The sequence below is a fragment of the Salvia splendens genome, unplaced genomic scaffold (assembly GCF_004379255.2).
Source record: "Salvia splendens isolate huo1 unplaced genomic scaffold, SspV2 ctg610, whole genome shotgun sequence".
NCBI lineage: Eukaryota > Viridiplantae > Streptophyta > Magnoliopsida > Lamiales > Lamiaceae > Salvia > Salvia splendens.
Window position 1 is genome coordinate 69193 of NW_024599272.1, and position 72089 is coordinate 141281.

Consider the following 72089-nt stretch of genomic DNA (forward strand, 5'->3'; position numbering starts at 1 on the left):
GCCATCGTCCGAATGGATGAGCTGGGAATCCTCAACATCCGGGTTGGAGATGAAGACCGCGAGTAGTGCAAGGGCCACAGAAGAACCCAACGATCCTGACTCTTTTGGACGCTGTAGAGTAAGCTGGTGTCGAGCCACCGTTGGCATGTCCCCCGTACTTACTCTTGTAGCGTAACTGTTCTAATGTGTCTTGTATATTGATTTTGATTGCCTAGACATAGACTGATCGGAGTACTTGTAATCTTCGATTGTAATCTTCTTTTGATTTGCAATATAGGGATAAGGGACCCACGAACCCTCCACCGTGAAGGTGTTTAATTAAAAAAAAAAAAAAAAAAAAAAAAAGGTCTTGATCCTCTAGAGAATGAATCCTTCTTTCGTTGGCATGACCAAGTCTAAGGTGCCATTAGTACGTTTCGTTTATTGAACTTGAAGGTTCTTTTCTTTTCCGTGAAATTTTCGATGTTCTATTGAGTTATGACTTACGTTTGTTAAACCGTGTAGAAGTGATTGTGTACAGATTGTTTTCCATGATACCACGACAGATATAAGAACCATCTTTCTTGATAATGCAATTGTGATTAAAAGAAATCGAATACCCATAAAAAACTAATTTAGAAACTGAAATTAAATTTCATCTAAAAGAAGGTATCAACAAAATATTTTTCAAAATAAAAAATCTATCACTGCTAAAACGTAAATAAATGTCTCCCACGGCAACGACCGCCACTTTGCTAGCGTCGCCCAGCAGGACCTTGATCTCACGATCATGTAGCCGTCTTATCACCTAAATTAAGTCAGGATCAAAACAAATATGATCAGTAGCTCTAGTGTCAATAACCCAAGTTAAGTATGAGTAGATGTTGAAGCAAAACACGACTCAACCACTAGATCTTGGTGCATACTTGTAGCCTTGCCCTTCTTAGGACAGTTTGGCTTCCAATGCCCTTTCTCTCCACACTTAAAGCACTTTCCTATAGGGTTCTTTTTAGCCTTCTTCTTCTTCTTCTTCTTCTTCTTCTTCTTCTTCTTCTTCTTCTTCTTCTTCTTCTTCTTCTTCTTCTTCTTCTTCTTTCCCTTAGCATTCTTAGCTGCAACAAGGTTCAGTGATTTCTTCTTTCCTGCGCCAGGCTTAGAGCCAGAGGAATGAGGCGGCAAACTGAGCATAGCTACCTTAGCTTGAACCATGAGGTCCTCCGCCGACTGAAGTTTAGTCAACAACTCAGCCAAGGTGTAATTCCTTTTGTTCATCTCAAAGTTGAGCTTGAACTGCTGGAAGCTAGGGGGAAGACTCTGAAGGATTATAGTAACCTGGGACTCGAGATCGATAGTCTCTCCCAAAACCTCAATCTGGTTGAGGTGGGTCATCATCTCGAGGACATGGTCCAACACAGATGTGCCTTCCTTCATTGTCTTCGCCATGATACTCCGAAAGGTTTGAGACAAAACCGCTCGATTCTGAGTACCAAAAAGATTTGTAAGATTTTGCATAATCTCAGCGGTAATCGCCATAGTAGAATGCTAATATGCTTGAGCACTGAAGACACAGATGCCAACATGTAGCACTTATCCATCTCATTCGCCTTATGCCACCGTCTAGCTAATCTCGAACCGCTGCTGCGGCATTCGCAGCCGGCATAGGAGGCTGTGGAGTAGTGAGCACAAATCTGTACTCTTCAGCTGTGTGAACGATGTCCAAATTTTGTTTCCATTCTATGTAATTTTGGCCCTTGAGTTTTTTTTTTCTTTAAGGATTGCAGAAAGAGGATTGAATGACATTTTGACGATTTGATTTGCACTACAAAAACAGAAGATTTACTATTTGTTATAAACTTATGTAAGATAATTGATTAGATTAACCATAAAACTTTTCAAAATCTTACAATTGTAAAATTAAAATTTTGTACCCTCCATAAGAGGTTAATACACATTAAAATTTAAGAAATTTTACTGGTCACAATACCGACGAATAGTCCAGAGACCACATAATGACATGGCCGCCTAATGTTGCCTAAGCACAACCCTCAAATTTAACATTACAGAATTTTATTTCTACAACATACTCCCATAACAATGCTCATGTGCTGATAATAAAATCAAGCTATCTCATAAATTCTGTTTGACCATCTGAAACTCGTAGTTCCTTAGGATTATTGTCCCCACATAATGAGTGGCGATAATATTAGGAACCACTTTCTAGTTCATACTATTTATTGTTTGAGAAGTCCACCCTCATGAACTTACTGTTTCGTAGGATTATTATCCCCACATAATGGGTGGCAATAATATTAGAAACTACCTTCACAAAATTTGGTAAACCAACCGATGGAGACCATATACAAACTTTAAGTTTGTAATTATCGCTTAGATATTTCGGTTATGACTTTTCATTAATTATCCTTAGCCTTAAGGTAGAAAAAGGCTGAATTAAATCCTGTTGGTATTTAATTCACCGGACAATTAAAACTTTTAGTCTTTAGTATCTTATTTAAGGAAGTATATTAATATGCTAAAATTTAATTCTCATTCATATCTTCTATAAGATGTATCTAAAATAAATTGAATTATTTATATCTTGGACGGACATAAAAAATTAAATTTATATTAATTCCTTGTTCAAGATTAGGAAGAGAATAATTATATTATTTAATGTAATCTTCTATATCTATCCTAAATAGGATTCTAGATATATAATATTTAGGAAACTATTAAATTATTCTTGTCAATATCATCTAGGATTAAATAGAATATATTTATTTCCATAGATATAGTCAATAATTAAAATATTCCTAAAATCTAGGGAGACCTTCCAGCTAGCGTCTCGGATGGTTCTCGGACAAACCACCGCACCAGGCCAGACCCCGTCTCGGCTGGGATCCGCGCGAGGCCTTCGGTCTCGGTCGACGGTGCGCACTAGACCTCGCTCGCCGCGTGATCGCTGCCTGATTCTTCCACTGTTTCAACATCCCTATCTACGATCGCACGTAGAGCGAGCGCCGACGGATCGCACGTCTCGTGCAGTCGAAAATTAATGTTCTTTTATACTATTGTTCTTGAGTTCATCATGCATAAAATATAACAACTAAATACAAGAACATGCTTCGAAATCAAATAACACTTGCATCAAAATAAATCACATAATAAGCAGATTTATTAAGCAGATTATTTAGACAATTTTATTCACGTAATTATCACATGTATCATGCTCATAACATGAATTAAACATGCTTTTAGTATAATTGAAACCTAAAACATACTTTCCTACGGAGTAGGAATAATAATACCTTGTTGATTCTCCAAAGAATCGACGATGGCTCGCGACTTCTCCACGTGGGACGTCGAGTAATAGACCACGAATCTTCTGGCTGGTTCCCGAACTCGTATTCCGATATCAGTGTGGGCTGATCTCACTGAAACACAAGGACTGAAACACAAGACAGAAAAATTATCACGGAGAAGAAGAGCTGAAGATTTCGACTTCTGCTCTATATAGGAGTAGTCGAAATTTTCATAAAATAATTAAGTGTATATTCTATCTAATTTATTCTCCTATTTATAATAAGTCCATATTGGGCCCAGACAGGGATCTATGGAAGATTTTGGATATGGGCTCCCCAATTAGCTTTTTACTAATTAAATTGAACCCACAATGTAATATAAGCTTTAATTGGAATATTACGAGCAGCCACTACAGAAGTAATATTGAACTCTCCATCCAAATCCGAAATTACAAGTATCCGGGTTTCCATTTTAACTTTTATTTCCCGCACATAAGATATAAATGTTCATTAATTAATTAATGTCTGCAATGGACTTAATTAATTAACTTCTTATTAATTCCAAGAGTGGACTTAGTGTTCACACTTATTTAATATTCATAGAGTAAACAAACTCCAACTAGCTAGGTTCTGAATAATAAAACCTTGTTTCTTGATCCTCTTGAGGACATTATCAAACGAGACTCACCTCGCGCACGTTTATTATAATAAAAATCCTAGCACCGCTAGATAACAATTACCACTACCCAATGTATCAGGATTATTGGGTGACGAAAAACCCGCACCATTTGATAAGTCAAAGTAGTGCATAACTAATACTGTATGTTCAATGTAAACATATACTGATTAAGAAATAAATATTTATCAAGACCTCGTCTTTCATTAGATAGCATAAAGACAATTCTTGTTGTTAGATCCCTTCAGTGTTATACCACACCAATGTCATCTTATTTCAATGAGGCTTAGAAATATGCGTACTGACATTGCAATCTTTCACGATGGGTAGTCTAATTCCATCTAGGTTGTGAAATTATTCTTTTCTTTGTTCAGAACTGACCGTGTTACCTTTAATTGGACGTGGCCCACAACCGGTCTACTAAAACAAAGACTTAGACTTTGTTAACATTCTTATACATTTAAATATGCAATAAAACAACCATTAAATGTAAAATATAACAACATTACGACAAATATAATCTGTTTTATTCCTTGGAATATAAAATAAGAGTTTTTACAGTTTTCAATCACTCGAAAGGTGATTTCTAGTATACAAACTCTAACACTATGGTTGTCCAGAGCTTTTGTCATAGCGGCAATGAGCTTAGATATTATTGTAAGAGGTACCGAGTTCGAGCCCTCTTGGCATCAATTGTAATTTCCATCAATTGTAATTTCCTCCTTTCTATAGGAGTTTATTTGTAATTAAAAAAAAAACTCTAACACTATGGTTCAGCAATATTGAGAGAAACAGTCCTAACATCTCTGGTGAGGAATGACCGACTGAGAGAATCTAGTGTTTGGTCGAGAGTGTGGGTGATCTTGACAAGCAGATGTACTGACTAGGAAGGAAAAGGGGACGGCCGAAGTTCGAGGTTGCTTACATCCGGATTGAACTCAAACTAGAAGGGAGGGACGGTTGAAAATGTAGCCTGTTAAATGTGTTTTTAATGTGTTTATTTTGTGTGTTTCCTTTTATGTGTTTTCTTTTTCTATTCTTTTCCGTGTTTCATTTTAGTTTTAGGGTGTTAGGGCCTTTCTAGTTTAGTATTTTTAGTTTAGGGATCGGTCAGGGGAGTAACTAGGCTAGAATTCGACTTACTATTTTTGGTTTGTTCCTCCACGCTTGAGGACAACATGTGTTAAGTGTGAGTAGTTTGATAAGTCGTATTCTAGGTCTTGGTTACTGCTCAGTATGATAAGCTTAACGTGCATTATTTGCAAGAAAGGTTGCTTAAGTGTGCAGGAAATGGTACAAGTCAGCAGGAGAATAACCAACCCCCTTTTGCTCTCGACCATGCTCTCTCGCCGTCCTGCAGCCAACCCCGTTTTACCTTTCCCTCAGCTCCGGCGACAAACCCGGAATCCTCACTACCAGTTTCGCTCACGCCAGCCTCCCATGGCCAACTCGCCGGGGATGGCCTCCTCAAAGCCCATTCCACCTCTTGCCAACGTTACCCCTCCTGAAGAACCTGTCCCTCACCGAGACCAACAAATGGTCTTCAAAGCCGAGCTTAGCTCGCCACAACAGAAAAAGACGGGTCAGAAAGTTGTGGTGAAGAACGTGACGTCCAAACTCCGGACTAGGAAAACCACGCCGGTACCGCCAACCAAGGGAGGAGGTAGAAAGAGTCATTCTTTCCCTAATTCCGGAAGACAAACAAATCAGGAAAAAGATTGATTTCGGCCATGTTGACGTGTTGTGTAACGCTGCTTCCGACGTCGAGCAAGTTCCATCCATCGCGGATATCTGTCCACTCAACGATGAAACACCTGTTTTCGAGGAAAGATTGGCACTCGTGCAGAGTGCTCCTCAAGAGTTAACTGGAAAACCGGGGGAGCAAGACGTTTCCCTGTCGCTTGCCGGAGAGACATCCCTCCCGGCGCCGGAGCTCATGGACATCAACCAAAAGAAGTCTGTTGAGGGGTGTAAGGAGATAGTACTAGCACCTAGAGGGGATGAGTTGGCTGTATCAGAAAAAGCACAAGTCTCGGCAATCGTGACGGTCAACTATCCAAATGTGGATAAAAATACAAACCCACTTTCTGAAAGACAATTAGTCCTTTCTCAGCATGAGGAGTCACGTGAGATCTCGGATGTAACTGTGCAAGTGCAAACAAAAAGAGGATATCTCCCCCTCCTAGTCCAAACCGAGGAGGCCGAGGAGGCTATGGATTGCATTGCAACCCAAACTCTTGCTCGACTGCAGCTACTTGAAGGTGAAGCTGGCGCAGGCGACATCACCCCCTCCCGGTATTTAGAAGTCTTCACCAGTCCCGACTGAAGTCAGGTCCCTTCCTAGCACGTTCGTCCCCTATGTTGCACCTCTGGAACACTTCCCCCCATTGGAACATGGTAATACAAAGAAGCTGTGCAATAGCTTTGAAAAGGGAGTAGCTTCGGCAAGACTATCCGCCGAGAGTGGCGCCCGAAGGTGGCGACTACGGATGGCACTCCCCCAAAACATTGATCACACTTGCAAGGAGAACGAAAGAGACAACCACGAGGAGATCAAGAAGGGCAAAATGGAGGCCAATCCGTTGGGTTCAAGAGAGTCCTTTGGGAGTCAACCAAGTGTGGATGAAGATGGGTTTCAATTGGTGTCACGGAAACGGAAAGGAAAGGCTCGTAACGGAGGAACGCACTCCAAGGCTCCACACATAGATCATTGGCGTTCAAAGGACAATGTGGCTACGGTTTCATTTGTTCGAGATGAACCTAGCGCGAGCAAGACGAGCACTTGTTCAATGAGTGTCTCATGCGGGCTCCCCGACCGGGAGAATGAAGGCTTCATCGAGGAACTTGATCCGGAACGGATTACCCATCACGGGGGTATCCCTATTGCGGGTCTCAATTGAGGGACGGAGGTATATTTTGTGATGGGAAGGTACCGTCATGTTAATTTTAATAGGATTGCTAAGAGTACATTGATGACCACTCTAGTAGGTAGGGAGGCCCTCGTTGTACTCTAATTGGTTGTTGTGAATCGTCACTTTCGGGCGATTCAGTGTTTTTGATTGTTCGTTGCAATTGACTCTGGTAATGCACAGGTGTGGGTCCGCCTTAACCCTCCACCCTCGTGGTGTTTTAAAAAAAAAAAAAAAAGGGAGCGGCTTCGGCATGGAAGGGGAAGGGCGGCGCGGAACAGAGTGGGATTGGCCTAAAACCCCCTTCGGCAACACCGGCGCCGCAGAGGGCCCACAACAGTCCATCAAGCTTACAAGAACTAAAAGCCATACACCACCATGGAAGCAGATATGCTCATACAACCAACTGCAAGAAACCGTCCTTGGCCGACATTGTTAAGGGCAGCTCCGACGCCACGGAACCACACATCTTCGAGCCAGATAAAATACAGAGCATTGGCTCTGTTTGCCTTTCTAACGGTACCCCTGTGATCTATTTTTCGGGAGCTGAAACGAAGCAACTGGCTGACAACCTTGGCCACGCTATTGTCGGTAAGTTCTCCCACTCCATACCGGCCACATATCAGATCCAAAAGGCTCTCGACAACATCAAATTCTCACGCAGTGTCTCATGGAAATTCATCAACGCAAAACACATCCTCCTACAATTCGATGCCTTAGATGATTATGCAAAGATGCTCAGTGGCCCCAAGGGTTCTCCGGTTTAGTACGTCGACAGACACCCCATGAGAGTTTTTAAATGGTCGCCTCAGTTTGATGTTTTTTTGTGAATCGCCAATCACCGCAATCTGGTGCAACTTTATTTGACTGCCAATACACCTCTACGATACTGCAGCACTTTTCGCTATTGGTAAGCTCCTAGGCAATCCGATTCAGATTGACCATGCTACAACCAACAAATCGAGGTTATCCTTCGCGAGACTCTGCATTGAAATTGATATTACTAAACCTCCGGTGGAAGAAATCATCCTTGATTTGTGCGGGAAGGAAATCACCCAACAAGTCAGATGGGACAAAATCCCATCCTATTGCAGAGAATGTAAGCATGTGCGACACAAGGGCGATGTATGTTACGCAGCAGGGAGAAGAGCGAGGCCGGAAAGGAGAAACTACCATGTCCTACCAGAGAAGTCATACAAAGAACAACAGCCATCCCCAAGAGAAGGGGCACCTCAACCGCCTAGGAAGTTGACACACCACAATGGCAACACCGAGGAAAACAATGGTCACCCGGAACAGGGGAACAGCTCGGCGTTTAGGGGTAGGGCCCCCGCACCCTTGCGGTGCGCAAAGAACAGAATCTAGATGCTTCTAGCCCTGGAATCCGGTCGGAGGCCCAGGTTTATACCGACTTCATGAGGGAAGAGGGTGTTGACTAGAGGGTAAAGGGGGATCTTAACTTGCGGCAAAAGGGAATCCACTCCGGTACCAGCTCCTCAGGCTCCTCCCCCACCAAAAACTACTCGGACTCCATAGGACCCTCTGTTCCAGTGAAACCAAAGGCATCGATGTGGAAGGGTCGTGATCCAAATGGGATGTTTGACTCCAAGGGTCCACAGAGAATGATCCTGAGTGCCAACAAGTATTATAAACTCATGGCCAATGGAGAATTTGACACAGAAAATTTTGAGGATGAAGAAGTCGTCAGCATGGAGCTTGTGGTGTAGGCTGGTGCGGACGAAGACACTGTAGTCTGTAACCTGGCCGGAGATCAGGCGGCAGATGAAGATAGAAACATCATTTTACCACATGGGCGGTCCTCCCCTGCCCGGGTATGAATACTCCTTGTCTTATGTCAATGAATTTTCTTTTTTGGAATGTTATGGGAATCGCTAATGCGCCAACCCAAAACATCGTTAAAAGACTATTAAACTCTATAATGTTTCCCTGCTGGTGATTATTGAGCCTCTCACACAACCCAACCCGGTGCTTTACTCCAAGACCCTGGGCCTGGAGTTTCGTTGTACAAATAGCAATTGAAAAATCTGGATTTTCTCTGAACATGGATCAATAGTTGATGCTTTGGCCGTCTCAGAGCAAACACTTCATGGACGCTTTGTCTCCCTCGAAGATACCAACACCCCTCATTGGAATCAATATTCCTCAACAAGCGGCGGCAATCAGGGCGCTACCCCTAGCCATGGCAATCAAATGGAACCCCCCGGATCAGCCGTGGATAAAGCTCAACACGGATGGCTCCTATAATGAAGCGAACGGCAGTACAGGGGCTGGCGGGATTATTCGAGACCACTCGGGTAAGATGCTCGTCGCCGTCAGCACACCCCTTGAAGCCCACTCGGCGTTAGAAGCGGAGCTGTTGGCCATGATTCACGGGCTAAATATAGCCAAGGAATACGGCCTACCAATCTGGATTGAGTCAGATGCAGAGCAAGCAATCAAATTTGTCAATGGGACGGGATGGGGGCCGGCACTCGCTCGGCAAGCGGTGGCGCAACTAACCATTCTCAAACGCCAACTCAAATTCCGAGCCACCTTCATACACAGGGAGGGGAACAAAGCGGCGGACTTCCTTGCGAAAATGGGGCTAGTCCAAGACAGTGGCCTACGAATGCACTACAACTCAGCACCGAGAGAACTATTGGACTTGGTTAGATTGGACGAGATGGGAGTGTCGCACATCCGAAACCTAGACGGGGACGGGCATCAAAGTTGATCATGAGACGACGGGAGACAATAGTGACTAGCTTTGTGGTTAATTGTTTTTTGGAAAGGAGTATGATGAGGTCCGAACCTTGTGGGATCGGACCGCATACTACTCTTGATTTTGTTACGGCACACCACTTTTGGGTGTGGCCACGCCTTGTAATTATCTCTTGTGGAAATATAGGGATGAGGGACCCACGAACCCTCCACCGTAGAGGTGTTTGATTAAAAAAAAAAAAAAAAAAAAAAAAAAAAAAAAAGTGCTCTAGAGCATAACGCTATCCACTCCGGGAAACGCTAAGGGAGCTTGCGGAACATATCAATACTATTCTCCACACTCGAGACCGAGTCGGGAGCGAGTCCAATAGGCTAGCTGAAATGGTAGATTTTGCGGAAGTGATCGAGGACTGCAGGCTGCTTGACTTGGGCTTTGATGGCTCAGACTACACATGGTCCAAAAATGAATTGTTCGAAAGGCTGGATCGTTTTCTCCTAGGCGAGGCGTGGACGAATGACTTTGAAGTATCGAGAGTCACGCACCTCCCCCGTGTTTCTTCAGATCATGGTCCTCTCCTTATGCGATGCAAAAGACCCTCGGTAGGGAATCACAACAAACCATTTAGGTTCCAGAACATGTGGACGAGACACCACGGCTTCCTGGATCTCGTCCCGCGCAACCGGAATCAGGTTACTGAGGCAATCGACATCCTCAACCTACAAATCAAACTTAAGAGACTCAAAGCCTCACTCAGGACGTGGAACAAAGAAACTTTCGGTAACATTCACCTGAATCTTCAACTTCGAGACAGATCCGTCCCCTCAGCACAGAGCCAATATCAACAAGTGCATCGCTCAATACATCCTTCTCCTCAATATGGAAGAGGACTTCTGGAAACAAAAGGCGGCGATCAGCAGAGAGAGAAGCTCTCCCTTCTCTCTAGAATTCGTCCACTCCCTCTCCCTCCCCTTTGAGGGAGGTGTAATGTGATTGTTGCATCCAACACATAGTGAAGTCCGGCGGTGAGTTGCCGGAGGGGGATGCCGATGCCTTGGAACACATGATGCAGCCCCTCTCCTCGCCAGAGTGGAAGTTTCATTCGATTGCACGGTCTAAAACCAAAAGGGTTAGCACGCCTCACCCGGAGAAAGCTCGGCAAGCCCTCAAACGAGCCGGCCTTGAATCTGGTTCGGAGGTTAGTCGGGCTAAGAAGAAGATGGTCTTTGAAATGGTGGATAGTCTCGTTGCGGAAAGCCATGGTGAAAGGAAAGGGACGTCGGAAAACAAGCTCGCCCCTTTTGGGGATATGTTGAGCTCTCTAGCCCAAATGACCAAGGAAAGGAGCGTCCCGACGAGTGGAATGGAAGGGCTCGATGGTGAGGAGTTGGCCGGAATGTCGCCGGCGCCGGCAGGCGGGAATCTTGGTGGATCAAGCATGGAGAAAGAGATGGTCAACCGGCTGACCATTGCAAGTACCATGCCCCCACGTGAAGGATGATGGGGTGGCATGTGAGTTGGTGGGTGCAAGTGACTCACAAAAGGAGGAAAAGACAAAGGCCACTTTTCATGGGCAAGATAATGTTGGTGCATTTGTGGAAAATGCCATTTTGAATTCAAAATCACCACCATGTACTATGCATCCTCATATCGGCAAGGATGGAGGCAAGGATGACCACGGCTCCGACGCACCACCGCCGGAATCCTCGCTGGAAAACCTGGTCCGGCCGGCGGTTGATTGGAAGAAGGCAAAACAATTATTCTCCCATGGAGGGATGGGGAATGTGGAGGGAGCTTCAACCTTGTACAATAGCCAAAAGGCCAAGCCAATCACACTTGGTGCCGACAAGGCCAAGCCCATGGGAACGGCCGGCTGTCACGAAGGTACCCCATCTCTTTCATTTACCGATTTAGAAACGAATTATCTATCGGAGAAACTAGGATTAGCCTTAGTCGGGAAGTTCTCCCACTCGCTCCCATCTACGTTTCAAATTCAAAAAAGCTTTGGGGGTATGGGGCTAGTTGGTGCTTTCACATGGAAACACTTGAATGCTAAGCACATTTTAATACAATTCCAAGAAGTGGCTGATTATACTAAGGTGCTAAATGGCCCCAATGGGAATCCGAATTGGCTTATTGATATACATCCGATGAGGGTGTTCAAGTGGGCGCCAGACTTTGAAACTTTTTTCGAGTCACCGATTGTTGCCGTATGGTGTAACATCATGGGAATCCCGGCGCATCTCTTTGAGGAATCGACCCTCATGGTGATCGGCAAGCTCCTAGGCAAGCCATTACAAGCCGATCATGCCACAATTAACCAATCCCGACTCTCCTTTGCTAGGATATGCGTTGAGATTGACATCTCTATGCCCCCTATGGAAGAGATTATTCTCAATATCTTAGGTAAAGAATCAAGGCACAAAGTTGATGGAGCTACACCCAAGCTGATCTACAAGGACAAGAAGACGGATTCATTGATCATTCAAAGTGGACCAATTACTAGAGCTAGAGCTAAGAAGATAAAGGAGTCCATGATGCTTTTAGTTGATGAAATAAAAGCCCAATTCCAAGACCAATCTACATTGGGCCAAATGGTGAATATTATTCAAGTTAGTGGGCAGCCCAATGCATGAAGTTTTGAGTCACTATATATCACATTTTGGAGGCCCAAATTGAAGATACATGATGCATTTTCGTCCAAGTTGGAGCAACCAAAATGAAGAGTCATTTTTAAGTTACTTTTTGAGTTAAATAAGTGACTTTAGATGTCCTAAAGTCACACCAATATAGGGGTTACTTTTCACTTATTATGAGTCATTCTAAAGGTCTTAAGTTGTACTAATGATATGAGACTTTCAAGAGTCCATTCTAGCCTATAAATAGGCTTGTAAGCATGTCATTTGAGGAGACCATTGATGAAATACGAAAATAGACTTTGTCTTGTGAGTTGAATTCTCTTTGTAGAGTTTTTCACTTGTTTGGAACTTATCAAGATACTTTGAGCAAGTTCTTGTGGCGTTCAACCATACCGAGGTTCTTGGCTGATCATATAGCCAACGGGTCGAGGTTTTCCAAGCTCTGGAAGTGGATCAAACCAGATTATCAATCAAGGGAGTCCGCTGCCAAACCTTATACGTGTGGTTCTTGGATCAATATATCCAACGGGTCCTTCGTCCTATCCCAATCCATATCATTTGGTATCACGAGCCATCTGGTATTGATCTATTTTTAGCTTTACCTTACATTCATATCTTAGTTTCAAAAAAAAAATCGAAAAAAAAAGTGAGAAAGGCTTGCACAACTTTATCTTCATTTTATCTAGTTGTTGCAAAAAGAAAAAAAAAGGGGCCAGAAAAAAACAAAAAAAAAGTACATATAGTAAACATCTTTACCTTCTTTTATTTTTTTTTTTTTTTTTTTTTTTTTTTTTTTTTTAATCAAACACCTCTACGGTGGAGGGTTCGTGGGTCCCTCATCCCTATATTTCCAAAAGAGATAATTACAAGGCGTGGCCACACCCAAAAGTGGTGTGCCGAACCAAAATCAAGAGTAGTATGCGGTCCGATCCCACAAGGTTCGGACCTCATCATACTCCTTTCCAAAATACCATTAACCACAAAGCTAGTCACTATTGTCTCCCATCGTCTCATGATCAACTTTGATGCCCGTCCCCGTCTAGGTTTCGGATGTGCGACACTCCCATCTCGTCCAATCTAACCAAGTCCAATAGTTCTCTCGGTGCTGAGTTGTAGTGCATTCGTAGACCACTGTCTTGGACTAGCCCCATTTCGCAAGGAAGTCCGCCGCTTTGTTCCCCTCCCTGTGTATGAAGGTGGCTCGGAATTTGAGTTGGCGTTTGAGAATGGTTAGTTGCGCCACCGCTTGCCGAGCGAGTGCCGGCCCCCATCCCGTCCCATTGACCAATTTGATTGCTTGCTCTGCATCTGACTCAATCCAGATTGGTAGGCCGAATTCCTTGGCTATATTTAGCCCGTGAATCATGGCCAACAGCTCCGCTTCTAACGCCGAGTGGGCTTCAAGGGGTGTGCTGACGGCGACGAGCATCTTACCCGAGTGGTCTCGAATAATCCCGCCAGCCCCTGTACTGCCGTTCGCTTCATTATAGGAGCCATCCGTGTTGAGCTTTATCCACGGCTGATCCGGGGGGTTCCATTTGATTGCCATGGCTAGGGGTAGCGCCCTGATTGCCGCCGCTTGTTGAGGAATATTGATTCCAAGTTTAACTCCCTTCCAATGTTTCGGCTTCAAGCTTCCATTAGACATAGCATTTCGAATGAACATGTGGACCTGCCATACCACGTTTTGTGGTTTAAACTGTGTGCCTTGGTGGCGGCTCCTGTTTCTCTCCGACCAAATAAACCAAAGGATGAGGTATGGAGTGGCTCGGCTAAGATGTTTCTTGTTCGGCTGTTGGAACCTTCGCGCCCACACTTCGATTCTCGTAGGGATTGTGTCATTGATATGGATGCGTGGGAACGGGCCTGTGAACCAGCCGTCGAACTCACTCCATACTCTGCGAGCTCCATATCCCTGGATGAAGAGGTGTTGGAGTGACTCAGTGTTCGGTCTGTGGGGGCAGCATTGGCACTTAGAGGCTAGCTCAATCTCCCGCCACTGGAGTTTCGTGTCAACCGGCACCCGATTGGAGAGAAGCCTCCAGATAAAGATGGCTATTGAGTTGGTGAGGCCTACCTTCCAAACGTCCCCCAAACCATGGATGATCGGGTTTCGTCCTCGAAGTGTGTCCCATGTCGAAGCCACCGTGAATTCCCCATGCTTAGAGAGGTTCCACCTCTGGACATCCTGTTCGTCATGGAGGATCGGTGTATTAATGATGCCATCGATAACATGCTGAGGGAGGCCGGCCTGATTGTGAAGGAGTTGAAGCTTGGGCACATCCCAACCACCATTTGTAATGAACTCCGAGACCCGGGTGGTTGGTCTTCCCCTATCATCAAGACTAAGTTCCCTCAGAGGGCTATTGCCAAGCCAAATGTCATCCCAGAAGTAGATGTCCCCTTGTCCCACTAGCCATCTCATGTGCGGTTGCGCAAGGGGCCATGCTCTTGAGAGCCTTCTCCACGTAGGGCTACTCCTGCTCGGCAATCTCAAGGTGAGCGGTGTGGAGTTGGAGCAATATTTTGCCATCATGTATCTTGCCCAAAGGGAGTTTTGCTCCCGAAAGCGCCACCAAAGTTTGATATTGAAGGCGCGGAGGACCTCCATAGTTTTTCGGATCCCAAGGCCTCCTTCATCAGTGGGCCGGCACATTTGTTCCCATCCAATCCAATGGGTCCGCTTCTTTTCATTCGTAGACCCCCAAAAGAATCGAGCCATTTGTTGATCAAGTTGCTTGAGGGTACCGGCCGTGGGCTCGACGGCTTGAAAGATGTGCAAGGGGATCGCTTCAAGAGTGCTCTTAATCAACGTAAGCCTTCCTCCAAAGGATAGGTGACGGTGTGCCCATCCTGAGATCCTTCTTGCAATCTTTTCCCGTAGAAAGAGGAACATGTCCGTGCGTTTGGCACCACGATAGATAGGGACTCCGAGATAGAGAAAAGGAAAGGCCCCTCTAGAGAAGCCTCCTTCCGCCTGGATCGAGTTTGCCCAATGTTCATGGGCCTCGGCAATATAGAAATTACTCTTGGCGAGGCTGACTTGTTGGCCGGAGACTCTTTCATATTTTTCGAGACAGGCTCTTAGCCGGCGCATAGGATTTGCCGCCGCTTGAGTGAAGATGATAATGTCGTCCGCATAGGCTAGATGGCTGATCTCCATGCATCTCCGGGAGGCTTTGAACGTCATGTCCTTTTGGCCGAGGATGAGCTTATCTAATGCTCGGGACAGGTAGTCCGCAGCGATTACGAACAGAGCGGGGGAGATCGGGTCACCTTGCCGAAGTCCTCGAGTTGATCTAAAGAAGCCCGAGGGTGCCCCGTTAACAAGGACCGAGAACCAGCAATACCCAATACACCTCTCCATAAGTGAAATCCATGAATCCGGGAAACCCATACGGCGTAAAACTTTGAAGAGGAATGGCCATTGGACCCTATCATAGGCTTTAGCCATGTCAATCTTTACTGCCACATTAGGCGCTGGGGAGCATCTAGCAAGCTCATGGAACATCTCTTGAGCCAGAAGTGCGTTGTCGTTAAGGAGCCGACCTTTGACAAATCCACTTTGGTTTGGGGAGATGACCTGTGGGAGGAAAGGAGAGAGTCGAGAGGTGAGTACCTTGGTAATGATCTTGTTTAAAACATTGCAGAGACTGATGGGTCGGTAGTCGGTCCATGACTCCGGCGATGCCTTCTTTGGGATAAGGACTATGCTTGTGGCCGTGATGCTCCTCGGCAGGAAGGCCCCTCTGAAGAACTGTCTGATTGCTTCCACTACCTCCGGCCCCACAATGGGCCAGCAGGCTTGATAGAAGGTGGCCGAGAAGCCGTCGGGTCCGGGTGCACTATCTCCGGAAATGCAAAAGGTGGCACTCCTGACCTCGTCCGCACTTGGAGCATCAGCGATGTCAGCGAACTGCTCGGCTGAGTGGACCTGCTGGATTAGGTCGAGGTCTGGATCTTCAAGTGTCGGATTGTTGGGGGCAAGGAGTTGTTGGAAGAACTCCACTGCGGACTTTTTAATCTCGGCTTCTTCGGTGAGCTCCTGCCCATTGACACGTATTGAATGGATGCGGAGACGAACCCTCTTTTGTTTCACCCAGCTTTGGTAGAACCGGGTGAGCTCCTGCCCATCTTTACCTTCTTTTATCCATTATCTTTTTTTCCTTTACAAAAAGAACCAAACAAAAAAACCAGAAAAAAAAACCCAAATACTTTTTTCACATCATTTTCTCGACCATTTCCTTTCATCCTTCATTCAAGGGCTAAAGTTGGTTGATTGCTATTTGTTCTTGTTTGTTCTTGATTTGTTTTATACTTGTGTTTTCTTTGCAAAAGAGAAAGAGTGGTAAAAGGCTTGAGAGGTGAGGTTATTTGAGGGGAGGTAAAAGCCAACGAGTGATATACACGAGTGAACTGTGAGGATGGATTCTACTGACGATCATATTCCAGTTGATCCTACGTTGAAAGCCATGCAACAACAATTTGCAAGGTTTGCACAGATTCTGGAAAGTGTTTCAGGGCGGTTGGAGAGGCTAGAAGTTCAGACAACAAATGAAAATAATAACGAGGAGGAAGAGAGTGGAGGAGAAGACATATAGGCATCGAAATGAGAGACGTGGAAACGGTAGAAGAGGGCGTACAAATGAAGTGGATGGTGATTTGAGAAGCATCAAACTGAAGATCCCAACATTCCAAGGAATGAGTGACCCCGAAGCTTATTTGGAGTGGGAGAGAAAGGTGGATCTCATCTTATTTGGAGATTGCCATGATTAGGGCAAATGTTGAAGAAGATAGAGAAGCAACTATGGCTCGATTCTTATGTGGGCTGAATAGGGAGATTGCAAACATTGTAGAGCTTCAACACTATGTGGAGTTGGAGGACATGGTTCATATGGCCATGAAGGTGGAGGGACAATTGAAGAAGAAGGGAACAATCCAAAAGAATTTTTCAACAAGTTCTCATTCTTCAAGGACAAAAGAGTGGACTTCATCCAAATCCAATTTTGGGGCAGGTTCTAAACCCCAAAATGAAGCGTCGACATCCAAGTCCAAAGAATTTGAGAAGGGTAAAGGTATTTCTACTTCTACTTCTACTCGAAATAGAGATATCAAATGTTTTCGTTGTCAAGGTGTTGGACACATTGCATCTCAATGTCCAAACAAAAGGGTGATGATTTTGAAGCCAAATGGAGAGATAGAATCTGAAAGTGAACGTGAAGATGATGATGATGAGGAGGAGGATAAACAATTGGAGGAGATTGGACCAGAACATGGAGAACTTTTGGTCGTTCGAAGGGCTCTAAACATGCAAAACAGAAATGATGATCAACAAAGGGAGAACATCTTCCACACAAGGTGTTTGGTCCAAGGTAAACTTTGCATAATGATTATTGATGGTGGTAGTTGTGCAAATGTTGCAAGTTCTGAAATGGTGGAAAAGTTGAGCTTAACAACGGAAAAACATCCTAATCCATACAAGCTACAATGGCTTAATGAATGTGGAGAAATTCGAGTGACTAAGCGAGTTCTAATTTCGTTTTCAATTGGTAATTATAAAGATGATGTTCTTTGTGATGTTGTGCCAATGCATGCTAGTCACATTCTTTTGGGGAGGCCATGGCAGTTTGATCGTAGAGTGACTTATGATGGATTTCACAACCACTACACCTTCAAGCACAACAACAAGTCTATCATGCTTGTCTCTTTGACACCTCAACAAGTTCAAGAAGATCAACAGAAATTATCTCAAGCAAGGAGAGCTCGTGAGGTTGAGAGAAAAAAAAGCGAGGGCATTGAAAAAGAGTCGAGTGAAAAGAGTCGAGAGAAAAGTAAGAATGAGGGAAAAGAAAAAAAGAATTTCTATGTGAGAGCAAAAGAAATAAAGAGTGCAATAGTTAAAGAAAAGAGTGTTTTCATCTTAGTGTACAAAGAGTCTTTGTTTACCACTAACGAATTAACCACTTCTTTGTCAAGTACTTTTGTGTCTCTTTTACAAGAATTCGAGGATGTCTTTCCCGAGGATGAACCAAGTGGATTACCTCCATTAAGAGGTATTGAACATCAAATTGACTTTGTTTCCCGGTGCAGTTCTACCAAACCGACCAGCCTATAGGGCCAATCCCGAAGAGACTAAGGAAATTCAAAGGCAAAGTGCAAGAGTTGTTGGAGAAAGGAAAAATCCGTGAGAGCATGAGTCCATGTGTTGTGCCGGTAATTGTTGTTTCTAAGAAAGATGGATCATGGAGGATGTGCACCGACTGTCGATCAATCAACAAAATCACTGTAAAGTATCGCTATCCGATTCCTAGGCTAGATGATATGCTTGATTCATTGCATGGATCTGTTGTGTTTAGTAAGATCGATTTGAAAAGTGGTTATCATCAAATTCGCATTAGAGAAGGAGATGAATGGAAAACAGCCTTTAAAACAAAATTTGGTCTATATGAGTGGTTAGTCATGCCTTTTGGTTGAACTAATGCACCAAGCACTTTCATGAGATTGATGCACCATGTTTTGAGAAAATTCATTGGAAAATTTGTGGTTGTTTATTTTGATGATATTCTTGTCTATAGCAAAAATGTGGATGAACATCTTAACCATGTGCATGCTATTTTGGACACCTTAAGAAAAGAATCATTGTATGCTAATCTCAAGAAGTGTTCATTTTGCATGGATAAAGTTGTTTTTCTTGGTTTTGTTATAAGTGCTAATGGGATTGAAATGGAAAAGGAGAAGGTGAAAGCTATTTTAGAATGGCCAATTCCTCAAAATGTAGCACAAGTTAGAAGTTTTCATGGTCTTGCAAGTTTTTATAGGAGGTTTGTCAAGGATTTTAGTACAATTGCTGCACCTTTGAATGAAATTGTGAAAAAGGATGTTTGTTTTTATTGGGGAGAAAAACAAGAGCATGCTTTTAATCTCCTTAAAGAAAAACTTACAACTGCACCAATTCTTTCTTTGCCTAACTTTGATAACATGTTTGAGCTTGAATGTGATGCATCTGGAGTAGGCATCGGAGCTGTTTTGTTGCAGGATGGAAAGCCAATCGCTTACTTTAGCGAAAAGTTGAAAGGAGCTCAATTGAACTATCCAACGTATGACAAGGAGTTATATGCGTTGGTTAGAGCTTTGGAAACATGGCAGCATTACTTGTGGCCTAGAGAGTTTGTAATTCATACGGATCATGAATCTCTCAAGTACTTGAAAGGTCAAGGTAAGCTTAGCAAGAGACATGTTAAGTGGGTGGAATTCATTGAATCATTTCCCTATGTAATCAAATACAAAAAGGGAAAAGAAAACATTGTGGCTGATGCATTGTCTCGGAGGTACATTTTGATCACTAATTTGAGTTCTAAGTTGCTTGGTTTTGAGTTGATTAAGGAAATGTATGAGAATGACCCGGACTTTTCTTCTATCTATTTAGCTTGTGAGCATGCTGCATTTGACAAGTTCTATAGGCATGATGGCTATTTGTTTAGAGAAAATAAACTGTGCATTCCTAAAGGTTCTATGCGTGAATTGCTTGTGTGTGAAGCACATGGTGGTGGTTTAATGGGGCATTTTGGAGTCCATAAGACAATGGATGTTTTGCATGAACATTTCTTTTGGCCTAAAATGCGTGTGGATGTTGAAAGAATTTGTAAAAGATGCATAACTTGCATGCAAGCCAAGTCTAAATCACACCCACATGGTTTGTACAAACCGTTACCAATTCCTAGTGCACCTTGGGAGGATATTTCAATGGACTTTGTTGTTGGTTTGCCAAGAACAAAAGGAGGTAGAGATTCAGTTTTTGTGGTTGTTGATAGGTTTTCAAAAATGGCACATTTTATTCCAAGTCACAAAACTGATGATGCATCTCATATCGCTGATTTGTTCTTTAAAGAAATTGTCCGTTTGCATGGTGTTCCTAGATCAATTGTGAGTGATCAAGATGCTAAATTTGTGAGTCATTTTTGGCGAGTGTTGTGGAATAAGTTAGGAACTAAACTCTTGTTTTCTACTACTTGTCATCCACAAACTGATGGACAAACTGAAGTAGTTAATAGGACTTTGTCTCAATTACTACGAACTTTAGTTAAAAAGAACTTGAAAAGTTGGGAGGAATGCTTACCTTTAGCTGAATTTGCTTATAATCAAAGTGTTCATTCTGCTACTAACTTTTCTCCATTTGAAGTTGTGTATGGTTTTAATCCATTGAGCCCACTAGATTTGATTCCAATACCTATTGAAGATCGTGCAAGTCTTGATGGAAAAGCTAAGGCCGAAATGGTGAAAAGATTGCATGAAAGGGTAAGACTCAACATTGAAAAGAGGACAGAACAATATGCAAAGCAAGCCAACAAGGGTCGGAAACAAGTCATCTTTGAGCCGGGAGATTGGGTTTGGTTGCATATGAGAAAGGAGAGATTTCCTTCGAAAAGAAAGTCCAAGTTGCAGCCAAGAGAAGATGGACCATTCCAAGTGATTGGAAAAGTCAATGATAATGCTTACAAACTTGACTTACCTGGTGAGTTTAATGTAAGTGCTACTTTCAATGTTTCTGATTTATCTCCTTATGTTGGTGAATTAGATTCGAGGACGAATCCTCTTGAAGAAGAAGGGAATGATGGAGCTACACCCAAGCTGATCTACAAGGACAAGAAGATGGATCCATTGATCATTCAAAGTGGACCAATTACAAGAGATAGAGCTAAGAAGATAAAGGAGTCCATGATGCTTTTAGTTGATGAAATAAAAGCTCAATTCCAAGACCAATCTACATTTGGCCAAATGGTGAATATTATTCAAGTTAGTGGGCAGCCCAATGCATGAAGTTTTGAGTCACTATATATCACATTTTGGAGGCCCAAATTGAAGATACATGATGCATTTTCGTCCAAGTTGGAGCAACCAAAATGAAGAGTCATTTTTAAGTTACTTTTTGAGTTAAATAAGTGACTTTAGATGTCCTAAAGTCACACCAATAGTTTAGGAGTTACTTTTCACTTATTATGAGTCATTCTAAAGGTCTTAAGTTGTACTAATGATATGAGACTTTCAAGAGTCCATTCTAGCCTATAAATAGGCTTGTAAGCATGTCATTTGAGGAGACCATTGATGAAATACGAAAATAGACTTTGTCTTGTGAGTTGAATTCTCTTTGTAGAGTTTTTCACTTGTTTGGAACTTATCAAGATACTTTGAGCAAGTTCTTGTGGCGTTCAACCATACCGAGGTTCTTGGCTGATCATATAGCCAACGGGTCGAGGTTTTCCAAGCTCTGGAAGTGGATCAAACCAGATTATCAATCAAGGGAGTCCGCTGCCAAACCTTATACGTGGGGTTCTTGGATCAATATATCCAACGGGTCCTTCGTCCTATCCCAATCCATATCAAAAGTGGCATGGGATCGTATACCTTTGTTTTGTGCCAATTGTAAGCATGTTGGGAACTCCATTGATAAGTGTCATGCTTTGGGAAGGAAGGAACGTGATGGTAGTAAGAACCACCGAACGCCAACAAAGACGCACTACTCGAGCAATGTCTCCAAGATCAATCACCGAGAATGGCGTCCAAAGGTGGATACTTGGGCCGGCACTTCAATGAGTTATGTGCATAGAAACAAGGATAAAGTATGTGCCAACCAAGAGAAGCGCAAGGAAGGTACAATGGATGTTGTTTCGTCGGCCCCAAGAGCAGCAAATCGAAACCAACCAAGTGTGGACAAGGATGGGTTCCAAGTGGTGTCGAGGAAGAGGAAAGGCAAGGTGCACGAGGGAGATCTGGTTACCAAAGGCCACCACATTGATGATTGGCGTTTGAAGGAGAACGTTGCTACGGTGACGTTTGGGAGTGGTAATTCGGATGCGAATGAGCCGGGTATTAGCTCAATGAATGTCTCTTGTGGGCTCCCCAGCCGGGAGATGGAGGGTTTCATCGAGGACCTTGACCCAGGAGGAACCGTCCCATGCGGAGGTATCCCTATTGTGTGTCTCAATTAGGAAATGGTCTTAGGTTTTGGTTTTGCAAAGATCGCATCATTGTAATTGTAAAAGGGTTATCAAACTGAAAACTTCTAGAGAGAGATGCTCTCCCTTCTCTCTAGCAATTCTCCCTTTTGAACGATAATCCACCTTTCGACCACCCCCCCCCCACGCCGACCTTCCTTCCATCTCCGACCACCATCCTTGTTCGTCCAAGGCCACAACCACAACCTCGGCTCGCTCCACCAGTCTCGAGCCACACCTCACCAACCCCCGCTCAACTCCCCGGTGCGGCTGGTGTCTTGACTCTCCTTCAGCCATGCCGGAACACCCGCCGGATCCTCCACCGGGGTCCGAGGAACCCCGCACCATCTCGGATCAGCAAATGGTCCTCCGGGCGGCCGAGGACCCTCCCTTGGTCCAACAAATGACGTTCACGTCGGAAGAGGCTTCCTCCACAAGCCTTCCCTCCAAGAAAATGGCGAGGAAATCCTTGAAAACAAACGTGAAAGAGAAGAAAAGTACCCCGGCCCCTTCCACCAAAGGCGATGGTCGGAAAAGGTTTGTACTCTCACCTATGCCGGAAGACAAGCAACTCCGGAAGAAGATTGATTTCGGTGAAGAAGATAGCCCCACCATCGGGTCTCCAAAATGCAAGGGTCCCATCTTTCCGGTGAGCCAACACATGGATGAAGTGGGGAACTCCTCCCCTAAGGGCACCATGAATTCCAACACTAATGAAGAAGGCCTCTTGGAGGATGAGTATTCCACCGATGACGGAACAGCCACGGCGGCCGCGGCGGCGCCGGATTCCGACCAGCAAACGGCCGGCGACGGGGTGTGCATTGGTAAAGATAGGGCCAACCAACCACTAGGTCCAAGATGCATGAGAGATAGTCCAAAGGAGGTACAATTGTCCTTGGTGGATGTGAAAGTCAAATTACCCAAAAAGGAGCCAACAACAAACCTACTTTCCGAAAGTTGTTTGGTGGCTTGCCGAACCGAGCCATCACGTGAACTACTAGCCGTTGAAGCCCATGTGCAGCCAAAGAAAGATTCCATCATGCAACTAGCAAACCTTGACATGCCGGAGATGCTAGACGCCATGGTGGTGCAGCCCCTCCTCGGAGACAAGTGGCCGGCGGACCTTGTTGAAAGGGCCGGACCGGACCTCGCCCTCCCATGGTCCTCTGAACCAAACCCCGAACCACCCCTGGTTGCAAATGGCCCATCACTTGAGGATTTCCCCCCCCTTGAACGAGGCCGGTTTCGCAAAATCCGAGATGCCTTCGAGAGCGGTCGGCTATGCCCGAGCCAATCCCCAAAACCGGACGCCACACCACTTCGAGCCACGACTGGGCCCTCGGCCCCCGACAAGGCTGCTGAGCCAACCGAGAACAAGACCTCGGATGCGGACGGGAGGTCGGCCAATGATGACACGACGATGGCCGACGTGTGCGTGCACCGTGGACCACAAGCCTTGGCAGGATCAGAGCCACTAGGCAACGCGTGGGCGGCGCGACACAAGGCCTCATTGAGTAACTCCCGACCCGAAGGAAATGAAGAAGGCGCGCGGAACACAAGCGCTCCCAAGAGCATGGCGGATATGGTTCGGATGTCGCGGAACACCGAAGGGCCGAAAGTGTTCGAGCCGGATAACATTCCAAATATAGGCTTTGCGTCCACTTCCAATGGCATTCCGGCAATCTACTTCTCCGGAGCGGAAGTTCAAAAGCTGGCCTCGAGTATTGGGCACGCCAATGTGGGTAAGTTCTCCCACTCTATACCCACTTCATACCAAATACAAAAGGCCCTAGATAATATCAAATTTAATAGAGGATTTACATGGAAGTATATTAATGCTAAGCATATATTTGTTCAATTCGAGGATATGGCGGATTATGCCCGTTTGCTAAGTGGACCGAAAGGGACTCCGGTGTGGTTTATTGATCGGCACCCCATGAGGGTTTTCAAGTGGTCCCCGGATTTTGATGCGTATTGTGAATCCCCGATCGCGGCAGTTTGGTGTAACATCATTGGCCTCCCAATCCACCTCTTTGATCACGCCGCCCTCTTTGCAATCGGTAAATTGCTTGGAAACCCGATACAAGTGGATCGCGCTACGGCCAACAAGTCGAGACTCTCGTTTGCTCGCATTTTCATTGAAATTGACATTACGACGCCACCTCCCGAGGAGTTCATTCTAGATATTTGTGGCCGTGAGACGGTGCTAAAAGTGAAATGGGACAAGATCCCGGCATATTGCATGGAATGTAGGCATGTTGGACATAAACGTGAGGTGTGTTATGCGGCGGGTAACGTTGAACGCCCCCCGAAGAGGAACTACAATAATGTAACGCCGAGACAGCCACACCATGAGAGTCAAGGGGAAAGGGACAAAACGGAACAACCAAAGGAAATGGCTAGCTCTAAAGAATGGAAACATCAAAAGAAAAACAAAGGGCCGAAAGGGCTACCAAAAGCCGGATCCTCGGCCATTGGTCCCGAGCCGAGGGAGTGGTCAGGCCCGGACATCATGGGCGAAATGCATGGTAATTCTGACGCGGCTCCGGTGGCAAGTGTCCATGAAAGGGGCGAGAGCTCCTATGGCCGAGATACCTTCGACAAAACCGTCGGAGTGGTGGCTAGTTCTACCCATCATGGAGGTGAATCCCATGGGGCTACGAATGGGTACACGCCCTCCCGACGAGGAGCGTTTTCTAGTTGGAGAGGGGGAACACGGGGAGCGGCACAGGGCCGAGGGTCCCAAGCAGCCCGAAATGTCCTAAGCTCCAACCAATAATTTTCCCTCATGGAGAAGGAAGATTTCCTAGAAGATGATGATGACGTGGAGGGGGATGGAGATAAAGAGGGGAGCCCCCGAACCATCCTTTATGCCGGTGGGGATGATCCCATGATCATGCATGAGGAGGGATACATTGGAGAGGAACGGCTTCAAATGGTGGAATATCAGGGGGACCTCGCACGGTCACCGGGTAAGACTCTTCCCCATTAATCATGTCTGTCAACTTTTTGTTTTGGAACGTTAGGGGAGTTGCTAACGCGCCTACCCAAAATGTTCTTAAAAGACTAATTAAGACTCATAATATTCATTTTCTTGCAATAATGGAGCCGCTCACAAGCCCCAACGCGGAGAAGTTCTCAAAGGCTTTGGGGCTGGTTTTCCAAGGATCGAATAGAAATGGGAAGATTTGGGTGTTTGTTGAGGAAGGCCAGCTTCCTGGTCGAGAGAGACACGGATCCGGCCCTATCCGGCCGCTTTGGATCCCCCCGCCTAGCTAGTCACTTGTGTGTCTCGGCGGTGTATGCAAAATGTACAAGAACCGAACGGATTCATTTATGGGATGAATTGAGGGAGTGCTCCATACTTTGGGAGGGCTCACCATGGTTGATCGGTGGGGACTTCAACACCATTCTCCATCCACGAGACAGAGTAGGGAGTGAAACAAACCGCCAAGCTGAAATGGTGGACTTTGCGGAGGCTATTGAGGATTGCAGGATACTAGACCCCGGCTATGATGGGTCGGAGTTCACATGGGCCAAGAATGGTCTCTTCGAAAGATTGGATAGAATTCTTGTGAATGAACGTTGGGCACAAATTTTGGAAACTACTCGGGTGACGAACCTGCCCCGGATTGCCTCGGACCATGGGCCTGTGTTGGTAAGATGCAAAGGGACAGATCATAACAGCGGGGGTAGGCCGTTCAGGTTCCAAAACATGTGGGTTAGACACGAGGGATTCATGGATCTCGTTCGGGGAGATTGGATGCAACCGACGGAATCCGGAGGCCTACTCAATTTCCAAATCAAACTTGCACGGCTTAAGAGAACCCTAAAGGTATGGAACAAGGAGACCTTTGGGAACATCCATCTAAACCTCAGGGATATGGAAGTGAAAATCGCAACGGCCCAAAGCAATTTCGAGGAAAGGCCAACCCCGGAGAACAGGACAGAGATCAATAGATGCATCGCCGAGTACATTCGACTGCTCAAAATGGAGGAGGACTTCTGGCGCCAAAAGGCTACTCTAAGATGGCTAGGGGAGGGCGACAAGAACACGAAATTCTACCAAAGTTGGGTGAAACAAAAGAGGATCCGCACGCGCATCCACAAGATCAATGTGGGGGGAGTGATCTCTTTTTGGTATTCAAGGAGGAGCGGGGTTTCCATCGACCGGAAGGCGGTTTCCGACGGTGGGCCGGCGAGGAGGGGTTGTGCCGCCGCGGAATCAAGGATTTCCGCCGCCTCCAAAGAGAGTACTTGCAAGATATCATTCCTTTTTGGCTTCATTTGCTGCATTGGGAGGGGGTGGCACGAGTCTTCACATGGTTTCTCTTGTTGGTAAGGGACAAAGGCGCTTTCGGAAAGGTATTTTGGTTCTATGCACATTTCGGGTAAGTTGACTAACCCACTCTCCAAGGTACTTTTTGGAGCACATGGTTCAGCCCCACCCTCTTGGATTGTCATGGTCGGAGCTCATATCGGCGGCCTCAATGACGGGGCTATCATCCGATCCGAAGGTGAGTTTCTTCCGAAGTTGCTTGTCCTCCGGGAGTGGTGAAGGCACGAACCTTTTCCGACCATGACCTTTGGTGGGGGGAGCCGGTGTGCTCTTTCTCGCGCTAACCCGGCTCTTCTTACTCTTCATTTTCAGATCTTTGGCCGAAAGCTTCGGGTTTGAGGCATCATTCGAGTGGAAGACCATGAACTGGTCCGGGATAGTACTTGCCGTGTCGGGATCCGGCGGGGCCGGGAGGGGGCTCGAGGTAGGATCCGGCATGGCCGGCCGAGAGGAGGACACGGATGACTGGTCTCGCGAGAGATAGGGATGACGCACCGGGGTGGAGGTTGACAACGAGAGGTGTTGGGAGACGGCGGGTGAAGGAATCCCTTGGGTGGGGAGGGCCGGATTATCAAACGGAGGTGAGATTGCTAGAGAGAAGGAGGAGCATCTCTCTCTAGAGTCTTTCTTTTCCTATGAGTATTCTTACTCTGGCAAAGGCTAACTCCAGGGACACATGAGATCATAAGCTAAGCAATCACAAAGAGAGATGAAATTAATTAAAGATCAAGTACTCAGCAAAGACATAGTGGTGGAAAAGATATGATTAGAGAACAACCAAGCAGGTTTTTTCACAGAAAATGCCTTTGTGGCAACATGTTTCACTCATGATGTGAAATGAATGGTAATTTGATATATCTAGCTCCAATACCTGCTTTGTGTATAAGTGAGAGAGTTTTTGGCAGTGGGTATACTCGAAAACATGTTTTGAGTATAAGTGGGAGATTGTTAGGTTTAGTATACTGAAAAGCATATTTCGAGCAAGTTCGCGCAAGTTCGAGCGAATAGAATCTTGCTTGTATACGGAAAAACTCTACAATCCACTTTTAACCCGATTCAGTATTATTCGAGCAGTTTGCACGAATAGAATCAGTATATTATTACATTGTGTTTACTTGTGCGTTTATAAGATGTTTTATAAACATTTAAATGCATAAGAAGTAAACAAAGCCTAAGTCTTTTGCTTAGTAGACTGGTTGTGGGAGTCGTCCACTTTAAGGTAACTACAGTCGGTTATATGCAATGCTTTGCAAAAGAAAAAGAAGAATTTCACAACCTAGATAGGCTTTGGCTACCTATCGCGAAAGGTTGCATGTCAGTCCGATTATTTCTAAGCCTTATTGAAATAAGATCACGTTGGTGTGGTATAGTACTAAAGGGATCTAACAGCAAAACGTGTCTTTATGCTATCTACTGAAAGACTAGGTCTTGATAAAATACTATTTCTTAATCTACATACGTTAGCATTGAGCATACGATATTGATTATGCACTACTTTGACTTATCAAAAGGTACGGTTTTTCGCAACCCAATAATCCTGATATATTGGGTAGTGGTGATTAATATCTAGCGGTGCTAGGATTGCTATTATGTTGAATCGTGCGCGAGGTGAGTCTCGTTTGTTAATGAGCTTGAACAAGGTTTTATTATTCGGAAATTGGTCAGTTGGAATTTAATTATTCCATAAATAATATATAAGTGTTTCTTGCTAAGTCCACTCTTGGAATTAATAAGATGTTAATTAATTAAGTCCATAGCAGACTTTAATTAATTAATGGATATTTATATCTTAAGCGCGGGAAATAAATAATAAATAAAATGGAAACCTGGATTATTTATAATTTCGGATTTGGATGGGTAGGTCAATATTACTTCTATAGTGGCTGCTCGTAATATTCAAATTATGGTGGCGATTCCGGGAGCAAAACTCCCTTTGGGCAAAGTACATGAAGGCTAAATACTGCAACAAGCCCCCCCCTTGCGGCGTCACCATCGGGGAGGAACAACCCGACGTGGAAGAGGCTTTTGAAAGTGCGAAGTCAAGCAAACCCGCACATTAGATGGGTGGTTGGACAGGGAGAAATATATTTTTGGGATGACATTTGGCTCGGCAATTCCGTCCTAAGGGAAATCAGTTTTGATGATAGGGGCGCACCCTTTTTTTTTTTTTTTTTTTTTTTTTTTTTTTTCAAACACCTCTACGGTGGAGGGTTCGTGGGTCCCTCATCCCTATATTTCCAAAAGTGATAATTACAAGGCGTGGCCACACCCAAAAGTGGTGTGCCGTAACAAATTCAAGAGTAGTATGCGGTCCGATCCCACAAAGTTCGGACCTCATCATACTCCTTTCCAAAATACAATTAACCAAAAAGCTAGTCACTAGTGTCTCCCATCGTCTCATGATCAACTTTGATGCCCGTCCCCGTCTAGGTTTCGGATGTGCGACACTCCCATCTCGTCCAATCTAACCAAGTCCAACAGTTCTCTCGGTGCTGAGTTGTAGTGCATTCGTAGGCCACTGTCTTGGACTAGCCCCATTTTCGCAAGGAAGTCCGCCGCTTTGTTCCCCTCCCTGTGTATGAAGGTGGCTCGGAAATTGAGATGGCGTTTGAGAATGGTTAGTTGCGCCACCGCTTGCCGAGCTAGTGCCGGGCCCCATCCTGTCCCATTGACCAATTTGATTGCTTGCTCTGCATCTGACTCAATCCAGATTGGTAGGCCGAATTCCTTGGCTATATTTAGCCCGTGAATCATGGCCAACAGCTCCGCTTCTAAAGCCGAGTGGGCTTCAAGGGGTGTGCTGACGGCGGCGAGCATCTTACCCGAGTGGTCTCGAATAATCCCTCCAGCCCCTGTTCTGCCGTTCGCTTCATTGTAGGAGCCATCCGTGTTGAGCTTTATCCACGGCTGATCCGGGGGGGTTCCATTTGATTGCCATGGCTAGGGGTAGCGCCCTGATTGCCGCCGCTTGTTGGGGAATATTGACTCCAAGTTTAACTCCCTTCCAATGTTTCGGCTTCAAGCTTCCATTAGACATAGCATTTCGAATGAACACGTGGACCTGCCATACCACGTTTTGTGGTTTAAACTGTGTGCCTTGGTGGCGGCTCCTGTTTCTCTCCGACCAGATAAACCAAAGGATGAGGTATGGAGTAGCTCGGCTAAGATGTTTCTTGTTCGGCTGTTGGCACCTTCGCGCCCACACTTCGATTCTCGTAGGGATTGTGTCATTGATATGGATGCGGGGGAACGGCCCTGTGAACCAGCCGTCGAACTCACTCCATACTCTGCGAGCTCCATATCCCTGGATGAAGAGGTGTTGGAGTGACTCAGTGTTCGGTCTGTGGGGGCAGCATTGGCACTTAGAGGCTAGCTCAATCTCCCGCCACTGAAGTTTCGTGTCAACCGGCACCCGATTGGAGAGAAGCCTCCAGATAAAGATGGCTATTGAGTTGGTGAGGCCTACCTTCCAAACATCCCCCAAACCATGGATGATCGGGTTTCGTCCTCGAAGTGTGTCCCATGTCGAAGCCACCGTGAATTCCCCATGCTTAGAGAGGTTCCACCTCAGGATATCCTGTTCGTCATGGAGGATCGGTGTATTAATGATGCCATCGATAACATGCTGAGGAAGGCCGGCCTGATTGTGAAGGAGTTGAAGCTTGGGCACATCCCAACCACCATTTGTAATGAACTCCGAGACCCGGGTGGTTGGTCTTCCCCTATCATCAAGACTAAGATCCCTCAGAGGGCTATCGCCAAGCCAAATGTCATCCCAGAAGTAGATGTCCCCTTGTCCCACTAGCCATCTTATGTGCGGTTGCGCGAGGGGCCATGCTCTTGAGAGCCTTCTCCACGTAGAGCTACTCCTGCTCGGCAATCTCAAGGTGAGCGGTGTGGAGTTGGAGCAATATTTTGCCATCATGTATCTTGCCCAAAGGGAGTTTTGCTCCCGAAAGCGCCACCAAAGTTTGATATTGAAGGCGCGGAGGACCTCCATAGTTTTTCGGATCCCAAGGCCTCCTTCATCAGTGGGCCGGCACATTTGTTCCCATCCAATCCAATGGGTCCGCTTCTTTTCATTCGTAGACCCCCAAAAGAATCGGGCCATTAGTTGATCAAGTTCCTTGAGGGTACCGGCCGTGGGCTCGACGGCTTGAAAGATGTGCAAGGGGATCGCTTCAAGAGTGCTCTTAATCAACGTAAGCCTTCCTCCAAAGGATAGGTGACGGTGTGCCCATCCTGAGATCCTTCTTGCAATCTTTTCCCGTAGAAATAGGAACATGTCCGTGCGTTTGGCACCACGATAGATAGGGACTCCGAGATAGAGAAAAGGAAAGGCCCCTCTAGAGAAGCCTCCTTCCGCCTGGATCGAGTTTGCCCAATGCTCATGGGCCTCGGCAATATAGAAATTACTCTTGGCGAGGCTGACTTGTTGGCCGGAGACTCTTTCATATTTTTCGAGACAGGCTCTTAGCCGGCGCATAGGATTTGCCGCCGCTTGAGTGAAGATGATAATGTCGTCCGCATAGGCTAGATGGCTGATCTCCATGCATCTCCGGGAGGCTTTGAACGTCATGTCCTTTTGGCCGAGGATGAGCTTATCTAATGCTCGGGACAGGTAGTCCGCAGCGATTACGAACAGAGCGGGGGAGATCGGGTCTCCTTGCCGAAGTCCTCGAGTTGATCTAAAGAAGCCCGAGGGTGCCCCGTTAACAAGGACCGAGAACCAGCAATACCCAATACACCTCTCCATAAGTGAAATCCATGAATCCGGGAAACCCATACGGCGTAAAACTTTGAAGAGGAATGGCCATTGGACCCTATCATAGGCTTTAGCCATGTCAATCTTTACTGCCACATTAGGCGCTGGGGAGCATCTAGCAAGCTCATGGAACATCTCTTGAGCCAGAAGTGCGTTGTCGTTAAGGAGCCGACCTTTGACAAATCCACTTTGGTTTGGGGAGATGACCTGTGGGAGGAAAGGAGAGAGTCGAGAGGTGAGTACCTTGGTAATGATCTTGTTTAGAACATTGCAGAGACTAATGGGTCGGTAGTCGGTCCATGACTCCGGCGATGCCTTCTTTGGGATAAGGACTATGCTTGTGGCCGTGATGCTCCTTGGCAGGAAGGCCCCTCTGAAGAACTGTCTGATTGCTTCCACTATCTCCGGCCCCACAATGGGCCAGCAGGCTTGATAGAAGGTGGCCGAGAAGCCGTCGGGTCCGGGTGCACTATCTCCGGAAATGCAAAAGGTGGCACTCCTGACCTCGTCCGCACTTGGAGCATCTGCGATGTCAACGAACTGCTCGGCTGAGTGGACCTGCTGGATTAGGTCGAGGTCTGGGTCTTCAAGTGTCGGATTGTTGGGGGCAAGGAGTTGTTGGAAGAACTCCACTGCGGACTTTTTAATCTCGGCTTCCTCGGTGAGCTCCTGCCCATTGGCACGAATTGAATGGATGCGGAGACGAACCCTCTTTTGTTTCACCCAGCTTTGGTAGAACCGGGTATTTTTGTCTCCCTCGGCAAGCCACCTCAAAGCTGCCTTCTGTCGCCAAAAATCTTCTTCCATTCTCAGCAGAAGGATGTACTCGGCAATGTGTTTGTTGAACGCTGTCCTGTGATCCGGAGTCGGCCTTGCTTCGAAACAAGATTGGGCCAGAGCAATTTCTTCCTCCTTTTCTTTTATATTAGCATGGATGTTCCCAAACACCTCTTTGTTCCACTCCTTAAGGGCCTTTTTAACTCTGGCCTGCTTGATTTGAATGTTTAGGATTCCACCCGCCCCCGTGGGCTCCTCCCATGCTTTTTGCACTACGGCCATGAATCCTTCATGTCGGATCCACATGTTCTGGAACCTGAAAGCCTTGGCTCCAGCGGATGTGTTCATCTTCGTGCACCTGACAAGAATTGGTCCATGGTCCGAGGCAATCCGGGGGAGATTCGTAACCCGAGTAGCCTCGAAGGTCTTAGTCCAATCCTCGCTGACAAGCACTCTATCCAACCTTTCAAAAAGGCCATTCTTGGCCCAAGTGAATGCCGCTCCATCAAAACCAGGGTCAAGCAGCCTACAATCTTCCGTTGCCTCCGCAAAATCTACCATCTCGGCTTGCCGGTTGGTATCACTTCCGACTCTGTCTTGGTGAGATAGAATGGTGTTGAAATCGCCACCGATGATCCAAGGTGTTCCCTCAAGAGGTCCGGCAATCTCTCTCATCTTGTCCCATAAGTGATGTCTTTCAGCCCTTGTACATTTGGCGTACACGGCTGAGATGGCCACCGGCCTAGCAAGGCGGTGGGATTTGAGGTACCCGTGAAGAATTTGTTCCGAGTCAACCTCAATATCAAAAGTGGACCCCTCTTCCGCAAACATCCAAATCTTCCCGTTCGTGTTCGAACCAATGAAGGACAGCCCCAAGGCCTTAGAGAAACGGTCCGGGTCCGGTTGTGTGAGCGGTTCCATTATTGCAAGAAATAAAACATTATGACAATCAATAAGTCTTTTCAGAACGTTTTGAGTGGGCGCATTCGCGATCCCCCTCACGTTCCAAAACATGAGATTGTACGACATTATTAACAAGAAGGGTGCGTACCCAAAGAGGTTGAAGGCCCTCCTTGATAGTCAGTGCGGTGTTGCTCTTTGTTCGGAGCGACCTCCTCGGCGTCCTCGGCCGAACTGTTGCCTCCTAACTTCTCGGCCCCCACGTGCAATTCCATGGGGTCTTCGTCCGCATCCCCACAATTCTCAACATCAAATTCTCCGTTCTCCATGAGAGAATAATATTGGTTAGTGCTCATGTGGTTCTTTGCCGAGAAGAACCCACGCCCCCTTGTCAAAGCATGACGCGCGCCTCCTCTCGGATTCCCTCGCCGAACTGGTGAGACCAAGCTCCTAGCATTGGGGGAGCCCCACTCCACGTCCATGTTCCCACATGGTGTTGGTGGTTCGGTGGTGGGATGCAATGGATTCCCCCGGTTCGGTGGGGACTTCCCAATCTCGATCCCGACAATGAGCCCGGCATTTTGAGTTCCGGAGCTCGGTCCGCTCCCAAAAGTAGAGTCACCCTTGGAGTTCGGTCCCTCCCAGGAAGTACCACCGGTATCCTCCCCATTTGTTTTGTTATTGTTTGGTCGATCACCGGCCTTGCCTTGCTTCTTCCCCTGATGTTTCCATTCATTGGAGCTGGAGGCATTCTTCCCCATATCTTGCTTCCCCTTCTCGGTCTGTCTCTCGGGTTGTGGCTGTTTTGGCGGGCCGTTGTGGTAGTTTCTCTTTGGCGGCCGTTCCTTCTTGCCCGTCGCATAGCACACCTCACTTGCATGGCCGACATGTTTGCATTCTTGGCAATATGATGGTATCTTGTCCCATCGGACTCGCTGCACCGTTTCTCGCCCACCAAGGTCGAGGATTATCTCTTCGGTAGGTGGTTTTGTGATGTCTATCTCGACGCAAATTCGGGCAAATGAAAGCCGAGTCTTGTTTGCCGTGGCTCGATCAATTTGTATTGGATTGCCGAGAAGCTTGCCGATGGCGAATAAGGCGGATTGGTCGAAAAGATGAATGGGGAGGCCAATTAGGTTGCACCAAATTGCCGCAATAGGGGACTCGCAGTAAGCATCAAAGTCCGGGGACCATTTGAAGACCCTCATCGGGTGTCGGTCAATGAGCCAAACGGGCGTACCCCTTGGGCCTCCAAGGATTCGGGCATAGTCCGCCAAGTCCTCGCATTGAATGAGAATATGTTTAGCATTGATGTACTTCCAACTAAATCCACATCGAAGTTTAATATTATCGAGGGTCTTTTGGATTTGCAGTCCCGTAGGGATAGAGTGAGAGAACTTACCCACAATGGCGTGTCCCATGCTCTCAGCAAGCTTTTGAGTTTCCGCTCCGGAGAAGTAGATGGCCGGGATGCCGTCGGACACTGAAGCAAATCCAATGTTCTGGAGCTTATCCGGCTCAAAGGCTTGAGGGCCGGTAGGGTCAGTCGAGCCTTTAAGCATGTCCGCCATCGTTTTCGGCCGACCGGGGTGGCATGAGGCGCCTTCACCCCGGCCTTGTAGAGTGTTACTCGCCGAGCCCGACGGGGTACCCATAAGCAAGTCCGCCATCGATTTCGGCCACGGCGAGGACCCCGGGGTAGCTTCTACCCCCCCAATTGATTAACTACATTCGGCCCTCGTGTTGCGGCATCCGCCGTGGACTTAGGTGTATTTCCATTTCTCTTCGGATTGTTGAGTTCGGCTTCTCCGTTCTCGGTGTGGATCTTCTCGGCACCTACGTTGCCGTTGTGTGCCCTTCTCGGCTTTTCCATTCTCGGCTTTTCGGCTTTTTCTTTCTCGGTGTGGATCTTCTCGGCTTTTTCCTTCTCGGTGAGGATCTGTTCGGCATCATCCATAGGCGTATCGTTGGATGTTGGTGTGTCTCTTGTCACTGCAACCATCTCGGTACTAGGCGTGGCCTTGTTCGTCGTCTCGATAAAAGGCTTTTCCCGGTAGTCGTTAGGGTTCGACTTCGGTCGCGGCTGGCCGAGCTCCGCACTGTAATGTTCCGAACTAGCCTCAAACGTAGCTCGGAGCTTGCTAGTTCGTCCTCGTTCGAGAGGGGGGAAGTCCTCAAGAGAGGGTCCATTCCCATCCCGAGGTGTGTGTGTGACACTTTGCATGCATCCCGAAGAGTTTAGGGGGAACTCTGGTGGTTTGTGACCGGCCGTAATGAGAGGTTGCGCAACCAATGTGTCTAGCATCTCCGCCGAGTCCAAGGCGGCTAAGTGGATGATTTCGGCCTTTTTTGGTTGCGTTGGGGCCTCCACGACAATCATCTCACGTGAGCTCTTGGAACGGAAAGGAGTTAGCGCACTTTCGGAAGGAGGTTTTGGTCTCCAAGCCAATTCGGGAAGGTTGGGTTGCTGCAGAAAGGAGCTAGATTTTTGTTGTTTTGGGGGCTCAACGGATGCATTGGGGCCAGCATCACGTGGTGTTCCGAAGTGGCAAGGCGTCAAGGAACTTTCGGAAAGTGATTTTGTTGTTGTGCCCATTTCGGGCAAGTTGACTAGCGCGTCCACCAAGGCCTTTTGACCCATGCTAGAGCCATCTCTCTCCAAGCAGCCATCATGTGGGGGGTTGTGCTCTCCTCCGTCACCGGTCCCCGCGTTTGCGCCGGCCGCAAGGTCATCGGCCGAAGCGTTGCCAACAGTTCCGGCGCCGGCAAGTTCTTCATTAATCTTAGCTTCATCTTCACCGTTGGGATTAGGGGAGGGCTCCATCGACGTCGGGAAGATGGGGCCTTTGCATTTTGGACTTCCGACCGGCGAGCTCCCTTCGGCCCCGAAATCAATCTTCTTCCTAAGTTGCTTGTCCTCCGGCATCGGTGAGGGTACGAACCTTTTCCGACCAGTGCCTTTGGTGGGAGGGGCTGGTGTACTTTTCCGTGCCTTCACCTTCATTTTCAAAGTTTTCCTCGCCATTTTCTTACAGGGAGAAATTATGGCGGAAGACTCCTCCGACGTGAAAGTCATTGGCTGGTCCGAGAGAGGGTCCTCGGCCGACCGGAGGACCATTAGCTGGTCCGAGATGGTGCGCGGTTCTTCGGACTCCGGGGGGGGATCCGGCGGGAGCTCCGGCATGATCGAGAGAGCGAGTCGAGTCACCAGCCGCTCCGGAGCTTTGTTCGTGCCTTAGCCAATGGAGTGGGTTGGTTGGTGAGAATCCGAGGTCGGGAGGGTGGTGGGTGGCTGGTGGAGCGGGGGCGTGAGGGGGACCGTCGACGGTGGTGAGCCGACTGAGAATGGGGGTAGGCGGCGATGTGGGAACTCAACACGTGGTGGGGGATTCTAGAGAGAAGGGAGAGCGTCTCTCTCTAACTTACCATTTTTTGATTTAATCATTTGATAGGGGCGCACCCTTAACCATGGTCTCGGACCTCATCAGGGAAGGGGCATGGGATGAGCCCAAACTTCAGCATCTCTAGGACCAGGCCGGACTCCCGCAATAGGCTATCTCACAAATCCTTGACACACCAATCGTCTCGGGGGAGCCGGACATCTCGAGATGGACCCTTTTCCTGGCTCAGAGAATTTTTGTTGGCCACGACATGGGAGACTATACGGTCACAAAGACCGATTATGCAGGGGCTGGGTGATATTTGGAAGGTCGGCCTCATCAATTCTATTGCAGTCTTCAACTGTCGCCTACTGTCGAACCGAATCCCGGTCGATACCAAGCTCCAATGGAGGAAAATTAAGATGGCATCAAAATGCCAATGCTGCCCCCACAGACCTAACACCGAATCGCTCTAACACTTATTCATCCAAGGTTGGGGAGCATCTAGTGTGTGGAGAGAATTTGACGGCCCCACCCCTCCGAATAAACGACACAATCCCGGACATGATCGAAGTGTGGTCACGGAGGATCCAACAACAAGACAAGAAACACCTTTGCAGAGTCACGCCATACCAAATATTGTGGTTCATTTGGGCAGAGCGAAATAGGAGCCGACATGAGCAAGTTCAATTCAAACCCTTCAATGTGGTGTGGCAAGTTCAAATGTTCATCCACAACAGCATGGCCAATGGAAAGATCAAGCCAAAGCATTGGAAGGGGGTGAAGATCAGAATGAGTATTCCGAACCAAACCGAGACAAGGAGACCGAGACCGCTAGTCATGCTGGTCAAGTGGCACCCCCCCGGAACGGCCGTGAATCAAACTCAATACGCACGGGGCGTACATGGTGGTAACAGATAAGGCAGGAGGGGGGTGTCGTCCGTGACTACTCCGGAAGGATGCTCGCAGCTTTCGCAATCCCCCTCGACGCTTACTCGGCCTTGGAAGCCGAGCTCATGGCCTTGTTTCATGGACTGACCTTGGCCAAGGAATTTAAACAGGCCATCTGGATTGAGTCGGATGCTGAACAAGCTATTAAGTTACTCAATGGTACAAACTGGGGCCCGACACACATTCGCTGAGCCATGGCACGCTCTTTTTTTTTTTTTTTTTTTTTTTTTTAATCAAACACCTTCACGGTGGAGGGTTCGTGGGTCCCTCATCCCTATATTTCAAAAGTGGTTGAATACAAAACGTGGCCACACCCGAAAGTGGTGTGCCTACACGAAAATTAGGAGTAGTATGCGGTCCGGTTCCACAAGCCCGGACCACATCATACTCCCTTTCAAAAGGTAAAATACAATCAACAAAAGAAAGACTATATCCCTTTCCACCAAAACTCGAGCCTATTCTTCCTCTTCATTATGGACCCGAATGTTCGGGATACCCATTGCATCCATCCTAATCATCGCTGTGAGGTGCCTTGGTGCCGTGAGAGCATTCATACGCCAGTAGTCATTTCTTTCTAATCCCATTTTGGCGAGGAGATCTCCTGCTCTATTCCCTTCCCGGTGGATGAAGGTGATACGGGTGTCTTGTTGGCGCTTGAGGATTGCTAGTCGTGCCATCACCCGACTAATATGGGCCGGTCCCCAGTGCGTGCCATTTAGGAGCTTAACCGCTTGTTGTGCATCCGACTCAACCCAAATAGGCCTTCTGAATTCTGCGGCGAGCGTCAACCCGAATTGGATGGCCAGAAGCTCCGCTTCGAGGGCTGAGTGAGCCTCGAGTGGGGAGGTAAAGGCTGCAAGCATGTTGCCCTCGTGGTCACGAACAAGACCTCCCCTCCCGGCTTTATCCGTTGCCTCCATGTATGCTCCGTCAGTGTTGAGTTTGATCCACGGTTCATCCGGCGGGTTCCATTTGACCACCATCGCGAGGGGCCTGGTCCTTCGTGGCTCGGCCTGACTCGGGACGTTGATCTTGAGGCGGACTCCTTTCCAATGCTTCGGTTTGTAGGATCCATTGGCCAAGCTATTTCTAAGGAACATTTGCACTTGCCATACCACATTGAAAGGCTTAAATTGCACCGATTGATGACGACTCCTGTTTCGCTCAGCCCAAATGAACCAAAGAATAAGGTACGGCATCGCCCGGCTGAGGTGTTTCTTACCGGGTTGTTGGACTCTCCGTGCCCAAATTTCGAGCCTCTCTGGGATGGTGTCATTAATCCGGAGAGGTGGTGAAGATCCCTCGAACCAGGAGTCAAACTCCCTCCACACACCTCGGGCGCCATCCCCTTGGATGAAGAGATGCTGCAGTGATTCGATGCCCGGTCTATGAGGGCAGCATTGGCACTTAGATGCCATTTCCATTCTTCTCCACTGTAGCTTCGTATCCACCGGTATTCGGTTGGATAGGAGTCTCCAAATGAAGATAGCAATAGAAGACGTGAGGCCTGCTTTCCATAAGTCATCAAGGCCTTGGATGATAGGTCTTTGAGTTCGGATGGTCTCCCAAGTTGATGCTAGAGAGAACTCCCCATTGTGTGAAAGCCTCCATCTCGGCACATCCGGCCCCTCCGGGATGATTGGCGTGTCAAGGATCTTCCGGACGATGTGTTGTGTAAGGCCGGCTTGCGCTTGTAGAATCCGCAGCTTGGCTTCATTCCAAGATCCATTGATAATGTAATCAGCAACATGGACAAGAGGGCCTCCCCTATCATCAAGACAAAGTTCCCTCAAAGGAACCTCTCCTAGCCATAGGTCATCCCAAAATGATATCTTACCTTCTCGCACCACCCAACGAATGTACGGTTGCGCTTGTGCCCGAGCCTTCAAAAGCCTCTTCCAAGTAGGGCTACACCTCCCCGAGGCTCTAGCTGTGAGTGGGGACGCCTTAAGGCAATATTTAGTCATCATGTACGTAGCCCAAAGGGAGTTTTGTTCCCGGAATCTCCACCATAATTTAATATTAAAGGCACGTAAGACCTCCTTGATCTTCCGAATGCCCAAGCCCCCTTCGGCCGTGGGTAGGCAAACCTGATCCCATCCTATCCAGTGCGTCCTTTTCTTCTCATTACTCGACCCCCAAAAGAAGCGAGCCACTTGTTGATCTAATTGCTTGAGGGCTCCGCCGGTTGGCTCGATCGCTTGAAAAATATGTAAGGGAATCGCCTCAAGTGTGCTTTTTATCAAGGTTAGTCTCCCCCCAAAGGAAAGGTGTCGGTGAGCCCATCCAGATATCCTAGCCGAGATTTTCTCTCGAAGAAACATGAACATATCCGTGCGCTTCACCCCCCGGTAAATTGGGACACCAAGGTAAAGGAAGGGGAACGTACCTCGTGAGAAACCTCCTTCACTTTGAATTATGTTTGACCAGCCTTCATGCGCCTCGGAGATGTAGAAATTGCTCTTGCCGAGGTTGATTTGTTGTCCGGACACCTCGGCATAATGCTCAAGACATGCACGTAGCCTCCGGAGGGGGTTTACGGCCGCTTGCGTGAAGATGATGATGTCGTCCGCATAGGCGAGCTGGCTGATCTCCATGCTGCCTCGGGTTGCTTTGTATGTCATCTCTTTGTCTCCGAGGATAAGTTTATCGAGTGATCTCGAGAGATAGTCCGCAGCAAGGACGAAGAGGGCGGGGGAAATGGGGTCCCCTTGTCTAAGGCCACGAGTGGATTTGAAAAAGCCCGTCGGGGCCCCGTTGATAAGGATCGAGAACCAGCATGTCCCGATGCACCTTTCTATGAGCGCCACCCAAGGTTCGGGGAAGCCCATTTGCTTGAGGACTTTTAGGAGGAACGGCCATTGAACCCTATCATAGGCCTTAGCCATGTCAATCTTGATAGCAACATTAGGGGCTGGTGTACTTCTATGGAGCTCATGGAACATCTCCTGTGCAAGGAGTACATTGTCATTGAGGAGCCTCCCTTTGACAAACCCGCTTTGATTCGGTGCAACAACACTTGGAAGGAATGGGGCAAGGCGCCTCGTGAGGACTTTAGTAATCACCTTGTTGATCACGTTACACAAGCTAATGGGCCTATAGTCTCCCCAAGTCTCGGGTAAAGGCTTCTTGGGGATGAGTACGATACTCGTGGCCGTGAAGCTGCGGGGGAGGAAAGCCCCACCAAAAAATTGCCTAACCGCTTCCACCACGTCTGGCCCCACAATGCCCCAACAAGCTTGGAAGAACAATGCCGAGAAGCCATCCGGGCCGGGCGCGCTATTGGCCGAGATATCGAAGACAGCTCGTTTCACCTCATCCGCATCCGGGGGTTTGGGGAGGCCCGCCAACTGCTCCGAGGGAGGGAGTGGATGTAAGAGGCTGAGGTCCGGATCCACAAGCTCCGGGTAGCTTGGGGCTAGGAGGTTTTGAAAGAACTCAACCGCCGATTCTTTGATGGCCGTGTCATCCGTAAGTTCACGCCCATTAGCGTTAATCTTGTGGATACGTAGCCGAATCCTCTTCTGCTTCACCCAACTTTGGTAAAATCTAGTGTTTTTATCCCCTTCTTCCAACCAACGGAGGGCCGCCTTCTGACGCCAAAAATCTTCCTCCATCTTAAGGAGAAAGATGTACTCAGCAATTTGTTTGTTGACCCCTGTTCTATTCCGGGCCGAGGGGTCACCTTCAAACTCCGATTGAGCCAGCGCAATGTTCTCTTCACAAGTTTTGAGGCTGGCGTGAATATTCCCAAAAACCTCCTTGTTCCATCTTTTAAGCGTTTGTTTGATCCTAGCCAGCTTGATCTTCAAATTGAGGAGGCCCACACCCTCCGTGGGAGCCATCCAATCTTCTTGCACCAACTCACCAAAACCCTCATGCCGGACCCACATGTTTTGGAACCGGAAGGCTCTACCACCCCCGTGGGCATTAGGTAGCCTGCATCTGACGAGGAGAGGCCCGTGGTCCGAAGCAATACGGGGTAGGTTAGTGACTCTTATTGCATCAAACAATTGGGGCGTCATCTCACTAATCAACACCCTATCCAGCCTTTCCATGAGGCCGTTCTTTGCCCAGGTGAATTCAGCCCCATCATAGCCTGGGTCCATTAGTCTGCAATCCTCAATGGCCTCTGCGAAATCCACCATTTCGGCCTGACGATTTGTGTCGCTTCTCGTCCTATCTCGAGTGGAGAGGATTGTGTTGAAGTCCCCTCCAATGAACCACGGTATTCCCTCCGAAACTTGGGCAATATCTCTCATCTTTTCCCAAAGGGCATGCCGCTCTCCTCTCGTGCATTTAGCATACACGGCCGAGATCATAATAGGGGTTGAGATCCGGGGACAAGTGAGCCTCCCATGTAGCAGTTGGTCCGTGTCATCCATCACAACAAAATCCATCCCTTCCTCCACAAAAATCCAAATTTTCCCATTGGTGTTCGTCCCCTTGTAGGACAGCCCCAACACTTTCGAGAATTTGTCCGGATTAGGGGAGGTAAGCGGCTCCATTATTGCAAGAAAACAAATATTATGAGATTTAATTAGTCTTTTTAGGACGTTTTGGGTTGACGCATTCGCGATTCCCCTAACGTTCCAAAATAGAAAATTTAACGACATGATTAACAAGAGGAGTTCGTACCCGGCGGGATTGACCCCCCTCCTTGGAATTCAATGATTTGAAGGTCCTTCTCCCCATGAGATGCCGCGGCCTCCAAAAGGCGGGATTGGCCCCCTCATCGATTTCATTATGGGAGATGGTATCATCCCAATTTTCCTCGTCTTCCATATCATTTTCCACGAAGTTCTCTTGAGCCATGAGGGTGAAATATCGGTTAGTACTCAAGTGACTTGATGGCCCTTGTGCCTCGGTTTTCTCTAGGTCGAAGGGTTTAAAGAAGCCTTTCGGTTGCACATGAGCCCCCGAAGTCGGGTTCACTTCTCGCCGCGCCATATCCGCTCCTCTTGGCGTACCCCCGCGCCCATTTCCAAAAGAGGGGAATTTAGCGAGCACCCCTTTAGGTGAAGAGGTGGTATGCTCATCATGGATGATGATCATGTCCTTACTCCCGGCACCTTGCATATCACCCAAAAAGTCCGGCCCCGACCACTCCGCCCCCGAGTACATATTGGCTCTCGGGTTCATCCGGATGTTGCCTTCCTTTCCCTTGTGTTTCCCTTGTTGTTTCCATTCCATGTTATTATCGGTGTGCCTCGGATCAGTATTGTTCTTCTTAGCTCCTATTCCTCCGTGTTGTGGTTGTTTTGGTGTTGCTAAGTTGTAATTTCGTTTTGGAGGTCGATCCGCCTTCCCGGAAGCGTAACAAACTTCACTCTTGTGACCAACATGTTTGCATTCTCCACAGTAGGACGGGATCTTATCCCACTTTACTTGCTGCACCAAAGGACGCCCACAAATGTCAAGGATGATCTCGTCGGGTGGCGGCTTTGTAATGTCGATCTCAATGCATAGCCGCGCAAAGGAGAGTCTTGATTTGTTGGCCGTCGCTCTATCTACTTGGATCGGGTTACCAAGGAGTTTCCCAATGGCATAGAGGGCCGATTGATCAAATAGGTGGATCGGGAGTCCAATTAGGTTGCACCATATAGCCGCAATTGGAGATTCACAATAGGCGTCAAATTCCGGAGACCATTTGAAAACTCGCATCGGATGCCGATCAATGAACCACACCGGTGTCCCTTTGGGTCCACTTAGGAGCCGAGCATAGTCCGTCATGTCCTCAAATTGAACAAGAATATGTTTGGCGTTAATATATTTCCAAGTATAGCCACGGCAAAAACTTAATGTTGTCTAGAGCCTTTTGGATTTGATAGGAAGCCGGGATTGAGTGCGAGAACTTACCTACAATAGCATGGCCGAGGGACGAGGCCAACCTTTGGATTTCTGACCCGGAGAAGTAAATGGATGGCACTCCGTTTGCCGTGGAAGCAAAGCCGATATTTTGGATGTTCTCCGGGACAAAGACTTGCGGGCCTTCAACCGCCGATGGCCCCCGCACCATGTCGGCCATGGATTTTGGCTTGGTGGGGTTCCCACGCCCGGCTCGGTATTGCCTCCTAAAGGGTTGTGTGTCGGCTTATCTTTCGATTTAGCTACACCGTTTGGGTCGGTTAGCGGATCATCACACGAGTCCCTCTCGACCCTGGGTGCGTAAGGAGGCCGCGGCATTTCTATGTCCATCTCGGTCGGCGTCGGGTCCATCGCATGCGTGTCCGAGGCCGAAGGCGCGGACGTGTCTCGAGGGGGGTTGCGGATTGCATTGGTCCTCGGCCATCCCGTACTCACTAACGCCGGGCCGGCTTCGAATGATGCTCGGATTTTCCGGGTCCTTCCCTTTTCGAGAGGTGGGAAATCTTCAAGGGAAGGGCCATGCTCAATGAGAGGCGCGCATTGTTCAATATCTTTGTCTCTCCGGTCTGGGAGAAGGGTGACCTTCGCCGTGTAGTCCGTGGCCGGTGAGGGTTCGGCGAGGAGGGGCTGCGCCGCCGCCGCATCAAGCATCTCCGCCGCGGCCAGGTGAATGATTTGGAGGATATCACTCTTTTTTGTATTCATTTGCTGCATTGGTAGGGGTGAGCATGGCTCCACATGTGACTTCCGGTTTTGGTAAGGGGCAAAAGCACTTTCCGAAAGGTGATTTGTTCCCATGCCCAATTCGGGCAAGTTGACTATCTCACTCCCCAATGTACTTTTTGGCACACATGCTATGGTCAAATCCTCTTGGGATACGTTTAGGGGTCCGACATCATCCCCCTCCAACGGTCATCTCGCTCATGACGGGTCCATGGTCGAAGGGTGGCGCCACCTCCGCCGCCGGTGCTTCTCCGTGAACCACCACTTCCATTTGGACCCCATCCTCGGATGTGGGGGCTTTAGGAAGGGCTCCTAGGCCAAGTGCTTCCTTGCTATCATGGAGCAAGCCGGAAAAAGATTTACCCTTGGATTAAGGCTATCAAGGTCGGGGCTCGGGACGGATGACTCGGGCTCGGAGGGCTCCTCTTCTCCAAAGTCGAGCTTCTTCCTAAGTTGTTTGTCCTCCGGGAGTGGAGAAGGTACGAACCTTTTCCGGCCATGACCTTTTGTGAGAGGTGCCGGCGTGCTCTTTCCTAGCCATCATCCTATTCTTCTTGCTTTGCATTTTCAAATCTTTGGCCGAGACCTTTGGTGTTGGGTCATCGCATGAGTGAAAAATCATAAATTGGTCCGGGATAGACCTAGCCTCCTCGGGGTCTGGTGGGGCCGGGGTTGGGTTCGTGGGGGGGTCCGACATGGCCAGCCGAGGGTGTGACCGCAGCGCCGAACCAAGGTGGGGAGACGGTGGAGTGAGGAGGGATGGTGACACGACCGGCGTGGAAAAGGTCTCGGCGGGTTTGTGGGGGGGTGAGGTGTGGTGGTCGGCGTGAGGGAGTCACGGCGGGTCGTGGGTGTGAGTGGGTGGACGGCGAAAAGGATCAAGGTGGGGGAATTGCTAGAGAGAAGGGGGGAGCGTCTCTCTCTAGATTCTTTATCCTTTAAGTTAGTATGCAATGTGTCCAACACCTTGACAACGAAAAAGACGGATTTTGCTGAAGTTGTTGAGGAATGTAGGCTAATGGACCTAGGGTTCGATGGTTCCCCCTTCACATGGGCCAAGAACGCGTTGTTTGAGAGATTGGACAGGGTCTTCATCAACGAGCAGTGGACCAGCGTTTTTGAGTCATCTAGAGTCTCGAATCTGCCGCGGGTTTGCCTCCGACCATGGACCGGTCCTCATGCGGTGCGAGACCTCTACCCCACGACCCCAAGGTAAACCTTTTCGTTTCCAAAACATGTGGATCAGACACCCGGAGTTCAAAGGAGTAGTGACATCAAGTTGGGCACAACCGACCGAGGCTGTGGGTCTCCTTAACTTCCAAGTCAAATTAGCAAGGCTTAAGAAGGTACTGAAAAGATGCAATAAGGAGGTATTCGGCACCTTACATGCAAACCTTCGTGAAGCCGAGGAGAGGGTGGTTTCGGTACAAGGAGCCTACGAGGCCGACCCGTCCCCGATCAATCGAAGCAACATCAACAAGCACATAGCACAATATATCCTCCTCTTAAAAATGGAAGAGGATCTCTGGAGGCAAAAGGCAGCTGTGAGGTGGCTCAAAGACGGGGATAGAAACACCAAGTATTATCAAGTTGGGTTAAGCAAAAAAGGGCCAGACTGCGCATACATAGCGTGCAAGTGGGGGATAGGGTACTCACCGAGGAATCCGAAGTGATTGGCGTCGGCAGCTTTGTTCTTCCAGGATCTTTTAGCTCCCCCAACAACCCCTCCCCTAATTGAGCCAAACCTGAGCCTCATCCAACAAATGCCGAACACAACTGATTGGAGCGGTCTGATTTCCCTCCCAACGGCTGAGGAGGTCAAGCAAGCGGTGTGGGAAATATCGGGGGATAGCGCACCGGGGGCCGGATGGATTCACCGCTACATTTTATCATAAATGCTGGGACACCATTGGCCACGACGTTGTCGACGCGGTGCTCCAATTTTTCAAAGGGGCGTATCTCCCTCGGAGCATCACGGCAACGGTGATTGTTCTACTGCCGAAAACGCTCAACCCGTCTTCGTGGTCAGAGTACCGGCCGATCAGCCTATGTAACGTATCAAACAAGATTATTACGAAGATCCTCACGTCTAAGCTCACCCCCTTCCTACCAAGGTTCTCTCTCCAAACCAAAGTGGTTTCGTTAAAGGAAGGCTTCTCAACGACAACGTCCTCCTTGCACAAGAAATGTTCCATGAGCTCTATCGTAGCAAACCAGCACCAAATGTTGCCCTTAAGCTGGATATGGCGAAAGCCTACGACCGGGTTCAGTGGCCCTTTCTGTCCAAAGTACTTAAGCAAATGGGCTTTCCCGAGCCGTGGATCAATATGGTGGAGAGATGCATAGGCTATTGTTGGTTCTCGGTCTGGTTAATGGTGCGCTCACGGGATTCTTTAAGTCTACTAGAGGGTTGCGACAGGGAAACCCCATCTCACCGGCCCTGTTCGTTAATTGCCGCCGACTACTTATCTAGAGCCCTCGACAATTTGATCCTTGGGAGGAAAGAAATGACTTTCAAATCTACCCGGGCAAGCACTGAGGTTAGTCACCTTGCTTACGTGGATGACATCATTATCTTCACTCAAGCGGCCGTCGGACCCATAGGACAATTGAAAGCTTACCTTGATGATTACACGGCTGTCTCGGGTCAGTTGATAAACCTAACGAAGAGCAACTTTTTCATCACGGAGAACAATGAAGGACATGCGGCCATTGTAGAAACAGAAGAGGGATTCTCTAGAGGTACGTTCCCCCTCCTTATCTTGGAGTCCCCATTTATAAAGGTGCGAAGCGAACGGACATGTTCCTTTTCCTCCGAGAAAAAATCTCAAAACGGATCACGGGATGGGCCCACCGCCACCTCTCATTCGGTGGGAGGCTTACTCTCATCAAGAGTACACTTGAAGCTATTCCGATCCATGTATTTCAAGCCATCTAGCCGACCAAAGGGGCCCTCAAGCTTCTCGAGCAACAAATTGCACGCTTCTTATGGGGATCGGTTGAAGGGAAAAGAAAGAAAGACTCACTGGATTGGTTGGGAGCAAGTTTGCCTCCCCACAGCGGAAGGCGGGCTAGGGATCAGATGCTTTGAAGATGTCCTCAAGGCCTTCAATATCAAGCTATGGTGGAGGTTTAGGGAACATAATTCTCTTTGGGCCACCCACTTATATAGCAAATATTGCACCAAGAAAGTCCCCTTTGACTGGAGAAGTCTCGGGCAGAAGCAGCCCAACATGGAGGAGATTGGCTTCGGCATGGCCATTGGCCCAGGCCCATATCCGGTGGATCATTGGTGACGACAAAGCATTGTTCTGGATGATATGTGGCTCGGGGATAAACCTCTAAGGGAGGAGTTGTATTGACACGAGGGGAAACCCCATGACGCGGGTCTCAGATTTTTGGCTCGATGGCCAGTGGGATCAAGCACGGATTACAATGACCCAACGCAAATCCGGCATCCCGCCCCACATCGCCGAGAATATTTTTAACTGTCCCCATTCTCTCGGGGAGTAATGATGTCCCGAGGTGGTGCCTATCCCGGCGTGGTAATTTCACACGGTTGCCTCGGCATGGACACAAACCGCACCCGCCGGCCTATCATCCCGGCCCTCGAGGACATTTGGAACAAAGGCTTCACAACATCCATGTCAATATTTATGTGGAGACTAATCTCAAATAGGATCCCGGTTGATGCCAAGCTCCAATGGAGGAACATTAACTTGGCCTCGAAGTGTCATTGCTGCATCTCACACCCGAGGGTCGAAACATTACAACATATTTTTGTCAGCGGGCAAGGGGCCATCCGAGTCTGGAGATTCTTTGACGAATGGTTCGCGGGCCACAGCGAGCCCATCCTCGAGGCAGACACCATCCCGTCGAGATTGGGAAAAATGGTCAAAGAGATCAAATAAACTGCAAAAACGCACTTAGCTCGGTTCTACCTTGCATCATCTTTTGGTTTCTTTGGGCAGAGAGGAATAATAGCCGACATAATGGAGTTCGGTTCAAGGCGTTTAGTGTTATTTGGCAAGTTCAGTTGCACATCCCGCTTGTGGAAGGGGAACGGCTTCGACCGAAACATTTTGTCAGTGTCAATTACACCGAGGTAGTCGCGGCACCCCCAAGACCGAGACCGCCGGAGCAGAGAGTCATGGTCACGAAATGGCAGCCGCCGGATCCCCCATGGATCAAATTTAATGTCAAGGGAGCCTACATCGAGGCGACAGGTCGATCCGGTGGTGGAGGCATCTTTCGGAATCATCACGGCAACCTTGTCTCGGCCTTCCTCGCACCATTGGCCGCGAAGTCCAAACTCGAAGCGGAATTGGAGATGATCTGCCGGGGCCTCTCCCATGCTACAGGCTGCGGCCATCGGACATGGGTCGAGACCAGCTCGAGACAAGCCTCAGCTCTGATTAACAAAGGCGAATGGGGACCAGCCAACGTCCGGAACCTCATGGTTAACATTCGACATTTGATGGCCGAGAGCAATAGCCGAATTAGCACCACCCACCACGTTGGCAACAAAGCAGCAGCCCTTCTAGCTCAATTGGGAATTGAAGCCACACTTCCCCAGACCATCGCGGAAGACTCAGCACCTAGGTTACTTCGTGCAATCATCCATCTTGAAAAGTCGGGCACGCCCTACATTAGCCTAAGGGGCGATGGGTGAGTTCCGGCAATTGTTGGACCCGACCGAGTTACCTCTTTGACTTCGAGGATAGTCACGTGAAGTGAAAGCGCCGAGGGCCGTAGAGTACGCAGGTGTCGTACTAGCTTTGGCACGACCTCTCCCTACTCTTGTGGTTTAATTGTCCTAGTGTGTTTTGTAAATAGTTTTGGTCACCTAGCCTTAGATTGTTCGGCCCTTTTGTACTTCATGATTGTAATCCTCTTTCGTTTTGAAATATAGGGATGAGGGACCCACGAACCCTCCACCGTGAAGGTGTTTGATTAAAAAATAAAAATAAAAAAACAGAAGAGGTTACACGGATGCGCATTCACAAGATCAATGTAGGGGGGGGAGAGAACTCTCGGATGACTTGGAGATTAGGAACTCGGCGGTGGAGTACTTCCAAAATCTCTTAGCCCCGGGTCCCCTCACGCTCTTGGATCCGGACTTGAGCTTGATTCAACGCCTCCCACCATCACCCGAGGTGGACGCTCTCCCGGACCCGCCAAATGCAGAGCAAGTGAAAAAAGCTGTTTTTGACATCTCCGGAGATAGTGCCCCAGGACCGGATGGCTTCACAGCCACCTTCTTTCAATCATGCTGGGATACGGTTGGTGTGGATGTAGTTGACGCAATCCGACAATTCTTTGGGGGTGCCTTCCTCCCTCGAAGCATCACGGCCACGAGCATCGTACTCATCCCGAAGAAGCTCGCCCCGGACTCGTGGAGTGACTACCGCCCTATCAGCCTTTGCAACGTCTCCAACAAGATTATCACAAAAATCCTCACGAGGCGGCTAACTCCCATCCTCCCTCAGGTTATCTCTCCAAATCAGAGCGGGTTTGTGAAAGGGAGGCTCCGAAACGATAGCGTTCTTTTGGCGCAAGAAATGTTCCATGAACTTTTGAGGAGCTCACCGGCCCCCAATGCCGCAGTCAAGATTGACATGGCTAAAGCTTACAACAGAGTTCAGTGGCCCCTTTCCTCCCCCGCGTTATTGCCCCAAATCAAAGTGGATTCGTGAAGAAACGACTCTTGAACGACAACGTGCTCCTTGCCCAGGAGATGTTCCACGAGCTACCAAGGTGCGCGCCTGCCCCGAATGTTGCCCTTAAAATCGACATGGCAAAAGCATATGACCGCGTCCAATGGCCGTTTCTCCTCAAGGTCCTACGACGGATGGGATTCCCGGAAGCTTGGATTTCCCTCATTGAAAGATGTATTGGCACTTGCTGGTTTTCGGTACTTATCATTGGCGCCCCCTCGGGTTTCTTCAAGTCTACCCGATGCCTCCGACAGGGCGATCGCATTTCACCGGCCCTGTTCGTGATTGCGGCGGAGTACCTCTCAAGGGCGCTTGATAAACTTATATTGGGACACAAAGAGATGACTTTTAAGGCGGCTCGGCACTGCAGGGAGATAAGTCACCTAGCCTATGCCGACGACATCATCATCTTCACCCAAGCGACTGCGCCCTCTATTAGGCACCTAAGATCATGCCTTGAAGATTATGCGGAGGTTTCTGGCCAACAAGTCAACCTCACCAAGAGTAACTTCTACATAGCTGAGATTCATGAACGTTGGGCAGGATCAATTCATTCGGAAGGAGGCTTTTTTTTTTTTTTTAATCAAACACCTTCACGGTGGAGGGTTCGTGGGTCCCTCATCCCTATATTTCAAAAGTGGTTGATTACAAAACGTGGCCACACCCGAAAGTGATGTGCCTACATGAAAAATTAGGAGTAGTATGCGGTCCGGTACCACAAGCTCGGACCTCATCATACTCCCTTTCAAAAGGTAAAATACAATTCAACACAAAATAAAGACTATACATCCCTTTCAGCCAAAACTCGAGCCTATTCTTCCTCTTCATTATGGACCCTAATGTTCGGGATACCCATTGCATCCATTCTAATCATCGCTGTGAGGTGCCTTGGTGCCGTGAGGGCATTCATACGGCAGTAGTCATTTCTTTCTAATCCCATTCATACGTTAGGGGGATAGTGAAAGCTTCCTCGCGTAACGTTGTCAAAAGATTAATCTTACTCTATAATGTTTCTTTCTTGGCAATAATGGAACCATTCACTCAACCCAACCTGGACTTCTATTCAAAGCTATTGGGTCTTGAGTTCAAGGCGGTGAACACAACCGGGAAAATTTGGGTTTTTGTTAAAGAAGGGTCCAGCTTTGAGATACTTGATGATTCAGAACAGGTGCTACATGGTCTTCTCACCACCCCGGCCACCAACCAACCTATTGCTATATCGGCGGTCTATGCAAAGTGTACGAGAGCTGAAAGGTACCCTCTGTGGAGCAAAATACGAGACATTGCGGGAGAGGTACAAGGTCGACCATGGATGATAGGTGGCGACTTCAACACTATCCTAAGTCCACAAGATAGAATCGGGAGTGACTCCAATAGAGTGGCCGAGATGACGGATTTTGCTGAAGTTTTTTTTTTTTTTTTTTTTTTAATCAAACACCTTCACGGTGGAGGGTTCGTGGGTCCCTCATCCCTATATTTCAAAAGTGGTTGAATACAAAACGTGGCCACACCCGAAAGTGGTGTGCCTACACGAAAATTAGGAGTAGTATGCGGTCCGGTTCCACAAGCCCGGACCTCATCATACTCCCTTTCAAAAGGTAAAATACAATTCAACAAAAAAGAAAGACTATATATCCCTTTCCACCAAAACTCGAGCCTATTCTTCCTCTTCATTATGGACCCGAATGTTCGGGATACCCATTGCATCCATCCTAATCATCGCTGTGAGGTGCCTTGGTGCCGTGAGGGCATTCATACGCCAGTAGTCATTTCTTTCTAATCCCATTTTGGCGAGGAGATCTCCTGCTCTATTCCCTTCCCGGTGGATGAAGGTGGTACGGGTGTCTTGTTGGCGCTTGAGGATTGCTAGTCGCGCCATCACCCGACTTATATGGGCCGGTCCCCAGTGCGTGCCATTTAGGAGCTTAACCGCTTGTTGTGCATCCGACTCAACCCATATAGGCCTTCTGAATTCTGCGGCGAGCGTCAACCCGAATTGGATGGCCAGAAGCTCCGCTTCGAGGGCTGAGTGAGCCTCGAGTGGGGAGGTAAAGGCTGCAAGCATGTTGCCCTCGTGGTCACGAACAAGTCCTCCCCCCCCTGGCTTTATCCGTTGCCTCCATGTATGCTCCGTCAGTGTTGAGTTTGATCCACGGTTCATCCGGCGGGTTCCATTTGACCACCATCGCGAGGGGCCTGGTCCTTCGTGGCTCGGCCTGACTCGGGACGTTGATCTTGAGGCGGACTCCTTTCCAATGCTTCGGTTTGTAGGATCCATTGGCCATGCTATTTCTAAGGAACATTTGCACTTGCCATACCACATTGAAAGGCTTAAATTGCCACCGATTGATGACGACTCCTGTTTCGCTCAGCCCAAATGAACCAAAGAATAAGGTACGGCATCGCCCGGCTGAGGTGTTTCTTACCGGGTTGTTGGACTCTCCGTGCCCAAACTTCGAGCCTCTCTGGGATGGTGTCATTGATCCGGAGAGGTGGTGAAGATCCCTCGAACCAAGAGTCAAACTCCCTCCACACACCTCGGGCGCCAGCCCCTTGGATGAAGAGATGCTGCAGTGATTCGATGCCCGGTCTATGAGGGCAGCATTGGCACTTAGATGCCATTTCCATTCTTCTCCACTGTAGCTTCGTATCCACCGGTATTCGGTTGGAAAGGAGTCTCCAAATGAAGATAGCAATAGAAGACGTGAGGCCTGCTTTCCATAAGTCATCAAGGCCTTGGATGATAGGTCTTTGAGTTCGGATGGTCTCCCAAGTTGATGCTAGTGAGAACTCCCCATTGTGTGAAAGCCTCCATCTCGGCACATCCGGCCCCTCCGGGATGATTGGCGTGTCAAGGATCTTCCGGACGATGTGTTGTGTAAGGCCGGCTTGCGCTTGTAGAATCCGCAACTTGGATTCATTCCAAGATCCATTGATAATGTAATCAGCAACATGGACAAGAGGGCCTCCCCTATCATCAAGACAAAGTTCCCTCAAAGGAACCTCTCCTAGCCATAGGTCATCCCAAAATGATATCTTACCTTCTCGCACCACCCAACGAATGTACGGTTGCGCCTGTGCCCGAGCCTTCAAAAGCCTCTTCCAGGTAGGGCTACACCTCCCCGAGGCTCTAGCTGTGAGTGGGGACGCCTTAAGGCAATATTTAGTCATCATGTACGTAGCCCAAAGGGAGTTTTGTTCCCGGAATCTCCACCATAATTTAATATTAAAGGCACGTAAGACCTCCTTGATCTTCCGAATGCCCAAGCCCCCTTCGGCCGTGGGTAGGCAAACCTGATCCCATCCTATCCAGTGCGTCCTTTTCTTCTCATTACTCGACCCCCAAAAGAAGCGAGCCACTTGTTGATCTAATTGCTTGAGGGCTCCGCCGGTTGGCTCGATCGCTTGAAAAATATGTAAGGGAATCGCCTCAAGTGTGCTTTTTATCAAGGTTAGTCTCCCCCCAAAGGAAAGGTGTCGGTGAGCCCATCCAGATATCCTAGCCGAGATTTTCTCTCGAAGAAACATGAACATATCCGTGCGCTTCACCCCCCGGTAAATAGGGACTCCAAGGTAAAGGAAGGGGAACGTACCTCGTGAGAAACCTCCTTCACTTTGGATTATGTTTGACCAGCCTTCATGCGCTTCGGAGATATAGAAATTGCTCTTGCCGAGGTTGATTTGTTGTCCGGACACCTCGGCATAATGCTCAAGACATGCACGTAGCCTCCGGAGGGGGTTTACGGCCGCTTGCGTGAAGATGATGATGTCGTCCGCATAGGCGAGGTGGCTGATCTCCATGCTGCCTCGGGTTGCTTTGTACGTCATCTCTTTGTCTCCGAGGATAAGTTTATCGAGTGATCTCGAGAGATAGTCCGCAGCAAGGACGAAGAGGGCGGGGGAAATGGGGTCCCCTTGTCTAAGGCCACGAGTGGATTTGAAAAAGCCCGTCGGGGCCCCGTTGATAAAGATCGAGAACCAGCATGTCCCGATGCACCTTTCTATGAGCGCCACCCAAGGTTCGGGGAAGCCCATTTGCTTGAGGACTTTTAGGAGGAACGGCCATTGAACCCTATCATAGGCCTTAGCCATGTCAATCTTGATAGCAACATTAGGGGCTGGTGTACTTCTATGGAGCTCATGGAACATCTCCTGTGCAAGGAGTACATTGTCATTGAGGAGCCTCCCTTTGACAAACCCGCTTTGATTCGGTGCAACAACACTTGGAAGGAATGGGGCAAGGCGCCTCGTGAGGACTTTAGTAATCACCTTGTTGATCACGTTACACAAGCTAATGGGCCTATAGTCTCCCCAAGTCTCGGGTAAAGGCTTCTTGGGGATGAGTACGATACTCGTGGCCGTGAAGCTGCGGGGGAGGAAAGCCCCACCAAAAAATTACCTAACCGCTTCCACCACGTCTGGCCCCACAATGCCCCAACAAGCTTGGAAGAACAATGCCGAGAAGCCATCCGGGCCGGGCGCGCTATTGGCTGAGATATCGAAGACAGCTCGTTTCACCTCATCCGCATCCGGGGGTTTGGGGAGGCCCGCCAACTGCTCCGAGGGAGTGAGTGGATGTAAGAGGCTGAGGTCCGGATCCACAAGCTCCGGGTAGCTTGGGGCTAGGAGGTTTTGAAAGAACTCAACCGCCGATTCTTTGATGGCCGTGTCATCCGTAAGTTCATGCCCATTAGCGTTAATCTTGTGGATACGTAGCCGAATCCTCTTCTGCTTCACCCAACTTTGGTAAAATCTAGTGTTTTTATCCCCTTCTTCCAACCAACGGAGGGCCGCCTTCTGACGCCAAAAATCTTCCTCCATCTTAAGGAGAAGGATGTACTCAGCAATTTGTTTGTTGACCCCTGTTCTATTCCGGGCCGAGGGGTCACCTTCAAACTCCGATTGAGCCAGCGCAATGTTCTCTTCACAAGTTTTGAGGCTGGCGTGTATATTCCCAAAAACCTCCTTGTTCCATCTTTTAAGCGTTTGTTTGATCCTAGCAAGCTTGATCTTCAAATTGAGGAGGCCCACAGCCTCCGTGGGAGCCATCCAATCTTCTTGCACCAACTCACCAAAACCCTCATGCCGGACCCACATGTTTTGGAACCGGAAGGCTCTACCACCCCCGTGGGCATTAGGTAGCCTGCATCTGACGAGGAGAGGCCCGTGGTCCGAAGCAATACGGGGTAGGTTAGTGACTCTTATTGCATCAAACAATTGGGGCGTCATCTCACTAATCAACACCCTATCCAGCCTTTCCATGAGGCCGTTCTTTGCCCAGGTGAATTCAGCCCCATCATAGCCTGGGTCCATTAGTCTGCAATCCTCAATGGCCTCGGCGAAATCCACCATTTCGGCCTGACGATTTGTGTCGCTTCCCGTCCTATCTCGAGTGGAGAGGATTGTGTTGAAGTCCCCTCCAATGAACCACGATATTCCCTCCGAAACTTGGGCAATATCTCTCATCTTTTCCCAAAGGGCATGCCGCTCTCCTCTCGTGCATTTAGCATACACGGCCGAGATCATAATAGGGGTTGAAATCCGAGGACAAGTGAGCCTCCCATGTAGCAGCTGGTCCGTGTCATCCATCACAACAAAATCCATCCCTTCCTCCACAAAAATCCAAATTTTCCCATTGGTGTTCGTCCCCTTGTAGGACAGCCCCAACACTTTCGAGAATTTGTCCGGATTAGGGGAGGTAAGCGGCTCCATTATTGCAAGAAAACAAATATTATGAGATTTTTTTTTTTTTTTTTTTTTTTTTTTTTTTTTTAATCAAACACCTCTACGGTGGAGGGTTCGTGGGTCCCTCATCCCTATATTTCCACAAGAGATAATTACAAGGCGTGGCCACACCCAAAAGTGGTGTGCCGTAACAAAATCAAGAGTAGTATGCGGTCCGATCCCACAAGGTTCGGACCTCATCATACTCCTTTCCAAAAAACAATTAACCACAAAGCTAGTCACTATTGTCTCCCGTCGTCTCATGATCAACTTTGATGCCCGTCCCCGTCTAGGTTTCGGATGTGCGACACTCCCATCTCGTCCAATCTAACCAAGTCCAATAGTTCTCTCGGTGCTGAGTTGTAGTGCATTCGTAGGCCACTGTCTTGGACTAGCCCCATTTTCGCAAGGAAGTCCGCCGCTTTGTTCCCCTCCCTGTGTATGAAGGTGGCTCGGAATTTGAGTTGGCGTTTGAGAATGGTTAGTTGCGCCACCGCTTGCCGAGCGAGTGCCGGCCCCCATCCCGTCCCATTGACCAATTTGATTGCTTGCTCTGCATCTGACTCAATCCAGATTGGTAGGCCGTATTCCTTGGCTATATTTAGCCCGTGGATCATGGCCAACAGCTCCGCTTCTAACGCCGAGTGGGCTTCAAGGGGTGTGCTGACGGCGACGAGCATCTTACCCGAGTGGTCTCGAATAATCCCGCCAGCCCCTGTACTGCCGTTCGCTTCATTATAGGAGCCATCCGTGTTGAGCTTTATCCACGGCTGATCCGGGGGGTTCCATTTGATTGCCATGGCTAGGGGTAGCGCCCTGATTGCCGCCGCTTGTTGAGGAATATTGATTCCAAGTTTAACTCCCTTCCAATGTTTCGGCTTCAAGCTTCCATTAGACATAGCATTCCGAATGAACATGTGGACCTGCCATACCACGTTTTGTGGTTTAAACTGTGTGCCTTGGTGGCGGCTCCTGTTTCTCTCCGACCAAATAAACCAAAGGATGAGGTATGGAGTGGCTCGGCTAAGATGTTTCTTGCTCGGCTGTTGGCACCTTCGCGCCCACACTTCGATTCTCGTGGGGATTGTGTCATTGATAAGGATGCGTGGGAACGGGCCTGTGAACCAGCCGTCGAACTCACTCCATACTCTGCGAGCTCCATATCCCTGGATGAAGAGGTGTTGGAGTGACTCAGTGTTCGGTCTGTGGGGGCAGCATTGGCACTTAGAAGCTAGCTCAATCTCCCGCCACTGAAGTTTCGTGTCAACCGGCACCCGATTGGAGAGAAGCCTCCAGATAAAGATGGCTATTGAGTTGGTGAGGCCTACCTTCCAAACGTCCCCCAAACCATGGATGATCGGGTTTCGTCCTCGAAATGTGTCCCATGTCGAAGCCACCGTGAATTCCCCATGCTTAGAGAGGTTCCACCTCGGGATATCCTGTTCGTCATGGAGGATCGGTGTATTAATGATGCCATCGATAACATGCTGAGGGAGGCCGGCCTGATTGTGAAGGAGTTGAAGCTTGGGCACATCCCAACCACCATTTGTAATGAACTCCGAGACCCGGGTGGTTGGTCTTCCCCTATCATCAAGGCTAAGTTCCCTCAGAGGGCTATTGCCAAGCCAAATGTCATCCCAGAAGTAGATGTCCCCTTGTCCCACTAGCCATCTCATGTGCGGTTGCGCGAGGGGCCATGCTCTTGAGAGCCTTCTCCACGTAGGGCTACTCCTGCTCGGCAATCTCAAGGTGAGCGGTGTGGAGTTGGAGCAATATTTTGCCATCATGTATCTTGCCCAAAGGGAGTTTTGCTCCCGAAATCGCCACCACAGTTTGATATTGAAAGCGTGGAGGACCTCCATAGTTTTTCGGATCCCAAGGCCTCCTTCATCAGTGGGCCGGCACATTTGTTCCCATCCAATCCAATGGGTCCGCTTCTTTTCATTCGTAGACCCCCAAAAGAATCGGGCCATTTGTTGATCAAGTTGCTTGAGGGTACCGGCCGTGGGCTCGACGGCTTGAAAGATGTGCAAGGGGATCGCTTCAAGAGTGCTCTTAATCAACGTAAGCCTTCCTCCAAAGGATAGGTGGCGGTGTGCCCATCCTGAGATCCTTCTTGCAATCTTTTCCCGTAGAAAGAGGAACATGTCCGTGCGCTTGACACCACGGTAGATAGGGACACCGAGATAGAGAAAAGGAAAGGCCCCTCTAGAGAAGCCTCCTTCCGCCTGGATCGAGTTTGCCCAGTGTTCATGGGCCTCGGCAATATAGAAATTACTCTTGGCGAGGCTGACTTGTTGGCCGGAGACTCTTTCATATTTTTCGAGACAGGCTCTTAGCCGGCGCATAGGATTTGCCGCCGCTTGAGTGAAGATGATAATGTCGTCCGCATAGGCTAGATGGCTGATCTCCATGCATCTCCGGGAGGCTTTGAACGTCATGTCCTTTTGGCCGAGGATGAGCTTATCTAATGCTCGGGACAGGTAGTCCGCCGCGATTACGAACAGAGCAGGGGAGATCGGGTCTCCTTGCCGAAGTCCTCGAGTTGATCTAAAGAAGCCCGAGGGTGCCCCGTTAACAAGGACCGAGAACCAGCAACACCCAATACACCTCTCCATAAGTGAAATCCATGAATCCGGGAAACCCATACAGCGTAAAACTTTGAAGAGGAATGGCCATTGGACCCTATCATAGGCTTTAGCCATGTCAATCTTTACTGCCACATTAGGCGCTGGGGAGCATCTAGCAAGCTCATGGAACATCTCTTGAGCCAGAAGTGCGTTGTCGTTAAGGAGCCGACCTTTGACAAAACCACTTTGGTTTGGGGAGATGACCTGTGGGAGGAAAGGAGAGAGTCGAGAGGTGAGTACCTTGGTAATGATCTTGTTTAAAACATTGCAGAGACTGATGGGTCGGTAGTCGGTCCATGATTCCGGCGAAGCCTTCTTTGGGATAAGGACAATGCTTGTGGCCGTGATGCTCCTCGGCAGGAAGGCCCCTCTGAAGAACTGTCTGATTGCGTCCACTACCTCCGGTCCCACAATAGGCCAGCAGGCTTGATAGAAGGTGGCCGAGAAGCCGTCGGGTCCGGGTGCACTATCTCCGGAAATGCAAAAGGTGGCACTCCTGACCTCGTCCGCACTTGGAGCATCTGCGATGTCAGCGAACTGCTCGGCTGAGTGGACCTGCTGGATTAGGTCGAGGTCTGGATCTTCAAGTGTCGGATTGTTGGGGGCAAGGAGTTGTTGGAAGAACTCCACTGCGGACTTTTTAATCTCGGCTTCCTCGGTGAGCTCCTGCCCATTGACACGTATTGAATGGATGCGGAGACGAACCCTCTTTTGTTTCACCCAGCTTTGGTAGAACCGGGTATTTTTGTCTCCCTCGGCAAGCCACCTCAGAGCTGCCTTCTGTCGCCAAAAATCTTCTTCCATTTTCAGCAAAAGGATGTACTCGGCAATGTGTTTGTTGATCGCTGTCCTGTGATCCGGGGTCGGCCTTGCTTCGAAACAAGATTGGGCCAAAGCAATTTCTTCCTCCTTTTCTTTTAGATTAGCATGAATGTTTCCAAAAACCTCTTTGTTCCACTCCTTAAGGGCCTTTTTAACTCTGGCCTGCTTGATTTGAATGTTTAGGATTCCACCCGCCCCCGTGGGCTCCTCCCATGCTTTTTGCACTACGGCCATGAATCCTTCATGACGGATCCACATGTTCTGGAACCTGAAAGCCTTGGCTCCAGCGGATGTGTTCATCTTCGTGCACCTGACAAGAATTGGTCCATGGTCCGAGGCAATCCGGGGGAGGTTCGTAACCCGAGTGGCCTCGAAGGTCTTAGTCCAATCCTCGCTGACAAACACTCTATCCAACCTTTCAAAAAGGCCATTCTTGGCCCAAGTGAATGCCGCTCCATCAAAACCAGGGTCAAGCAGCCTACAATCTTCCGTTGCCTCCGCAAAATCGACCATCTCGGCTTGCCGGTTGGTATCACTTCCAACTCTGTCTTGATGAGATAGCATGGTGTTGAAATCGCCACCGATGATCCAAGGTGTTCCCTCAAGAGGCCCGGCAATCTCTCTCATCTTGTCCCATAGGTGATGTCTTTCAGCCCTTGTACATTTGGCGTACACGGCTGAGATGGCCACCGGCCTAGCAAGGCGGTGGGATTTGAGGTACCCGTGGAGAATTTGTTCCGAGTCAACCTCAATATCAAAAGTGGACCCCTCTTCCGCAAACATCCAAATCTTCTCGTTCATGTTCGAACCAATGAAGGACAGCCCCAAGGCCTTAGAGAAACGGTCCGGGTCCGGTTGTGTGAGCGGTTCCATTATTGCAAGAAATAAAACATTATGACAACCAATTAGTCTTTTCAGAACGTTTTGAGTGGGCGCATTCGCGATCCCCCTCACGTTCCAAAACATGAGATTGTACGACATTATTAACAAGAAGGGTGCGTACCCAAAGAGGTTGAAGGCCCTCCTTGATAATCAGTACGGTGTTGCTCTTTGTTCGGAGCGACCTCCTCGGCGTCCTCGGCCGAACTGTTGCCTCCTAACTTCTCGGCCCCCACATGCAATTCCATAAGGTCTTCGTCCGCATCCCCACAATTCTCAACATCAAATTCTCCGTTCTCCATGAGAGTATAATATTGGTTAGTGCTCATGTGGTTCTTTGCCGAGAAGAACCCACGCCCCCTTGTCAAAGCATGGCGCGCGCCTCCTCTCGGATTCCCTCGCCGAACTGGTGAGACCGAGCTCCTCGCAATGGGGGAGCCCCACTCCACGTCCATGTTCCCACGTGGTGATGGTGGTTCGGTGGTGGGATGCAATGGATTCCCCCGGTTCGGTGGGGACTTCCCAATCTCGATCCCGGCAATAAGCCCGGCATTTTGAGTTCCGGAGCTCGGGCCGCTCCCCAAAGTAGAGTCACCCTTGGAGTTCGGTCCCTCCCAGGAAGTATCACCGGAGTCCTCCCCATTTGTTTTGTTATTGTTTGGTCGATCACCGGCCTTGCCTTGCTTCTTCCCCTGATGTTTCCATTCGTTGGAGCTGGAGGCATTCTTCCCCATATCTTGCTTCCCCTTCTCGGTCTGTCTCTCGGGTTGTGGCTGTTTTGGCGGGCCGTTGTGGTAGTTTCTCTTTGACGGCCGTTCCTTCTTGCCCGTCGCATAGCACACCTCACTTGCATGGCCGACATGTTTGCATTCTCGGCAATATGATGGTATCTTGTCCCATCGGACTCGCTGCACCGTTTCTCGCCCACCAAGATCGAGGATTATCTCTTCGGTAGGTGGTTTTGTGATGTCTATCTCGACGCAGATTCGGGCAAATGAAAGCCGAGTCTTGTTTGCCGTGGCTCGATCAATTTGTATTGGATTGCCGAGAAGCTTGCCGATGGCGAATAAGGCGGATTGGTCGAAAAGGTGAATGGGGAGGCCAATTAGGTTGCACCAGATTGCCGCAATGGGGGACTCGCAGTAAGCATCAAAGTCCGGGGACCATTTGAAGACCCTCATCGGGTGTCGGTCAATGAGCCAAACGGGCGTACCCCTTGGGCCTCCAAGGATTCGGGCATAGTCCGCCAAGTCCTCGCATTGAATGAGAATATGTTTAGCATTAATGTACTTCCAACTAAATCCACACCGAAGTTTAATATTGTCGAGGGTCTTTTGGATTTGCAGTCCCGTAGGGATAGAGTGAGAAAACTTACCCACAATGGCGTGTCCCATGCTCTCAGCAAGCTTTTGAGTTTCCGCTCCGGAGAAGTAAATGGCCGGGATGCCGTCGGACACTGAAGCAAATCCAATGTTCTGGAGCTTATCCGGTTCAAAGGCTTGGGGGCCGGTAGGGTCAGTCGAGCCTTTGAGCATGTCCGCCATCGTTTTCGGCCGACCGGGGTGGTTTGCGGCGCCTTCACCCCGGCCTTGTAGAGTGTTACTCGCCGAGCCCGACGGGGTACCCCTAAGCAAGTCCGCCATCGATTTCGGCCACGGCGAGGGCCCCAGTGTAGCTTCTACCCCCCCAAGTTGATTAACTACATTCAGCCCTTGTGTTGCGGCATCCGTCGCGGACTTAGATGTGTTTCCATTTCTCTTCGGATTGTTGAGTTCGGCTTCTCCATTCTCGGTGTGGATCTTCTCGGCACCTACGTTGCCGTTGTGTGCCCTTCTCGGCTTTTCCATTCTCGGCTTTTCGGCTTTTTCTTTCTCGGTGTGGATCTTCTCGACTTTTTCCTTCTCGGTGAGGGTCTGTTCGGCATCATCCATAGGCGTATCGTTGGGTGTTGGTGTGTCTCTTGTCACTGCAACCATCTCGGCACTAGGCGTGGCCTTGTTCATCGTCTCGATAAAAGGCTTTTCTCGGTAGACGTTAGGGTTCGACTTCGGTCGCGGCTGGCCGAACTCCGCACTATGATGTTCCGAACTAGCCTCAAACGTAGCTCGGAGCTTGCTAGTTCGTCCTCGTTCGAGAGGGGGAAAGTCCTCAAGAGAGGGTCCATTTCCATCCCGAGGTGTGTGTGTGACACTTTGCATGCATCCCGAAGGGTTTAGGGGGAACTCCAGTGGATTGTGGCCGGCCGTAATGAGAGGTTGCGCAACCAATGTGTCTAGCATCTCCGCCGAGTCCAAGGCGGCTAAGTGGATGATTTCGGCCTTTGTTGGTTGCGTTGGGGCCTCCACGACAATCGTCTCACGTGAGCTCTTGGGACGGAAAGGAGTTAGCCCACTTTCGGAAGGAGGTTTTGGTCTCCAAGCCAATTCGGGAAAGTTGGGTTGCTGCAAAAAGGAGCTAGATTTTTGTTGTTTTGGGGGCTCAACGGATGCATTGGGGCCAGCATCACGTGGTGTTCCGAAGTGGCAAGGCGCCAAGGAACTTTCGGAAAGTGATTTTGTTGTTGTGCCCATTTCGGGCAAGTTGACTAGCGCGTCCACCCAGGCCTTTTGACCCATGCTAGAGCCATCTCTCTCCGAGCAGCCATCATGTGGGGGGTTGTGCTCTCCTCCGTCACCAGTCCCCGCGTTTGCGCCGGCCGCAAGGTCATCGGCCGGAGCGTTGTCAACAGTTCTGGCGCCGGCAAGTTCTTCATTAATCTTAGCTTCATCTTCACCGTTGAGATTAGGGGAGGGCTCCATCGACGTCGGGAAGATGGGGCCTTTGCATTTTGGGCTTCCGACCGGCGAGCTCCCTTCGGCCCCGAAATCAATCTTCTTCCTAAGTTGCTTGTCCTCCGGCATCGGTGAGGGTACGAACCTTTTCCGACCAGTGCCTTTGATGGGAGGGGCTGGTGTACTTTTCCGTGCCTTCACCTTCATTTTCAAAGTTTTCCTCGCCACTTTCCTGCAGGGAAAAATTATGGAGGGAGACTCCTCCGACGTGAAATTCATTGGCCGGTCCGAGAGAGGGTCCTCGGCCGGCCGGAGGACCATTAGCTGGTCCGAGATGGTGCGCGGTTCTTCTGACTCCGGGGGGGGATCCGGCAGGCGCTCCGGCATGATCGAGAGAATGAGTCGAGTCACCAGCCGCTCCGGAGCTTTGTTCGTGCCTTAGCCAAGGGAGTGGTTGGTTGGTGAGAATCCGAGGTCGGGAGGATGGTGGGTGGCTGGTGGAGCGGGGGCGTGAGGAGGACCGTCGACAGTGGTGAGCCGAGCAAGAATGGGGTGGGCGGCGATGTGGGCACTCAAAACGTGGTGGGGGATTCTAGAGAGAAGGGAGAGCGTCTCTCTCTAACTTACAATTTTTCCGTCTCTCTCTAATTAGTCTTTTTAGGACGTTTTGGGTTGACGCATTCGCGATTCCCCTAACGTTCCAAAATAGAAAATTTAACGACATGATTAACAAGAGGAGTTCGTACCCGGCGGGACTGACCCCCCTCCTTGGAATTCAATGATTTGAAGGTCCTTCTCCCCATGAGATGCCGCGGCCTCCAAAAAGGCGGGATTGGCGCCCTCATCGATTTCATTATGGGAGATGGTATCATCCCAATTTTCCTCGTCTTCCATATCATTCTCCACGAAGTTCTCTTGAGCCATGAGGGTGAAATATCGGTTAGTACTCAAGTGACTTGATGGCCCTTGTGCCTCGGTTTTCTCTAGGTCGAAGGGTTTAAAGAAGCCTTTCGGTTGCACAAGGGCCCCCGAAGTCGGGTTCACTTCTCGCCGCGCCATATCCGCTCCTCTTGGCGTACCCCCGCGCCCATTTCCAAAAGAGGGGAATTTAGCGAGCACCCCTTTAGGTGAAGTGGTGGTATGCTCATCATGGATGATGATCATGTCCTTACTCCCGGCACCTTGCAAATCACCCAAAAAGTCCGGCCCCGACCACTCCGCCCCCGAGTACATATTGGCTCTCGGGTTCATCCGGATGTTGCCTTCCTTTCCCTTGTGTTTCCCTTGTTGTTTCCATTCCATGTTATTATCGGTGTGCCTCGGATCAGTATTGTTCTTCTTAGCTCCTATTCCTCCGTGTTGTGGTTGTTTTGGTGTTGCTAAGTTGTAATTTCGTTTTGGAGGTCGATCCGCCTTCCCGGAAGCGTAACAAACTTCACTCTTGTGACCGACATGTTTGCATTCTCCACAGTAGGACGGGATCTTATCCCACTTTACTTGCTGCACCAAAGGACGCCCACAAATGTCAAGGATGATCTCGTCGGGTGGCGGCTTTGTAATGTCGATCTCAATGCATAGCCGCGCAAAGGAGAGTCTTGATTTGTTGGCCGTCGCTCTATCTACTTGGATCGGGTTACAAAGGAGTTTCCCAATGGCATAGAGGGCCGATTGATCAAATAGGTGGATCGGGAGTCCAATTAGGTTGCACCATATAGCCGCAATTGGAGATTCACAATAGGCGTCAAATTCCGGAGACCATTTGAAAACTCTCATCGGATGCCGATCAATGAACCACACCGGTGTCCCTTTGGGTCCACTTAGGAGCCGAGCATAATCCGTCATGTCCTCAAATTGAACAAGAATATGTTTGGCGTTAATATATTTCCAAGTATAGCCACGGCAAAACTTAATGTTGTCTAGAGCCTTTTGGATTTGATAGGAAGCCGGGATTTAGTGCCAGAACTTACCTACAATAGCATGGCCGAGGGACGAGGCCAACCTTTGGATTTCTGACCCGGAGAAGTAAATGGATGGCACTCCGTTTGACGTGGAAGCAAAGCCAATATTTTGGATGTTCTCCGGGACAAAGACTTGCGGGCCTTCAACCGCCGATGGTCCCCGCACCATGTCGGCCATGGATTTTGGCTTGGTGGGGTTCCTCACGCCCGGCTTGGTATTGCCTCCTAAAGGGTTGTTTGTCGGCTTATCTTTTGATTTAGCCACACCGTTTGGGTCGGTTCGCGGTTCATCACACGAGTCCCTCTCGACCCTGGGTGCGTAAGGAGGCCGCGGCATTTCTATGTCCATCTCGGTCGGCGTCGGGTCCATCGCTTGCGTGTCCGAGGCCGAAGGCGCGGACGTGTCTCGAGGGGGGGTTGCGGATTGCATTGGTCCTCGGCCATCCCGTACTCACTAACGCCGAGCCGGCTTCGAATGATGCTCGGATTTTCCGGGTCCTTCCCTTTTCGAGAGGTGGGAAATCTTCAAGGGAAGGGCCATGCTCAATGAGAGGCGCGCATGGTTCAATATCTTTGTCTCTCTGATCTGGGAGAAGGGTGACCTTCGCCGTGTAGTCCGTGGCCGGTGAGGGTTCGGCGAGGAGGGGCTGCGCCGCCGCCGCATCAAGCATCTCCGCCTCGGCCAGGTGAATGATTTGGAGGATATCACTCTTTTTTGTATTCATTTGCTGCATTGGTAGGGGTGAGCAAGGCTCCACATGTGACTTCCGGTTTTGGTAAGGGGCAAAAGCACTTTCCGAAAGGTGATTTGTTCCCATGCCCAATTCGGGCAAGTTGACTATCTCACTCCCCAATGTACTTTTTGGCACACATGCTACGGTCAAATCCTCTTGGGATACGTTTAGGGGTCCGACATCATCCCCTCCAACGGTCATCTCGCTCATGACGGGTCCATGGTCGAAGGGTGGCCCCACCTCCGCCGCCGGTGCTTCTCCGTGAACCACCACTTCCATTTGGACCCCATCCTCGGATGTGGGGGCTTTAGGAAGGGCTCCTAGGCCAAGTGCTTCCTTGCTATCAATGGAGCAAGCCGGAAAAAGATTTACCTTGGATTTAAGGCTATCAAGGTCGGGGCTCGGGACGGATGACTCGGGCTCGGAGGGCTGCTCTTCTCCAAAGTCGAGCTTCTTCCTAAGTTGTTTGTCCTCCGGGAGTGGAGAAGGTACGAACCTTTTCCGGCCATGACCTTTTGTGAGAGGTGCCGGCGTGCTCTTCCTAGCCATCATCCTATTCTTCTTGCTTTGCATTTTCAAATCTTTGGCCGAGACCTTTGGTGTTGGGTCATCGCATGAGTGAAAAATCATAAATTGGTCCGGGATAGACCTAGCCTCCTCGGGGTCTGGTGGGGCCGGGGTTGGGTTCGTGGGGGGGTCCGGCATGGCCAGCCGAGGGTGTGACCGCAGCGCCGAACCAAGGTGGGGAGACGGTGGAGTTGAGGAGGGATGGTGACACGACCGGCGTGGAAAAGGTCTCGGCGGGTTGTGGGGGGGTGAGGTGTGGTGGTCGGCGTGAGGGAGTCACGGCGGGGTCGTGGGTGTGAGTGGGTGGACGGCGAAAAGGATCAAGGTGGGGGAATTGCTAGAGAGAAGGGGGAGCGTCTCTCTCTAGATTCTTTTATCCTTTAAGTTAGTATGCAATGTGTCCAACACCTTGACAACGAAAAAAGACGGATTTTGCTGAAGTTGTTGAGGAATGTAGGCTAATGGACCTAGGGTTCGATGGTTCCCCCTTCACATGGGCCAAGAACGCGTTGTTTGAGAGATTGGACAGGGTCTTCATCAACGAGCAGTGGACCAGCGTTTTTGAGTCATCTAGAGTCTCGAATCTGCCGCGGGTTGCCTCCGACCATGGACCGGTCCTCATGCGGTGCGAGACCTCTACCCCACGACCCCAAGGTAAACCTTTTCGTTTCCAAAACATGTGGATCAGACACCCGGAGTTCAAAGGAGTAGTGACATCAAGTTGGGCACAACCGACCGAGGCTGTGGGTCTCCTTAACTTCCAAGTCAAATTAGCAAGGCTTAAGAAGGTACTGAAAAGATGCAATAAGGAGGTATTCGGCACCTTACATGCAAACCTTCGTGAAGCCGAGGAGAGGGTGGTTTCGGTACAAGGAGCCTACGAGGCCGACCCGTCCCCGATCAATCGAAGCAACATCAACAAGCACATAGCACAATATATCCTCCTCTTAAAAATGGAAGAGGATCTCTGGAGGCAAAAGGCAGCTGTGAGGTGGCTCAAAGACGGGGATAGAAACACCAAGTATTATCAAAGTTGGGTTAAGCAAAAAAGGGCCAGACTGCGCATACATAGCGTGCAAGTGGGGGATAGAGTACTCACTGAGGAATCCGAAGTGATGGCGTCGGCAGCTTTGTTCTTCCAGGATCTTTTAGCTCCCCCAACAACCCCTCCCCTAATTGAGCCAAACCTGAGCCTCATCCAACAAATGCCGAACACAACTGATTGGAGCGGTCTGATTTCCCTCCCAACGGCTGAGGAGGTCAAGCAAGCGGTGTGGGAAATATCGGGGGATAGCGCACCGGGGCCGGATGGATTCACCGCTACATTTTATCATAAATGCTGGGACACCATTGGCCACGACGTTGTCGACGCGGTGCTCCAATTTATCAAAGGGGCGTATCTCCCTCGGAGCATCACGGCAACGATGATTGTTCTACTGCCGAAAACGCTCAACCCGTCTTCGTGGTCAGAGTACCGGCCGATCAGCCTATGTAACGTATCAAACAAGATTATTACGAAGATCCTCACGTCTAAGCTCACCCCCTTCCTACCAAAGGTTCTCTCTCCAAACCAAAGTGGTTTCGTTAAAGGAAGGCTTCTCAACGACAACGTCCTCCTTGCACAAGAAATGTTCCATGAGCTCTATCGTAGCAAACCAGCACCAAATGTTGCCCTTAAGCTGGATATGGCGAAAGCCTACGACCGGGTTCAGTGGCCCTTTCTGTCCAAAGTACTTAAGCAAATGGGCTTTCCCGAGCCGTGGATCAATATGGTGGAGAGATGCATAGGCTATTGTTGGTTCTCGGTCTTGGTTAATGGTGCGCTCACGGGATTCTTTAAGTCTACTAGAGGGTTGCGACAGGGAAACCCCATCTCACCGGCCCTGTTCGTTAATGCCGTCGACTACTTATCTAGAGCCCTCGACAATTTGATCCTTGGGAGGAAAGAAATGACTTTCAAATCTACCCGGGCAAGCACTGAGGTTAGTCACCTTGCTTACGTGGATGACATCATTATCTTCACTCAAGCGGCCGTCGGACCCATACGACAATTGAAAGCTTACCTTGATGATTACACGGCTGTCTCGGGTCAGTTGATAAACCTAACGAAGAGCAACTTTTTCATCACGGAGAACAATGAAGGACATGCGGCCATTGTAGAAACAGAAGAGGGATTCTCTAGAGGTACGTTCCCCCTCCTTTATCTTGGAGTCCCCATTTATAAAGGTGCGAAGCGAACGGACATGTTCCTTTTCCTCCGAGAAAAAATCTCAAAACGGATCACGGGATGGGCCCACCGCCACCTCTCATTCGGTGGGAGGCTTACTCTCATCAAGAGTACACTTGAAGCTATTCCGATCCATGTATTTCAAGCCATCGAGCCGACCAAAGGGGCCCTCAAGCTTCTCGAGCAACAAATTGCACGCTTCTTATGGGGATCGGTTGAAGGGAAGAAAAGAACTCACTGGATTGGTTGGGAGCAAGTTTGCCTCCCCACAGCGGAAGGCGGGCTAGGGATCAGATGCTTTGAAGATGTCCTCAAGGCCTTCAATATCAAGCTATGGTGGAGGTTTAGGGAACATAATTCTCTTTGGGCCACCCACTTATATAGCAAATATTGCACCAAGAAAGTCCCCTTTGACTGGAGAAGTCTCGGGCAGAAGCAGCCCAACATGGAGGAGATTGGCTTCGGCATGGCCATTGGCCCAGGCCCATATCCGGTGGATCATTGGTGACGGCAAAGCATTGTTCTGGGATGATATGTGGCTCGGGGATAAACCTCTAAGGGAGAGTTGTATTGACACGAGGGGAAACCCCATGACGCGGGTCTCAGATTTTTGGCTCGATGGCCAGTGGGATCAAGCACGGATTACAATGACCCAACGCAAATCCGGCATCCCGCCCCACATCGCCGAGAATATTTTTAACGTCCCCATTCTCTCGGGGAGTAATGATGTCCCGAGGTGGTGCCTATCCCGGCGTGGTAATTTCACGGTTGCCTCGGCATGGGACACAAACCGCACCCGCCGGCCTATCATCCCGGCCCTCGAGGACATTTGGAACAAAGGCTTCACAACATCCATGTCAATATTTATGTGGAGACTAATCTCAAATAGGATCCCGGTTGATGCCAAGCTCCAATGGAGGAACATTAACTTGGCCTCGAAGTGTCATTGCTGCATCTCACACCCGAGGGTCGAAACATTACAACATATTTTTGTCAGCGGGCAAGGGGCCATCCGAGTCTGGAGATTCTTTGACGAATGGTTCGCGGGCCACAGCGAGCCCATCCTCGAGGCAGACACCATCCCGTCGAGATTGGAAAAATGGTCAAAGAGATCAAATAAAACTGCAAAAACGCACTTAGCTCGGGTTCTACCTTGCATCATCTTTTGGTTTCTTTGGGCAGAGAGGAATAATAGCCGACATAATGGAGTTCGGTTCAAGGCGTTTAGTGTTATTTGGCAAGTTCAGTTGCACATCCCGCTTGTGGAAGGGGAACGGCTTCGACCGAAACATTTTGTCAGTGTCAATTACACCGAGGTAGTCGCGGCACCCCCAAGACCGAGACCGCCGGAGCAGAGAGTCATGGTCACGAAATGGCAGCCGCCGGATCCCCCATGGATCAAATTTAATATCAAGGGAGCCTACATCGAGGCGACAGGTCGATCCGGTGGTGGAGGCATCTTTCGGAATCATCACGGCAACCTTGTCTCGGCCTTCCTCGCACCATTGGCCGCGAAGTCCAAACTCGAAGCGGAATTGGAGATGATCTGCCGGGGCCTCTCCCATGCTACAGGCTGCGGCCATCGGACATGGGTCGAGACCAGCTCGAGACAAGCCTCAGCTCTGATTAACAAAGGCGAATGGGGACCAGCCAACGTCCGGCACCTCATGGTTAACATTCGACATTTGATGGCCGAGAGCAATAGCCGAATTAGCACCACCCACCACGTTGGCAACAAAGCAGCAGCCCTTCTAGCTCAATTGGGAATTGAAGCCACACTTCCCCAGACCATCGCGGAAGACTCAGCACCTAGGTTACTTCGTGCAATCATCCATCTTGAAAAGTCGGGCACGCCCTACATTAGCCTAAGGGGCGATGGGTGAGTTCCGGCAATTGTTGGACCCGACCGAGTTACCTCTTTGACTTCGAGGATAGTCACGTGAAGTGAAAGCGCCGAGGGCCGTAGAGTACACAGGTGTCGTAATAGCTTTGGCACGACCTCTCCCTACTCTTGTGGTTTAATTGTCCTAGTGTGTTTTGTAAATAGTTTTGGTCACCTAGCCTTAGATTGTTCGGCCCTTTTGTACTTCATGATTGTAATCCTCTTTCGTTTTGAAATATAGGGATGAGGGACCCACGAACCCTCCACCGTGAAGGTGTTTGATTAAAAAAATAAAAATAAAAAAACAGAAGAGGTTACACGGATGCGCATTCACAAGATCAATGTAGGGGGGGAGAGAACTCTCGGATGACTTGGAGATTAGGAACTCGGCGGTGGAGTACTTCCAAAATCTCTTAGCCCCGGGTCCCCTCACGCTCTTGGATCCGGACTTGAGCTTGATTCAACGCCTCCCACCATCACCCGAGGTGGACGCTCTCCCGGACCCGCCAAATGCAGAGCAAGTGAAAAAAGCTGTTTTTGACATCTCCGGAGATAGTGCCCCAGGACCGGATGGCTTCACAGCCACCTTCTTTCAATCATGCTGGGATACGGTTGGTGTGGATGTAGTTGACGCAATCCGACAATTCTTTGGGGGTGCCTTCCTCCCTCGAAGCATCACGGCCACGAGCATCGTACTCATCCCGAAGAAGCTCGCCCCGGACTCGTGGAGTGACTACCGCCCTATCAGCCTTTGCAACGTCTCCAACAATATTATCACAAAAATCCTCACGAGGCGGCTAACTCCCATCCTCCCTCAGGTTATCTCTCCAAATCAGAGCGGGTTTGTGAAAGGGAGGCTCCGAAACGATAGCGTTCTTTTGGCGCAAGAAATGTTCCATGAACTTTTGAGGAGCTCACCGGCCCCCAATGCCGCAGTCAAGATTGACATGGCTAAAGCTTACAACAGAGTTCAGTGGCCCCTTTCCTCCCCCGCGTTATTGCCCCAAATCAAAGTGGATTCGTGAAGAAACGACTCTTGAACGACAACATGCTCCTTGCCCAGGAGATGTTCCACGAGCTACCAAGGTGCGCGCCTGCCCCGAATGTTGCCCTTAAAATCGACATGGCAAAAGCATATGACCGCGTCCAATGGCCGTTTCTCCTCAAGGTCCTACGACGGATGGGATTCCCGGAAGCTTGGATTTCCCTCATTGAAAGATGTATTGGCACTTGCTGGTTTTCGGTACTTATCATTGGCGCCCCCTCGGGTTTCTTCAAGTCTACCCGATGCCTCCGACAGGGCGATCGCATTTCACCGGCCCTGTTCGTGATTGCGGCGGAGTACCTCTCAAGGGCGCTTGATAAACTTATATTGGGACACAAAGAGATGACTTTTAAGGCGGCTCGGCACTGCAGGGAGATAAGTCACCTAGCCTATGCCGACGACATCATCATCTTCACCCAAGCGACTGCGCCCTCTATTAGGCACCTAAGATCATGCCTTGAAGATTATGCGGAGGTTTCTGGCCAACAAGTCAACCTCACCAAGAGTAACTTCTACATAGCTGAGATTCATGAACGTTGGGCAGGATCAATTCATTCGGAAGGAGGCTTTTTTTTTTTTTTTTAATCAAACACCTTCACGGTGGAGGGTTCGTGGGTCCCTCATCCCTATATTTCAAAAGTGGTTGATTACAAAACGTGGCCACACCCGAAAGTGATGTGCCTACATGAAAAATTAAGAGTAGTATGCGGTCCGGTACCACAAGCTCGGACCTCATCATACTCCCTTTCAAAAGGTAAAATACAATTCAACACAAAATAAAGACTATACATCCCTTTCAGCCAAAACTCGAGCCTATTCTTCCTCTTCATTATGGACCCTAATGTTCGGGATACCCATTGCATCCATTCTAATCATCGCTGTGAGGTGCCTTGGTGCCGTGAGGGCATTCATACGGCAGTAGTCATTTCTTTCTAATCCCATTTTGGCGAGGAGATCTCCTGCTCTATTCCCTTCCCGGTGGATGAAGGTGATACGAGTGTCTTGTGGGTGCTTGAGGATTGCGATTCGCGCCATCACCCGGCTAATATGGGTCGGTCCCCAGCGCGTGCCATTTAGGAGCTTAACCGCTTGTTGTGCATCCGACTCAACCCATATAGGCCTTCTGAATTCTGCGGCGAGCGTCAACCCGAATTGGATGGCCAGGAGCTCCGCTTCGAGGGCTGAGTGAGCCTCGAGTGGGGAGGTAAAGGCTGCAA

At 49.0% G+C, this 72089-nt stretch overlaps 1 protein-coding gene across 1 annotated transcript; it reads left to right on the forward strand.

Moving 5' to 3' along the window:
• The first annotated feature begins 46102 nt into the window (after nt 1-46102).
• Nucleotides 46103-47212, forward strand: LOC121790748. The gene has a single exon (XM_042188882.1). It carries the CDS (start codon nt 46103-46105, stop codon nt 47210-47212), a length of 1110 nt encoding a protein of 369 aa, XP_042044816.1.
• The last annotated feature ends 24877 nt before the right edge of the window (nt 47213-72089 follow it).

Coding starts and splice junctions, on each gene's coding strand:
- LOC121790748 (XM_042188882.1), top strand. CDS start 46,103: ATGTTCCATGAGCTCTATCGTAGCAAACCAGCACCAAATGTTGCCCTT.